This window comes from Mustela nivalis (assembly GCF_964662115.1).
Source record: "Mustela nivalis genome assembly, chromosome: 15".
NCBI lineage: Eukaryota > Metazoa > Chordata > Mammalia > Carnivora > Mustelidae > Mustela > Mustela nivalis.
Window position 1 is genome coordinate 39814563 of NC_139034.1, and position 72089 is coordinate 39886651.

The 72089-nt window shown below is 34.8% G+C and overlaps 1 long non-coding RNA gene across 1 annotated transcript; it reads right to left on the minus strand.

Moving 5' to 3' along the window:
- Nucleotides 1-26379: 26379 nt before the first annotated feature.
- On the minus strand, nt 26380-33019 carry LOC309848940. Its single transcript, XR_014303363.1, has 2 exons — nt 32874-33019; nt 26380-27593 (listed from the first exon to the last, which is right to left on the minus strand). It is a non-coding gene; the product is annotated as an uncharacterized lncRNA (long non-coding RNA).
- Nucleotides 33020-72089: the final 39070 nt, after the last annotated feature.

Here is a 72089-nt window from a genome sequence, read left to right on the forward strand (position 1 = left end):
GCATATTTTGTGAATAATCAGTGGACATGAAAAGGAAGTCGGTTCCATAAAAAAAGTACACATAGATAATGATAACCCAAAAATGTATATGAGGTTACTGGATACTAAGCATTTTACATAAATTATTTCATTTGAGTTTCATAATAATGATAAGAGATAAATGCTATTGCTAATTACTCACATTATACAGAGGAGGACTGTTAAAAAGTCTGTTAAAGTACCTTCCTAAATAAAGAACGAGTAGCTAGTAAGTGCTGAGCCTGATTTCAAACATAGACAATTTGACTCCAGAGTTAGCCCACTTAACAAGAGAGAGATTGGGACACAGAGAGAGAGAGATTATAGGTCCTCAGTGTGAGTAGGTAGAAGACTTGGGGACTGATACAGTAACAGAAATCAGGGGGAAATTGACAAGGGTCCTAAGTTTCAACCTGGGGTGGCAAATAGTGGTAGTCTTAACAGAACATGGAATTATAAGGGTAAAAATAAGTTTGGGAAAAAAGTGTAAGCTGGGTTTTGATTATATATATTTTTGCTCTGGCAATTTATCTGGTTAAAATTAGAAATACAATACAAAGGAAGTTGTGGTTACAGTGCAATTCAAGAAGTTCTTAACAGAGATAAATGTACAGGCTTTAGGATACTACATAACACAAAGAGTTTTACATACAAACCTGAAAATTTGACCAAAGCCAAAATATCCCAGGTTAAACAAATACTTCCTTCCTTAGATACTAAAATACCATTCACTATTATTTCTTAGGCTTTAATGATTGCTGTTTATCTCATCCTATCTTATGCTTAGAGTTATTTTGCATGCACTACTTAGTTCACAATATATGTAATTAAAGACCTAATAATCTGTTATGGTTTTTGCATATCTGCCCTTTACTCCTTAGATAGTGTATATCACTTGTGGCTTCCATAAGCTTCAGAAATTAGTATAAGTACATATTTCTATACATGCTCACATTGTCTACTGAGGATATTTAACATCTTGGAAGTTATGCAGCAATAAGGTGATAATATTTTTTACTACGCTCAACACCAAATAGTTATAATTACCCTGCATCTTTTCACCCAAAGGATATATAGCATTTATTCCTTCTGGAGTTGGAAAAAATTAATTGGATGTTAATATTTAAATAGCTTTTTTTTCTTTCTTAGATTTTCTTTAGAGATAGTATTTTAAATAATTTGAAGTATTTGAAGACAAATATTTAATTGTCTTTAAATGACTTTATGAAAAAGAAAGAAATTTTCTTTAAATGTTCAAAGCTGGGCACTAATAGTAAAAGACAAGTCTGCATCACTGTGACTTAAGTTGATGTGAATTATGATGTAGATTCTAACCATACAGGGTGAGGAAGAAAACATGTTTTGAGTGTTAGAAGATTAAAAGCCAGGAATTGTTGCCTCGGCATCTATTTTGCAGTCATCTTAAGTTGACATTAGTCCCCTCATGCAAGCACGTGCTCTAGGTAGTAGCCTAGAGTCACAAGCAAATCCAAGTTCCTGATATGACTTCCCCAATAGTTTCTGTAATCATCAGTCTTTCCTGCCTTGCAGCAACCTGTATGCCTTAAGCATGTTCGTGTTAGGAAGGATGCTTGTGGGGCTTAGAAAAACCCCATTCTTTGGGTTTGAATTGACCAGTCTGGCCTTAGTTCAGGATCCACAAAACATTCCATGCATTGATCATAATAACAGCATGTGCCCCACCTAGATCTTATCTTTGCACTCTGCCTTGACTTCCCTATGCAGTCCTTCAAGGTATGCCACATACTTCCTCCAGAATCTATGAGTAATTTCTGCTTTGTCTCTTTTAGTTCCTGTGGTCTGTTATTGAACTGAGGATCACCATCCACTTAATAAGTGTTAATTTGGCAAATTCATAACTCAGGAGTAAGCCAGAAGAAGAGGTTATAGGGATTAGAGCTGATGACCTCTTGTTGCTTTGCTCATGTTAAAAGTCCAGTGAGATGAGAAGCTCCTGGCGGATCCAGTTGGATGTTGGGTGTAGAGCTTACTTCGAAAAAATAAAATCTTAAAAAAAAAAAAAAACCAAAAAGGCCAGTGAAATGGAAGTAAAACCGCTCTTCTTGGCTTGGAGGAATCTGACTGCATTGTGTCTCGCACCCATTTCCTCCAACAAACACTGTGGATACTCTTAACATTTGATAACCAATGCATTTTTTTTTTTTTCAGGTAGCAATAATAGAGTAGCAAGGGTAGGTGTCTGAGTATATTATCTGAGGGATGAATGATAAGAGATGAATTGTGAGTTTCTTCCAAAATTTTTGAATTTTACCATAAGGAGAAAGGTATTTGAGGTCTATATACTATATATATATATATATATATATATATATATATATACACACACACAAATATAGTCTATATAAAATATTTTTAGCCTTTTTTTTTCAAAAGGAGGAAGAGAGAGAACCTTTTTTTTTTTTAAGATTTTATTTATTTACTTGACAGACAGAGATCACAAGTAGACAGAGAAGCAGGCAGAGAGAGAGAGAGGAGGAAGCAGGCTCCCCGCTGAGCAGAGAGCCCAATGCAGGGCTCGATCCCAGAACCCTGGGCTGAGCCAAAGGCAGAGGCTCCAACCCACTGAGCCACCCAGGTGCCCCTTTTTTTTTGTAAAACAAGTCACCCCAGCTGCTATAAAGGAAATCTGTGGAGACGAGAATGGAGACTCAGAGTGGTAAGTGAGAGACTAGTTACTAGTATATAGTAAAGCTTCACTTTAGGATTGGCACTGCCTTTGACTAAGGTTGAATAATTTAATTGTGAGAGGAACTCAAGGATGTGAATTATTTGAGAGTCAATTGCAAATGCACGGGTAATGCAATTGTTGTGTGCTGTAAAGAGAAATAAAAGGATGATAGAACATACCAAAGATTTAAGTCAAACATGTGAGTGGGTGGTGTTAAAATGGGTGAGATGAACTCAGAAAGCTACCAGATTTCATGCTACTAAATATCTAAATCCACTAACTGGATCCTTTTGCCTTACATTCACGTTCATTCAGTTATGACCTAGTGATAATTTTTCTTCCCATGTAGATGTCTATGAGGAAAACAAATTAGTGGTTAGGCAAACAAAAAAGTCTGACCAACCTCCTGTATTATCTCTCACGGTAGATTAACAATTTGCCTCTCTGGGTTATATACTTGGTGTTTGTGAGATTTAATCCTGAAAGTCATCCTTTACAATTCTACTGAACAGCATTAACTGAGGTTAATATTTTGGTAAATATTATATTTTGGCTTCAGACAGTATAACAAAGACATTTTGCCGCATAATTACTTGGAACAAAAGCCTATACTGTTCTCTTTCCATTCAAATTTTCATACTGAGACACCTATAATACCCTGTAAACAACGTAAAATATGTGTCTCTGGTCATCAAGAAACTCTAACTTCCTTCCATGGAAACTAATGCAGGGTGCACTCAACTTTCACGACACATATCATAACTTTAGGAAAAGGATATCACAGTTAATCCACATTCCCTCAACTTCCATAAATTTCCGAGAAAATATATCAGTCTTTTCTTCTACCAGAAAATTATCCTGTGTCCAGCCCCATGAGGGTTCCTTTCTCTCTCCTTACCCTTCTCCACTGTGTCTTATTCCTGGAATAATTTTGGAGTCAGCCACTTTGCCAGCAATTTCTCCTCTTAATCCCTGAAGGCACTGAAGTTCTTCCACAGATGCTTTGTCCTACAGTGTGAGATATATATGTTTTGCCTTAGTTTTAATACACTGAATCTCTACTCAGGTAATACTTTTTACAACTAATTAACAGCACGTGCTTCAGGGAGAGTCGTTAACATTTGAGAGACTAAGCAGGAATCTCTGGTCATAAGCATTAATATAATGCTACAAATAATTCATCATTGATGATACTAGTAGGTATTACTGTATGGATATTGACTAGAAATACTGTACATGAATCCGCACAGTTGTATGAATATTTTATAATAATGTGACAGTCCCAGCTGTTTAACACACTGCAGTGGTTCCTGAAGCCAAGAACCCCATTCTGTCCTATATCCCACCACTATGGTCATTTCACATACTTGATTAACTGAAATGTAGCTAAATCTTGTAATAAGAATAATGATTTTTTTCCTTTGACTGCTGAAAACAGTTTACTTACATGGCAAAATTTGGTTTTAGGTTCACATTCATTATATCAAACAATGAGGTTGTTGGACTATAGGTGTGGGGGTCACAGGCTCTTTTCTTCCTATAAATCTGGAGGTTACATGGACCGTGTAGAGACATACAAGGAAAAGAAGCAAAATAACATTTATTTAATATGAACAAAGGTTCTGACTTTATATTAGATCAGTGTTCCTCACATGTTATGGTGCATATACGGTGCATATCTATTACCAGAGGATCATTTTAAAATGCAGATTCTCGAGACGCCTGGGTGGCTCAGTGGGTTAAAACCTCTGCCTTTGGCTCAGGTCATGATCCCAGGGTCCTGAGATCGAGCCCGGCATCGGGCTTTCTGCTCAGCAGGGAGCCTGTGTCCTCCTCTCTCTCTCTCACTGCCGGCCTCTATGCCTACTTGAGATCTCTGCCTGTCAAATAAATAAATAATCTTAAAAAAATGCAGATTCTCATTCAGTCATTCTGGGATCTGGCTTTAACAAGAGCTTAGCTACTTAGCTACTGATGCTACTCCTTGTCCAACAGCAAGAAGGAGGTAGTATATTAGTGTAGTCATGTTAATTAAAAATATAAATATCTTTAATTAAAATAATTTAAAAATTAAACATAGTTTAACAAATATCTTTATATTGGGGATGCTTGCTTAAAACTGTAATGTTGTTGAGGATTTTTGATACAACATAGGAAAATGATTAAGAAAGAAAAACGTTATTTTTTTAGTACGAGTCTAAAAGAATGGGGGATTTAGAGACTTCCTGTATAATTCAGTGGTAGATAATTGTTTCTGAGCTTTCTAATAATAATTTTGGATTGATTAATAAGCTCTTTCTGTCATGATTCAATACTGATGCCTCTGAAGACAAAACTAAATTTCTTGTTTCTCAAAGTTGACAATGGCACTTATATACAAAACCATCAATTATTTTGTAGTTCAATTTTATTTTTTATTTTATTTTACTTTTTTTGATGATCACAGTCTTTTACTCTATTAATTCCAAGTCAAACCGAGATGTTAGAGACTCTATTAACTTCTATAATAAATGTGGAGGAAAGGTTTTAAATAAATGTGGAGGAGAGGTTAATGAAAGGGGATTTTTCTCTATATTTCCTTGTTCTGACATGCTGGAATTCTCTAATTTATAGAAGAAAATTACTAATTTTACAAGCCTAAGGTTAAATATATTGTTTCTTAATATGAACAGATCACTACACACTATGCTTTCAGTTTTTATATGTTGGGGATTTAATTCAATTCAATACAACATGCATTATACATTTACCTGTACCAGACACCAGGCTAGGAACTGTTGCTAACTTTAACACTTAAATATGCTTTTAAGTAGTACTTGAGATGGGATGACAGAGCTTCCCCCCCAAATAAATAGCAAATATAAAAAGAGCTAGTAGGTGCATTTAGAGGTACACAGATATTTTGATAAAAAAAAAAGTAGCATCCAGCTCATTATTAAATATATACCTTAATGTATTAATTAGGAGTGATTTTCTGTGGTTAAAGAAAAAAGTGGAAAGTAGTTTCTCAAGACCAAAAAAGTGACCTTTGTGTTGGACCTTTGAGTTTGAAGGATGGGTAGAATCTTACCCAGTTCATGAAAGATCAAGAAGCCAAAAATGGCTGACGTTTTCACCCAACAGTTAGGCATGTTAAAAAAGGTGTTTAAAAGGTTAAAAAGTTATTACTTTTAGAGTATATTCAGATACTATGGTAAAGGCTACTGAATATAAAGTAAATAAGGAGAGAAGAGACTTCATTATTTTTCTTGACACAATTGTATCTCTTAGAATTCACTAGATGATGCTTATTAGTAAAAATTGTTTTCTCATTTCATTTCAAAAGCAAGTGACAGATATGAAATAATTATCAGTTTGATTTTCACATACCCACCACTAAAGACAAGGCCTTAACTACTAAGAAGAAATTATTGTCTTGGTTTCTACTAAAATTATTTATTTAAACTTAATTATTATAGATTTTTTTAAAGATTTTATTTATTTCTTTGACAGAGAGAAAGGGAACACAAGCAGGGGGAGTGGGAGAGGGAGAAGCAGGCTTCCTGCCAACCAGGGAGCCCATGACTGAGCTCCATCCCAGGACCCCAGGATCGTGACCTGAGCTAAAGGCAGCTGCTTAACTACTGAGTCAACAAGGTGCCACTATTATAGATATTTTTATTAATATTCTTATAGAACTGGAACATGGTAATTCATATGAACCATTGGTTTTCATACCTATATAGAAAAATACTGAAGAAAAATAATTGTGTTTTAAACATCAACATGTATTTTCGATGGTAATGAATGTTCTGACAGAAAATGCTATTGTTTTAAATATTGGAAATCCTAAGCAGTGAATGTCATCAATATTATGTTAATTTGTTAGATAACCCCATTATATATTTAATTCATTATTTAACTTTTGTATATTTATTTATTTTTTTATAATTTTTAAATTTTTTATAAACATATAAGGTATTATTAGCCCCAGGGGTACAGGTCTGTGAATTGCCAGGTTTACACACTTCACAGCACTCACCATAGCACATACCCTCCCCAACATCCATAACCCCACCACCCTCTCCCTACCCCTCTCTCCCCGGCAAACCTCAGTTTGTTTTGTGAAATTAAGAGTCTCTTATGGTTTGTCACCCTCCCGATCCCATCTTGTTTCATTTATTCTTTTCCTACCCCCAAACCCCCCATGTTGAATCTCCACTTCCTTATATTAGGGTGATCATATGATAGTTGTCTTTCTCTGATTGATTGACCTATTTTGCTAAACATAATATCCTCCAGTTCCAACCACGTCATTGCAAATGTCAAGATTTCATTTCTTTTGATGGCTGCATAGTATTCCATTATATATATATATACCACCTCTTCTTTATCCATTCAACTATTGATGGACATCTAGGTTCTTTCCATAGTTTGGCTATTGTGGACATTGCTTTATTTATTTATTTGACACAGAGAGATCACAAGTAGGTAGATTGGCAGGCAGAGAGAGAGAGAGGGGGGAGAAAGGGTGCACAAGCCCTTTCGGATCACTATGTTTGTATCTTTAGGGTAAATACCCAGTAGTGCAATTGCTGGGTCATAGGGTAGCTCAGTTTTCAACTTTTTAAGGAACCTCCATGCTGTTCTCCAGAGTGGTTGCAACAGCTTGCTTTCCGACCAATAGTGTAGTTCCCCTTTCTCTGCATCCTTGCCAACATCTGTCATTTCCTGACTTGTTAATTTTAGCTATTCTGACTGGTGTGAGGTGGTATTTCATTGTGGTTTTGATTTGTATTTCCCTGATGCTGAGTGATGTGGAGCACTTTTACATGTGTCTGTTGGCCATCTGAATGTCTTCTTTGCAGAAATGTCTGTTCATGTCCTCTGCCCATTTCTTGATTGGATTATTTGTTCTTTGGGTGTCGAGTTTGATAAGATCTTTACAGATTTTAGATACTAGCCCTTTATCTGATATGTCGTTTGCAAATATCTTCTCCCATTCTGTCAGTTGTCTTTGGGTTTTGTTAACTATTTCCTTTGCTGTGCAAAAGCTTATGATCTTGGGCACCTGGATGGCACAGTGGGTTAGGCTTCTGCCTTCGGCTCAGGTCATGATCTCAGGGTCCTGGAATCGAGTCCCACATCGGGCTCTCTGCTTGGCAGGGGGCTTGCTTTCTCCCCCCTCTCTCTCTCTCTGCCTGCCAATCTACCTACTTGTGATCTCTCTGTGTCAAATAAATAAATAAAATCTTTAAAAAAAAAAAAGCTTATGATCTTGATGAAGTTCCAATAGTTCATTTTTGCACTTGCTTCCCTTGCCTTTGGCAATGTTCCTAGGAAGAGGTTGTTGCCTGTGTTCTCCTTAAGGATTTTGATGGATTCCTTTCTCACATTGAGGTCCTTCATCCATTTTGAGTCTATTTTCATGTACGGTATAAGGAAATGGACCAGTTTCATTTTTCTGCATGTGGCTGTCCAATTTTCCCAACATCATTTGTTGAAAAGACTGTCTTTTTTCCATGGACATTCTTCCCTGCTTTGTCAAAGATTAGTTGACCATAGAGTTGAGGGACAATTTCTGGGCTCTCTTTTCTGTTCCATTGATCTATATGTCTGTTTTTGTGCCAGTACCATACTGTCTTGATGATGACAGCTTTGTGATAGAGCTTAAAGTTTGGAATTGTGATGCCACCAACTTTGGCTTTCTTTTTCAATATTCCTCTGACTATTCGAGATCTTTTCTGGCTCCATACAAATTTTAGGATTATTTGTTCCATTTCTTTGAAAAAAAAATGGATGGGACTTTGATAAGGATTGTAATAAATGTGTAGATTGCTTTAGGCAGCATAGACATTGTCACAATATTTGTTCTTCCAATCCATGAGCATGGAAATTTTTTCCATTTTTTTGTGTCTTCCTCAATTTCTTTCATTAGCACTTTATCGATTTCTGAGTATAGATTCTTTGTCTCTTTGGTCAGGTTTATCCCTAAGTATCTTATGATTGTGGGTGCAATTGTAAATGGGATTGACTCCTTAATTTGTCTTTCTTCTGTCTTGTTGTTGGTGTAAAGAAATGAAGCTGATTTCTGTGCATTGATTTTATATCCTGACATGTTACTGATTTCCTTTACAAGTTCTAGCAGATTTGGAGTGGAACCTTTTGGGTTTTCCACATATACAAATTATCATCTGCAAAGAGTGATAGTTTGACTTCTTCTTTGCTGATATTGATGTCTTTAATTTCTTTTTGTTGTCTGATTGCTGAGGCTAGGACTTCTAGTACTATGTTGAACAGCAGTGGTGATAACAGACATCCTTGCCGTGTTTCTGACCTTAGTGGAAAAGCTTTCAGTTTTTCTCCATTGAGAATGATATTTGCAGTGGGTTTTTCATAGATGGCTTTGATAATATTGAGGTATGTGCCCTCTATCCCTACACTTTGAAGGGTTTTTATCACAAAGGGATGCTGCACTTTGTCAATGCTTTTTCAGCATCTATTAAGGGTATCATATGGTTCTTGTTCTTTCTTTTATTAATGTGTTGTATCACACTGATTGATTTGCGGATATTGAACCAAACTTGCAGCCCCAGATTAAATCCCACTTGGTCGTGGTGAATAATCCTTTTAATGTACTGTTTGATCCTATTGGCTAGCATTTTGGTGAGAATTTTTGCATCTGTGTTCATCAAGGATATTGGTCTGTAATTCTCTTTTTGGATAGGATCCTTGTCTGGTTTTGGGATCAAGGTAATGCTGGCCTCATAAAATGAATTTGGAAGTTTTCCTTCCATTTCTATTTTTTGGATCAGTTTCAGGAGAATAGGAATTAATTCTTCTTTAAATGTTTGCTAGAATTCCCCTGGGAAGCCATCTGGCCCTGGGATCTTGTTTGTTCATAGATTTTTGATGACTGCTTCAATCTCCTTACTGGTTATGGATCTGTTCAGGTTTTCTATTTCTTCCTGGTTCAGTTGTGGTAGTTTTTATGTCTCTAGGAATGCATCCATTTCTTCCAGATTGTCAAATTTGTTGGCATAGAGTTGCTCATAGTATGTTCTTATAATTTTTGTATTTCTTTGGGGATGATTGTGATCTCTCCTCTTTTATTCATGATTTTATTAATTTGGGTCCTTTCTCTTTTCTTTTTGATAAGTCTGGCCAGGGGTTTATCAATCTTATTAATTCTTTCGAAGAATGAGCTCCTAGTTTTATTGATTTGTTCTATTGGGTTTTTGTTTGTTTGTTTGTTTGTTTGTTTCTATTTCTTTGATTTTTCCTCTGATCTTTATGATTTCTCTTCTCCTGCTGGGTTTTGGCTTTCTTTCTTTCTTGGTTTTCTCCAACTCCTTTAGGTGTAGGGTTAGGCTATGTATTTGAGATCTTTCTTGTTTCTTGAGAAAGGCTTTTATCCCTATATGTTTTCCTCTGAGGACTGCCTTTGCTGTGTCCCACAGATTTTGAACCATTATGTTCTCATTATCATTTGTTTTCATTAATTTTTTCAATTCTTCTTTAATTTTCTGGTTGACCCATTCATTTGGTGCTCGCTTCGGCAGCACATATACTAAAATTGACCCATTCATTTGTTAGAAGGATGCTCTTTAGTCTCCATGTAGTTGGGTTCTTTCCAAATTTCCTCTTGTGTTTAAGTTCTAGATTTGGAGCATTGCACTCTGACAATGTGAAGGGAATGATCCCAATCTTTTGATATAGATTGAAACCAGATTTATGGCTCAGGAATGATCTATTCTGGAGAATGTTCCATGTGCACTAGAGAAGAATATGTATTCTGTTGCTTTGGGATGGAATGTTCTGAATATATACTGTGATGTCCATATGGTCCAGTGTATCATTTAAGGCCTTTATTCCCTTGTTGATCTTTTGCTTGGATGACCTGTCCATTTCACTGAGGGGAGTGTTAAAGTCCCCTACTATTAATGTGTTATTGTCGATGTGTTTCTTTGATTTTGTTATTAATTGGTTTATATAGTTGGCTGCTCCAACGTTTGGGGCATAAATATTTAAAATTGTTAGATCTTCTTGTTGGACCGATGCTTTGAATATGATATAGTATCCACCCTCATCTTTTATTATAGTCTTTGGCTTAAAATATAATTTATTTGCTATAAGGATTGCCACCCCAGCTTTCTTTTGATGTCCATTAGCATGGTAAATTGTTTTACACCCCCTCACTTTAAATCTGGAGGTGTCTTTGGGTCTAAAATGAGTTTCTTGTAGACAGAATATTGATGGGTTTTGTTTTTTTATCCATTCTGATACCCTGTATCTTTTGACTGGGGTATTTAGCCCATTAACACTCAGGGTAACTATTGAGAGATATGAATTTAGTGCCATTGTATTGCCTGTAAGGTGACTGTTCCTGTATATTGTCTCTGTTCCTTTCTGACCTACTACTTCTAGGCTCTCTTTCCTTAGAGGACCCCTTTCAATATTTCCTGTAGCGCTGGTTTGGGGTTTACAAATTCTTTTAGTTTTGTTTGTCCTGGAAGCTTCAATGATAGCCTAACTGGATATCGTATTCTTGGCTGCATGTTTTTCTTGTTTCGTGCTCTGAATATATCATGCCAGTTCTTTCTGGCTTGCCAGGTCTCTATGGATAAGTCTGCTGCCAATCTAATATTTTTACCATTGTATGTTACAGACTTCTTTTTCCAGGCTGCTTTCAGGATTTTCTCTTTGTTGGTAACACTTGTAAGTTTTACTATTAGATGATGGGGTGTGGATCTATTCTTATTGATTTTGAGGGGGTGTTCTCTGTACCTCCTGGATTTTGATGCTTGTTCACTTTGCCATATGAAGGAAATTCTCTATAATAATTCTCTCCAGTATACCTTCTGCTCCTCTCTTTCTTTCTTCTTCTGGAATCCCAATTATTCTAATGTTGTTTCATCTTATGGTATCACTTATCTCTCAAATTCTCCCCTCATGGTTCAGTATTTGTTTGTCTCTCTTTTGCTCAGCTTCTGTATTCTCTGTCATTTGGTCTTCTATGTCACTAATTCTCTGTTCTGCCTCATTTATCCTAGCAGTGAGAACCTCCATTTTTGATTGCACCTCCTTAATAGCTTTTTTAATTTCAACTTGGTTAGATTTTAGTTCTCTTATTTCTCCAGAATGGGTTTCTCTAATATCTTCCATGTCTTTTCCAAGCCCAGCTAGCCCTTTGAGAATCATCATTCCGAACTCTGGATCTGAAATATTATCAATGTCCATATTGATTAGGTCCCTAGCCTTTGGTACTGCCTTTTGTTCTTTTCTTTGTGGTGAGTTTTTCTGCCTTTTCATTTTATCCAGGTAAGAATATATGAAGGAACAAATAAAATACTAAATGGGTGGCAAAGACTCCAGGAAAATGTGCTTTTACCAAGTCAGAAGAGACCCCAAGTCATGAGGTAAAAAAAGTAGGTAAAAAGAAGTTCAGAAAAAAAAATGGAAAAAAGAAAACAAATAAGGAAAAATATAAAAAAGAAAAAATATATATATATTAGACTGGTGATTAGAACAGGGTCACTTACTTAATTTTGGGAGTATTTTGGTCTCTTAGAAGAAGCTACCTCCCAAAATTTTAAAGTGTGAATAGCATATATAAGGGTAATAATTTTTTTTTTATTTAAAAAAAAAAAATTTTCTAAAAAAAGAGTTGAAAATATAAGTTGGTTGGGAAAATACAGAAAAAAAATGTGAAGAAAATTTGCTCAGACTGGAGACTAGAACAAAGCCCTGTGATAGATTAGGGTGTATTTTGACCTATTAGAAGAAGTTGTACCTCAAATTTTTTAGAAGAAAAAATCCTATATGTATACAAAAATAAAGTTAGGTAAAATGAAGAAAAAAATTTGACTATCATAATGAAGGTTCAAAAATTATTTTTTAATTAAATGTATTGTCAAGATAAACTAGTTAAAAAACATTAAAAGAGGAAAGGATAAAAGTTAAAAAAAATTAGCAGAAGAAAAAAAAATTAAAAAATTAATTAACTTTGTAAGACGAAAGAATCATGGGGAGAAAGCCCTGAAATCCATGCTTTGCTTTCTCCTCCTCTGCAATTCTGATGTTCTCCTTTGTAAGTGAACTTGGTCTTGGCTGGATTTCTTGTTGATCTTCTTGGGGAGGGGCCTGTTGTTGTGATTCTCAAGTGTCTTTGCCTGAGGTGGAATTGCACCTCCCTTACCAGGGGCCAGGCTAACTAATCTGCTCAGGTTCCCTTTCTGGAGCTTTTGTTCCCTGAACGCTTTCCGTTGAGGTCCAGAGGATGGCAATGAAAATGGCGGCCTCCCAATCTTTGCCTGGTGGAGCTGAGAGCTCAGGGCCCCACTCCTAAGTGCGCTCTCAGAGAAAAGCGCTCAATCACTTCCATCTCCCTGGTTTCTGCCTGTGTTCCGAGCTCACCCAGCCCATGACCAAGCATCTCTCTCTGCCTCACAGCCCCACTTGGAGTCTCTGAGCCCTGCAGATCCCTGATCTCTTCCGCTGGGGGTCTCTCCTGATCTTGTGGGGTTCCTGCTCACAGAGCAGCGGCCTGTGTCATGAATCATGATAAGGTAACCCTGAGTTGAGAGCTCGCTCCTTGGTTCCATCTCTGCAGCTGGCTTCCCCACTATAATACCTGTGAGCTCTGTGACACTCAGACAGCCCTGATCCTTCTATGACCCCACGAAACCTGAGGCCATGCTGTTCCCACATGGGCTTCACCCCAGCTTAGCCCTGGAGCAATGTCCCCCAGTGGGGCAGACTTTTTATAGTTCTGATTTTGTGTTGTGTTGCTCTGCTGCTTGCCGGGAGCTGGCCCCTCCCCACGTGGTCTATCTTCCCGTCGCTTTGGACTTACTCCTCCACAGGTCCTACCTTCAGAAAGTAGTCAATTTTCTGTTTCTAGAATTGCTGTTCTTCTCTTCAATCTCGCATTGGGTTTGTAGGTGTTCAGAATGGTTTGATAAGCTATCTAGCTGATCCTCTGCTACTAATGTCATCTCAGCCTACTACTTCTCTGCCACCTTGACTCGTCCCCCCTCTAACTTTTGTATATTTAGTTAAGATATTTTACTCATGCCCAGATTTGTTTCAGAGAATCAACTTTCATTAACTCATTATGAAGTTAGTTGAAAGTGGGGAGAAGGGGAAAATGAAAATAACAGCAGGAAAATGTGAAGGAATGAATGCAGCTGAAATGATTAAACATAACGATTTTATGGATACTAAATTTGAGCCCATGGATTTATCCTTTGAAGGACAAATCAAAAACAGAAAACTCATCAGTCAAATAGTTCATAATGATATGAGGTTAAAAGCAACAACAACAAAAGAGTTTCTCAAGAGAAATATATTCATTTTTGGCAGCAAGATACAATTGGAGTTTTCTTCAGGGTTTGGGGGGAAGAAATGCCTAGGGGGCTCAGTTGGTTAAGCCTTACACTCTTGTTTTGGTTCAGGTCATGTTGGGGTCATGAGATGGAGCTCCAAATTAGACTCTGTGCTGGGTGTGGAGTCTGCTCAAGAATTTTCCCTCCCTATCCCTGTACTCCTCTCCCTCCTTTTCAAATTTCTTTTCCACAAACATCTATATACATTATTTTCTCTGTCAAAGACCTCATTTCTGACCTTGTCATTTATACAACAAATGCATGAGAAACACTGGTCATTCTGAGAATTTAACTTTTTCTTGAAATCACTGAGTCTTGCATATTTGCCTCTTAAAAATGTTATGAAAAAGAAATTCATTATAGACTGAAAAAATTAAATACTGAAGTGATTTAATAAAAGATAAACATCCCTCCCCTAAATCTTTGCTTTTGTTCCTTTAAGTATAATCCATAATTACTTCTTTATTCTTAAAGAAAAATTTTATTCCATTTCAGTTATTTATCTCACATATTATTTATGTATGTACTGAAAACAAATAGTTACCAAACATTTGGTTTATTGACTTTCTGATATTTCTTGGAGAACTTTCTTTCTCTGATTATAAACATTAATCACATTATTTTTTGTTGCTAAATAAAATTTTATTGTATGAAAATACTATGATTTTTAAAGAATCTTATGTTGATGGACATAAACACAATTTTTCTCTTCTCTTATTTTTTATTTATAATATATAAACATGCTAGTTAACTAGCAATTCAATGGGTACATTAATATATCAATGATGGAAATATTTCAAAATGGAATTACAGAGGTTGTTTTGAGAAATAACACCTAATTTTCCTCAAAAAAAGCTTAGACCAATTTATATTCTCATGAAGTTATATGAGAATTACCTTACCATTTTTCTACATTAAAACTTTGTAACCTCTGCAATCCAACAGGTAGAACAGACAAATAATTGTTATTTAAGTTTGTATTTATTTATGAATGTGGTAATAATTTTATAAGCCATTATATGCTAGTCATATATTTCCTTTGAACAGCCTATTACTGCCATGTGCACATTTTCTATTGGAGTGTTGATTGTTTTACATATTTGTAAACATTTCTTAAGCATTAAATGAATTTTCTATTTATCCTTCCAATGTGCTGCTAGCTATGAGTTTTTTATTATAATTCTACATTTAAAATTTTCATTCCTAAATTCATTGCATTGTGGTAAAAGAATATGGAAAATTCTCAAATTTTTATTGTATGAACAATTTTAAACATGAATGAAGTATCTTTCTTGAATTTATTTAAATCTTTTTTGATATTTGTCATAGTATATTGATGGTGTTTGGTGGGAGTTTTTACAATGGAACTTTTTTCAGGTTTTTTTTTTTTTTTTACCAAAACAAAACATTGTTGAAACTATGAAATATTTATAATGAAGATATGATAGTTCTACAATGAAAAATAAGGTACTCTTGGTTGATTCCCACTCCCCAAACAGAATGATTTTCTATTTCTATCATTGTTTCTCTTAGTGTTCATCTCTCAATATATTCATAATATGATTTCATGATTCATAAATTGAGTTAATTTTATCATCCTTCTAATATTAGTATTACAGACCATTATTTATTTTTGTTTGCATTTTGTGATCTTTGTCTATATTTTAATTATTTTATTTTATCATTTTTGAGCAACATATACTTCAAAAAATATGTTTTTTTCCCTCTAGTAATACATAACTTTACCCCATTTACATTTATTGAAATGACATTCAGTAGTCTGAGGTCTGACACTATCTTTTAGAGTATGCTGTCTTTTCTTTTTTTTTTTTTAGTATGCTTTCTTTTTGATGGTTTCTTTTTTTTTCTCTGTTACAGTATGTTATTTCCTGAATTAATTAGAATACACTAAGTCATTATAACAAATTGAGCAAACGGTATGGCTTAACATGCTATAAGCTTATTTCTTGGTGATCTGATATCATATTTATCATTTTTTTTCTTATTCTGTGTCTCCCACAGTGAACTGCAAGTTTAATGGAAGAACAATTTTTTTTAGATAAATACATATTATAACATCAGAGTATGTTTCCTCACTAAAAGTTGCATGTTGGTTTTGATTTAGTAATATGTTTAAAAATTTTTCTTACTCCTCATCTGTCCATTTACCTTGGTTTCTTTATGCTTTATTTGGCTGCATTTTATCATCAGAAATTTTTCCTTATTTTTTTCTTTTACATGAATATCTTTCTCCATCTGGGTCAAGTATTCCTATTTGTGGGCTTCAATAGCTTACTGTGCGAAAATCCTGTCTGTCTTGGGAAATTAACATTATAAAGGCTCATTTTTTATTTCAGTAGTTTGTTCTCTATAGCATTCTGAAATTGAGTGGACTGTTTTGACTCAAGAACTCTAGCTTTTATTTGACTCCATGATATGTTCAATTTCAGAGAAAAATACAATGCTTATGGTCAAATTAACCAAAGTTATATTTTAAGATCTTTTTTTTAAAAAAAGATTTATTTATGTATTTATTTGAGAGAGAGAGAGAAAGTTCAGGGGAAATGGTAGAGGGAGAGGGAGAATCTCAAGCAGACTCTCTGCTGTACATGATGCCTGACTCAGGGTTCTATATCATGACCTTGAGATCATGACCTGAGCTGAAATTAATAGTTAGATGCTTAACTGACTGAGCCACCTAGGTGCCCCAAGAGCAAAGTTGTATTTTGACTAGGGATAAACATGCCCACTCCAAACTCTCTGATCTCATTTTCTGTTTCTTCCCATTATTCAGTCGGCTCCAGCCACTCTTGTCTTGATTTTCACCAAAAATGTACCAAACTCACTTTTACTCTGGAACATTAGGGCTTAATGTTATCTTCCTTTGGAACAATTTGAACAAAATGGTCATGTAGCTTCCTTCCTCACTTCATTCAGTCCTCTGCTCAAACATTATCTCATCAGTGATAATCTTGGCCAACAATCTTTCTTGAACAAGCATTCTTCCATCTATCGTTCTTTACTCATCATCACCAGCATAAAAGTTACTATCATTTGCTCCACTAAAACATAAGCTCTATAAAAGTTTTCTACTTGTTTTGTAAACTTCTGCTTCCTCTAGATCAATGCCCACCCAATGAGTTGGTTACATGAGTGAATCAATAATGCATCAAGTGATAGATGATGGATGTTCAACAAATGCTAGTCAATACCCCTGACAAAATATCTCAGTACTTGTTTAGTTGAATATTTAATGGTAAAAAGACAGTTTATCACATTCAAAATCATAACACCAAATAGCATGGATAATTTAAGGCAGATCAAAGATATTTTCAATAACTCCTAATGCCTTGATACAAAGTATCATAAAGTTCTGGAATCATAAAAGTAAGTAAGGCACAGTTCCTGTATTTAAGTAATTCACAATCTAGGGAAACAGATAAAAAAAAAATCTCTATGTGTATGTTCCAAACTGTAAAAACTTATGCCAGACAGCACTGTCCTTGTGGTCTGACATTATGATTTCTTTTCATATTAAATTTCTGTACCAAGTCTAGTATCATGAACCCCCACATTGTTGAATTATATTATTTTTTTGTTGGTATTCATATTTTTTAATATGGGGGCCTACACCTACTAAAATCTTCCACCAAGGGCTATTTTCTCTGCCATGTAATCTCCCTATATAAAGAAAATTAAAACTGTTATTTCATGCTTATCACACCAGTGATTTCTTCCTACTTATACCCAAATTTCTTTACCTATAAAAAAATAGATGGTTTTGAATGCTTGAATCTAGGCACTTTTTTTTACTCTCTGTCCTTGCTATTAGGCCAAATCTTTCAAAGTACATTTTGAAAATAAGACAAAACTTAGGCAACACTTTACTTTCAAATCCATCAGTTATTTGTTTATGCTGAAATAACTATAAAATTATCTAGTTTCTACTCTAACTCACCTACCTCTATGGGCAGCATTTATTTTAATGCAAATTGCTACTGTTGAGATGTATCTTTTCATCTTTATGAAATGAAAATCATTAAGTATTCATTTGGTAAAATGCAGTAGCTCTCTGCCATTCATTCAGGTAGTACCTGAGTGCTAGCCTACTAACACTGCTATATTTACTGTAATTGAATTTCTCTAGAATAGCAAGCTGTTAGAAGTATTAAGTGCCCAATCAGAAACTTCACATATGTCTCAATTAAAATGTGGCAGCTACACAGAGTAGATAAACGTGCATGCCTTTAAGCCATATGAAGTTCTAAGATTTTGCTGTCAAATGAATAATTTAATAAAAATCTAACTCTTTATAAAAATATGTATCTATATATTTTATTTTTCCAAAATTTTCATGGTTCTCTCACTTATCTTCCTGAAGTAAAACCAATTCAAACCAAACCAAGAGATTAGAGATCTTTCTTTTGTCAGTTGTTCCTAGTGATTTTAAAAATTCTATGTTGGAATGCCGTTAAATTGTAATTATGGCTCATTCTAGTAATACCAAATATGAATCAAATAGAAATTGTATGTGATATTTATCTGATAGTTCTTAAAATTTATTTGGCTGTTTTAAGGAGCAAAGCAGTTACCATGTGTAGCAAATGTATTTTTTTCTCTGTTCAATTTCTAAAAATCACCTATCTTTCCACTACTGTTTAATCTTTATTCCTATTTATTTTCTAATGAAATGGAATATTCTGGTGAACAAAAAATGATTTTATACTGATTGGATATACATGTGAATGTGGGAGTATATGTGTGTATACACACACACTCATTTTTTAGGTTTTTCAGGGTATCTAATTCACAAATAAATCTATTTGCTTTTAGTATGTGCACATGGAAGCATGTGCATGAATCCTTAATAATTGCATGTAAAATGAGTATAATGAATTTTACTCACACTACAATTTACATAAGAATTGATTCTGCTCTTTTTGAAAATCAAATCTGACTGCCACATTTAGAGACTCAGTTGCTATTATACAATAAAAAGACATTAAAATAAAATTCACAACTTTAGTGGGTATAATCACTGTATACAAAATTAAAACTTTTGGCAATTTATTTGTGCAGGAACTAAGAAAATAGGCATTTAGAGACACTTGATTGGAAATGTGTCCACAGGGGCCTATTTTTGTTCAGTCTACAGATTCATGTTACAGAATTTAATCATAAATATCTCTAACCTAATGCATATTTAATCTGTGAAGTACTTGGCATGTGGTTGTACTTTTAAAATTCTAGGAATCTCAAAGTTACAAGAATATCAAAATATCTGTGTGGGAGAGTTTCTTGGTTCTATATCGAAGCATTTTCTCATTTAGGTATTTTATCCTCACCAGTAAGAAGTGCATTTTGGTCTATTATATGAGCTGATGAGAAAAAAGTCTTCCATCTATAATGACATTTATTGAAATTTCTCTACACTTTGCCCTTTAAACTTTTACAATATTTCCCTACCTTAAGTTAACCTTGAACTTGGAAAATGTGTATTTGGTCAGGGATTATTCCATATTGAAAATAAATGGATGCTTCCACAAACAGTTCATTGACCACTGTACTATTTTCTCTACCATTGTTCAAAACCACAATATATTTTTCTTTTTGATTAGTTTATTCTTAGCAATTTAATGTTACATGTTTAGATATATGTCATACCTTTATTTAAAAAAAACATTTTATACATGTGTGCCAGTTTCTAAGGCACGGGACATTGTATGTTAGCAAATATGCAATTGCCTTGTGGAGTCTGTAATAAATTTAAGAAGACAGCAGGTAAGGAAGCAAATAAGGTGCAGTTCTGGAGACAAAAAGCAAGAAGAGGCAGTAGGTTATGTGACTTAGACTGGATCATCAGGATCATTGTCTTTGAGAAGATGATGTTTAAATTAAAATCAGAAAGATCACATTATCAGCCTACACAAAAAACAAAAGAAATGCAATTTCAGGCAGAAGGAATAGCAGGGGTGAGAAGGTCCTGAAACAGGAAAGAATGTGTTTGCTATCTACTCTTTGTACTCAAATAAAATCTCAATGTGAACAAGAACCACAATGATTCCATGTACCACTGAACCCAGCCTGGCCACCATTACCCAAAAGGCATTTAGTAAATATTTGCTCAGCAAACTTTAAATGAATTTTTAAATACTTCAATGCTCATCACCATGACTACTTCCTTTAACATTTGGGAAGAATTGACATTTTCAGAATTAGGAGAATTGACTTATTTAAGTGCCATTGCTCTTGTTTTAATTTTGGACCTTGAGTTGAGTAAACTATATTTTTAACTTCATTATAACTGCAATATTGGTCTGCAAAATAATCTCTTCTATACTTAAATTTATGTACATTTTTGATGTGTTCTTATTAATTAAACTTTTCACACCATTCTCTTATAAGCAATCATTTTAGTGTGTTATTTGTGTCTCAGCATTATGTATATTACTGCAAATCGTATATTATTCTTTCGACGTTGATTTTAATTTCCATGAAGAGTATGCTAATATAGGACCTATTCTACTTCATTTGCAATCTCAGTCTACATTTTAAACGGATTATTGAGGTTTTGTTGATGTATGATACACTGTGTAGATTTAAACTATGCAATTGAAGAAACATGTCTATTATCCCCAAGACTTCCTTGTGTGCTGCTGTAATCCTTTACTCCCTATTCCATTTCTCTATTCCTAGGCATTGATCTGCTCTCTGTCACAGTGGATTTATTTCCGTTTTCTAGAATTTTATTTAAATGTAATCACACAGTATGAATGCAGTTTTTCTGACTACTTTCATTCAACATAATTATTGTGCACATATATTGTTGTATGCATCTGTAGCTCATTCCTTCCATTGCTAATAATATCCAATTGGATGGATATACCAGTTTGTTCATTCATTCAGCTATTAGTGATCACTTGAGAAATGCTTTTAGTTTTCTTCAGTAAATTCTGAAAAAAAAAAAAATCCCGTTTCTTTTATAACCTGTGATGTCTGTCTTTACAAGGCCAGTCCATACCCAGACCCAGTACGTAAGCAAGGTCAAAGAGCACTTCCACTTTCTGCTTACCTAAGCACAGTTTGCTTTGCTTCTTTAATTCAGTTCAGTAAGATTTCCTTAGATCCAATGTTCTTTCCTAATTCCATAGAAAACTATGATTTTTGATTTGTTGTACTTTTGGTTACAACATGAAAGCAGGTGTCTTACACAACTATAAAAGCATCTGTTTCTTGGAGCTTTGAATACAGTTCTAAATCTTTAATATCAACTGGTATGTACAAATGTTTAATTATTTTTGTCCAAATTTTCAAATTGATTAATATATATAGGAAGTCCTCACGTTGCATGCTTCTGATACGCACAGATTTTATTTACCAGGGTTTAGTTACATAAGTTCAAACAGTTCAAATTTCAGTTATGGTGTATTAACTTGAGTACCTGTGAACTCTGCTACTCACTCTTCAACTTACATATCATTGTATAAGTAACAGATGCATAATATTATTTGTAATAAATCATCACTTTTTTCCCCAAGTCAGTGATTGGTAACTGTACGTTTATTTGTATCTCAAGCAGACAGCAAAGTGTGTAGTTGTGTTACCTTCATGGCTCCTACTAATAAACTCAAATGACGTTTTACAAAAGAGACAGTCAAATGAGGGAATTAATAAATAGAAGTGCAGCAAAAACATGGAAAATGATATTGCTAAAAGTGACATTTGAATTGAATCTAAATGGAGTGGTTCTAAAAGAAATCATTGACCTTGGGAATATTGATACTGCCACTATTGTAGAGACTAGATATACAGGCCCAGGAATTTAATGTGGGTTATATTAATCCACATAAATGAGGAACATGATCATGACAAAAAATATGAAGATGTCTTAGAAGTAGTGACACCATAGAAAGCATCATATTAACAGAACTCTCAGAGATATTCCACACATTGAAAATGCAAAAGATGAGGTATTGGAAGCTGATCCAAACTTAAAAATGAGCATAACAATTTGCCAAAGTGTAGAAAAAATGTTCCCCCACATCATAAGTTATAGAATGAGAATTAGAAGGTAAGCAATGATCGTTACTTCCATTACTTCCATTACTTTTAAAAGGGAATACAACACTTTATATCCCAATGTTTTAAATATTTTAAATTACACTTAGCTAAAATATATCAGTTTTGCTGTTTTAAAAATTTGCTACATATTTATAATTGACCATAGAGAATTTTTAGTTTTTTAACAATACTTTGAAAGGTCATAGGACTATTGTAAATTTCTCCACTGATTACTAAGCTTGCTTTGCATGGTTTCAGCTTGCAGTCATTTTTATGATCTTGCACTGTTGTGCAAAGTGTGCATTGCCTGTGTTAGTTCAACATAAACTTTTATTTTTAAAATCTCAGAGTTCTGTAGCTATTTATTATTTTCTCCATATATCATTTTTGGATTTTTTTTCCTGATAATTATATTCAGATCTGTACCTTTTTCTTTGTAAAGAAAACTGCTTGATTTGTTTATATTCTCTATTTTTTTAGTTTGTTTCCAGTTTCCATGATCCATTATTTCATCATGTCTTTTTTGTTTCCCCCCCTTATCAGTTTTTGCTCTTACTTTTCTGGCAAGTTTTAAAATTATTTGTATAACTCATTTGCTTTCAGTTTGGGTTTCCTAATAAAATACTTGTCAAAATGCCTCTCACTTCATAGAAACTTAACAAATATTTTTTTTGGTATTAACTAAATTATTGAATATCTCCATGCTCTTTGCTTATTCCTTTTTCTTTTTTTTTTTTTAAACTGAAGTGAACTGCAACTTTCAAAGTTGGGAATCTTTATAAAGTGACAGTGAGTCTTAACAAAAGTTAGGAACTATGTTTTATTAATATCTATGACACTGTGTCATATTAAGATAACTATGTCAGGCTTTCAGCTTAAATTTTTGCTATCTAATCTAAATGACGTGATAGTGTGATCCCTCTCCCTCTGAAATGACATGATTAGTTTTGGGTCAAGAACTATGCTATATTACTTAACCACAAATGAAGTTTAGATAGTTAGTAGTATGAATCCCTTTGAAACATTATAGATTCTTTAGGTTTAGTACTCTTTCATTCTTGATGCAAATACATGTATCAATCTTAAATTTCCCCTGTAAGCCTACGTATCTTAGAGAAATGTTTTGAAATTTGAAAGTACTCTCCATTAACAGGTTTGTGGTCACGATTTAGTGAAGGAAATAGAAACCCCTTCAGGCATTTCCCATAAAAGGAATTCCATACAGGGGAATGAAAAGTGTAACAAGTAGAGACAGAGGAATGCTTCAGAGGTGAGGATGTCACTTGTCCCATACTCAAAACTGCAGCCCTGTCTCCAGGGCTCCAACAAAGCCCACAATGTTGAGCCATAGTGCACACACTCATGGCCTTGTAACTAGCTGAAATAGCAGCAAGGTAGCTCCTGCTACACATCTGCCTTCTTCTGTAAGTCAGAAAAAGGAATTCATTCATTAATTTCTAGAATATTTGGTGCAACAGAGATGAAAAAACATAGTTTTTATCTTCTCCATCTTTTCTAAATAACAATGGGATGATTAGACACAATGTATCTACTGTATAGTTATATATAAAAAGGTTGTCAAAGAGATGTGTTAAGTGGAGGTTTTATTTCATTATATGGCAATTTCATTATATTGGCAATTTTTTTGAAAATCCCAGTGGGCATTTCTCAAAACAGCATCAATAACAGCAAAAATGAAATAGGTCTGAAGGAGACTCAAAAATGAGAAAAGACCACCTCCGTGAACGGATTAACATATCAAGCTTTAAAAAAATACATATCGTATATACAAAAGAATTATACAGATGGGTGTACTTTCCGGGTGATTGTTAGCCAGTGTTTTTAAGCTCAAGTGTAATGTTTCGTAGTTTTACGCACAGAACTCTAGTGGCTGAATGCAGCTCAGAATTTAGTACTTGGAGCTTGTATCAGTAGAAATGTCAATGAAAGGATTTTTGCTGGATCTTACTTTAACTCATCTAATATGATTAGAATTTGAAAGAGAAGATTTGTAATTTTCTCTACTAGATCAGTTATTTATAGTAATTTTTTTTTAAACACACACAAAAAGCTTTAAAGATAATCTGAATAATCAGTGGGCATTATGTTTTGGGTTTTGGAACTGGGAGCATAGCCAATTGAGGTGGAATTTTAATAACTGCTTTGCTACTTTTTACTGTTTACTTTAAGCAAATTTTTCATAAAAAGAGCTGGATTGACAGTCACAAGGATCAAAGTCCTCTTTTTATCAACTGAACAGATACAGCACAGGGAGTAAAATGTTCCCATCTGCCCAAACCACTGCTCTGGAGATTTTACCTATAAAGGATGAGAAGATTTTTCAAGCTCTTTGCCTTTGTCTTTCTCTTGAGAGGATTCTTCATTCAGTGGCACTTACACAGGCAAAATGTTTCTGAATTAACAGTGCTACATAGATTTCATTTGCTTTAGGCATTCTTTCCACTACTACTTAACATATTAAATTTGGAAATTATTTTAGAATCTACTGTATATTTTAAACTTAATGTTTGTAAGCTTGTATTGCCATTTTACTAATTAATAAATTGAGTCAAGAAAATTAAGTTACTTCTCTAAAATCACAAGACAAATTAATAGCAGTGCTTGAGTAAATATTCATGGATTCTGATCATATAATGCAACAGTAAGCAAGAGAATTGGCAATGGATTTGTAGGATCTTATGTTTATAAACCACATTTAATCTGATAATCAAAACCACTATAATAAGAACCCGACTGAAAGTGAATTGGAAAAGAAACTAACCTTCAAAATCTCTAAGGAAACATGTTATATGTTTTACAAATATTAAAATTAAATTACCTATTATATTATTTAACAAACATGTGGAATGTCTTAAGTTGTAATTTTTTAAGAAGCACATCTCTAAAATTAGAATTTATTTTACTAACTGTACATTTGTCACACTTATTTGTTACCATTTATTCTCTCTTGATGGTAAGTGAAGTATCCCTTACAATAAGCGGTGTTTTAGATTAGATGATCTGTAAGAACAACTACTATCTTTGTGGATGAGGAAAATGAGGATTACAGAATGGGAAGTTAAGTTTTTTCCAAGTAATTTTTGCAAATTAGTAAATCATGCAGCCTAAATTCGAATCTAGGTTAGTTCTCAGGTTCATGTTTATACAAACATGATGCTTCCACACAGAGTGATATATGTAATAATAAGGGCAAAGTAGAATTGGGAAAACTCCAAAGACATGTAATTATCTTACTGGCATGGTGAAGTTGACTGTGGCCAGGCAAAGAGACTGATTTTTTTTTTAAATCAGAAATATAGTCAAAGTCTACACAATCATTAAAGGTATATATGTTTTTGAAGATATTTTCTCCTTTAATCAGTGTATACTTGAGTCAGTGGTTCACCATTTGAAACCTGGTTCTGATAATTTCAGGATAAAAAGTTAGACTATGATTTTTCAACATTTATAATATACTTAGAAATCACTAACCTAAAAAACATTTTAGGGATGATGGGAAAATGCTTTGCCAAGTCTTCTGTACTTGTGTTTCTGTACACTTTCAAAGACACCATACTGAGCAAGTGCTAGTCATATAGTAAGGGAGGATGAATGATAGTGAGCACAAGAGATGCAAGGCATCCCAAACTCTGTACTATGAAAATACAAATGAAAATCAAGTTTCATAAACCCTATACAATGAAAAATCCAATTTCACATGTGGTTATTCCTACTCTAGGGAATAATACTAAAAGAGGTAATGCATTGAATACAATAATGCAGAGACATCAGAAGCCTGAGAAAAACTTTTATTTTTTTTTTTGTGAAAACTCTGATTTATTCTGTCCTCATCAAAAGAAGGTCATCTCCATGAAGGCAAGGCTAGTGAGTTATTTAATTCCCATTGTGACTCTAATCCCCATTGTAACTCTAGCTCCCAGCAGGATGTCTGTCACAGTTGTTGTTACTCAGTTTGGTTGTCAGATTTATTAATTTATCTGGAAAGATAATTTTGAAACTCCAGTATTTAGGATAGAAAGAGAAGTCACTCTCAGGTTATAAAATACCAGGTAGCAAATATTTTGCAGCATCCTTTGGAACAATCAACCCTCTTGAACAGTTCTGTTAGATGGCAGAGAGTTCAAAGTGGCAGTCCCAGTGGCTTTGAAGATGCCTGGATCTTATGGCTATGGTTTAAATTGGAGTAAGTTCTGTTGAGACAAATGCATATCTAAATACGTTTTTATTCAACTAATGTTCATCGAGTTCCTGATAAGTGACAGGCACTATGCCAGGTTTTGGCCATACAGAATATATACACAATCTTACATATTGCACACATGCAAAGCAAATATGAAATTTACAATCTAATGGATGACGGGGATTGAAGAAATACTCTGTGACTTTTTTCTCCCTCTTTGTGGATATAATGGCAGAGGGCCAAGGAGGGGGTCGGTGCACCTGCTTTTTCTGTGTTTCCAACGGTTATGAGGGCACCTGCACATAGAGTAGACTGGTGTGGGAAAGGTTTGGCATGGAGTGCAGAGTTGGGGTGGTAGGAGGGAGGTGGTGGACAGAGGGACACCAAGGGGCCTGAGATACAGGGGACTGCATGGAGGTCCTTTCTAGCCAATGGCCAGGGAGGCTAAGTGACACTGAGCCTGGAGCCCACTTGTTCATTCCCTTCCCCCAAGTCCCCAGCTTGTTTACAGCCTGCAGGTGGGCGGGTTGGCCAGGTCCCAGTGAGACCCACGCATTGCCACTCATTGTCTTCCCTACTGCTGTCGTAGGCCAAAGAGCCCAGGACACAGAAGAGCCACTCTTCTCCCTTCTTTTGGGGCTCAGTCTGTGAACAGAGCTGGCTCAGGCAAGGCCCTTTTGGCAAAGAACTGTGGGCCCGAGTTCTGAGCGCTTGCTGACTGGAATGTAGCTGGGCCCAGGGCAGCAGGGAGTGCGACCGGCCTAGAGCCTGAGACCTGGGTGGGAAAGGGAGGCAGATGCCTCCCGTGCTTGAAGTCCTCCTGAGATCTTCTCGGCCTTTTGGCTAAGACCAAGTTTGAAGTCCTCCTGAGGTGCTGTCGAGCAGTGGGACGATGGGAAGGTCGGGGACAGACAGGACAAATGGGGATGAGGGGGAAGCGGGGAATAAAGCGCGGCGTGCCCTCTACTGGAAGCCCATCTCCTCATCTGCTCCCCGGTTCCCCCCCGGGGCTGCTGTAAACTAAGAGGAGTGGCTGGGGTTCCCGGGATCCTCTCGCGCAGCAGTGACGTGACGACCCACCTGGTCTCCCCGAACTCCACACCGCGCAAGCCCCGTCTGGTCCCACGGTAGTCACCTGTGGCGGGGTCGTGTCGCATGCTTGCAGCCTCACGTTCTTGTATCTGTTGCCATAGTTCAGGCGGCACAACGAATGTGTTCAAACAGAAGGAATTTAACCCTGCAAGTAAACCAGGTAATGCTCTTTGAGATAAAATTTCGTGTAGCGATTTTAAAGGTATGTTTCTGTTCCTGAGCATCCTGAGGCATATTTTCCCTGGGTGTAGGATTCTGCGTTGACAGTTCTTTTCTTCGAGCACTTGAAAATTCTTGGGTCACAATTCCTTTTGACCTCCATTGTTTATAAAGAATAAGAGCCACTGTATTTCTAATGGTAAACCCCCTATAAATAAGATGATGACTTTCACTGGATGCTTTCAGAATTATTTTACTTTTTGTAGTTTTCTGCCTTGTTAGGCTGCCCCTTTCCCTGTTGTTTTTTAACCTGGAGAGAGCAGACTTTTGTTGCTTTTTGTGTGTGTGAGTCTGTGTGTGTGTGTATGTGTGTGTGTGTGTGTGTGTGTGTGTACTGATTGTCATTTCTGGGTTGCTGGCTTCTTCAGCTCCTAGTCTTGCGTGTAGGAGACAGAAAGAAATCCCCCAAAGCTCACAGCCGCGTAGCTGCTCCATCTCAAGCTGCCTTGATGGTCTGCTTTATTCTTTCCAAGAGCTGTTTTGTTTTAGTATAATCACTGTTGTTTGTAGTTGTACTTAGTAAGAGGAGTAGTAAAAAGTATATCTACTTAATCATTCTAGACGTGGAAGGGGCTGTTGTTGTCATTATTATTATTATTTGGGTTTTTATCTCTCATTGAACGCTTTGTGAATTATTCCCTATTTGATGAATTACTAGCGATGCACTGAGCTGAAACATTTTTCCTATTTCTTGACTGCTTTTTAATTTAACAATTTCTTATTTACTGTTGTGTGAACTTTGATGGAATTAATTCACTTCAAAATTGAATATCAAATGAAGAGACAATGTTAGGTGATTTTCTGTCCATTTTTCCAGATTATTGAATAATTTGATAGGTCAGAATATCTTTCAACCATATACCTTCAAAACTCTTTTTTATATGTTATGCAACACTTCTTTCTTTCTTTCTTTCTTTCAAGATTTTATTTACTTATTTGACAGACCACAAGTAGGCAGTGAGGGGAGGGAGCAGAATCCCAATCCCAGAACCCTGAGGCCATGACCTGAGCTGAAGGCAGAGGTCAGGCACCCCCACTTCTTTCTTTTTGGAGAGAGTTGCTTTTAAAACTTTATTTAAAAAATGTAACAATTTGGGATATGTTCATGAGACTCTCTTACATATTATTTTCTATGTGTTAATTTAGACATAATATTTATCTGCTGTGTTTTATTTATAAGCAATAGGCAGCATACTATAACAGAAGAAGCACTATCATGAAGGTTAGGAGAATCAAGTTCTGACCCAGTTTTACCACCTGAATATCTGTCATGAAAAAAGCTCCACACATTATTGGTTCTGTAGCTTCTTGACTTCTAAAAAGATACGCCTAAACTTGATAAGATTATGTTCAGATCCAAGATTCTATCATTTTATGAAACAGTCATCCTACTTTTTTGTGTTCTATTTATTTGACCTTAAGAGTATTCTCACTTTTGACGAGAAAAACTTCCAGGGAAATTTGATCTAAAGTGACAGCAAAACTAACAAAGCAAAATTGTTTTAAAAGTTTAAGGAATTCTGCTTTGAATATATTTCTGAACCAGATAAAGAAAAAAATCAGATCTAGTAACTCCAACAGTTCTTATAGAATATTTTTAATCTGTCTTTGTCAAGATTATAGTCAATTTTCATTGCAGATTTCCCTTTGACTTATATATTTTATATTCTTAATTTAAATACTTTTATTATTCTGGAAAAGCAGCTATCTAAAGTAGCTATGTTTGAAGTGTTATGTTTCTGTGACTTTTGATATATGGTGCAGAGATTTCTTCGAATATATCTTATGTTTTCATCACTGTCAGGTGCAATAAATTAATCTATTTGAAATCTTACTTATCGGAGCCTCCACTTAGGTCTTAGCTATACACAAATGTTTTAATGCTGATTTCTTTTTCTTCTCCAGTATAGGATTAGTTATCTAAGAGTAGTCATTTTCCTATCCTGCTATATTTACTTTGTTATATAGAATAATTATATCTGTTTGGTTTTGAAGAGAATATATCTTACTGTTTATCACAAATTTAAAAAAAAAATGAAATCAACTTTAGGAAAAGCAGTATGTTTGCAGGATTTCATATCATTAGATAATGTTTAGAAACCTCAGGCCAATACTTGTTGCTTCTTCCTATCTTCTTATACTGTGCAAAAAATGCAAAGTAGTTTTTAAAATATTGAGTAAAATTGATTGACTTAACTTTTATTTACACATAACCTGTCTTCAGATTTTGCATAATTAAACCATTTTTAAATCTTATAGACTTACATTGAAAAAGTTATTTCATTACTTTAACAAATATTTATGCATTATATATCATACTCCAAGCCTAAACTAGATGCTAGGAACACAGCTGATGCAGACAACATCTGTTATCAAGAGTAAACAGAGAAGCACACTGAAATTAACTGGGTATCTCTGAGGGAGGCAGAGAGCAGGGGAGCCTTCCAAGGAGAGGTAAAATATAAATTAAGACTTGAAGAGTAAATTGGAATTACTAAAATAGGGAAAAGAGAACAGAATGTGGTAAATCTATGCCTGTCATTTCCCTCTTTTGTAATAACATTTTCTCCCTAAGACCATGGGTATCAGAAATTTACAGGAGTAACTCTTTTTTCGCTACATATTACCAAGTCATTGTTTCGTCCCTCTTTCCTAATAACTGCTCTTCCTGCAAAATACATGGGACATGCCAATCTCTCTCCTCCCTTACTGTCATTATCCATTTATCTTTAAGATACTTCTTCATATGCTCTGGAACATCTAAGTACTATACAGCTGACAATTATATTCTCTATGTTTGTCTTATCATTTTTTTGGAACTTTAAATATTAATACACATTCTTGAACTGCCCACTAATCTTTATTCTTAAAGCTATTACTCTTCTACTATACTCAACTGTGGCCAAAACTTTTCTCTCTTCAACATATAAACCTTAATTTTTGTGTTTTTTTTTAAGATTTTATTTATTTATTTGACAGAGAAAGAAAGAGTTCACAAGTAGGCAGAGAGAAAGGGAAGCAGGCTCCCTGCTTAGCAGAGAGCCCGATGTGGGGTTTGATCCCATGACCTGAGCCGAAGGCAGAGGGTTTAACCCACTGAGCCACCCAGGTGCCTCTAAACCCTAATTTTAAAAAATGTTTGATTTCATTATTATTTGACTTCACTAACAGTCACAGTTACATTAACTCTTTCATAATTCCCTATGATTTCTCCTCTTGACTTGACTTGCCTCCATTCCTAGATGCCTCTTTTCATAGGCATCTTTGATAAAGGAATCTTCCCTGTGATAGGTCAGTCAGTCCCAGGGATTTTTTTATCTGAGGGGCTAAAGATAATGCACATTTCTATTGAAAATATCAGAAAGAATATGAAGAGAGTACAAAGCAAATCCTGAGAAAGTATGTTTTAGGTCTACATTGAAGAAGTGAAATGTTATAATCAAGTCCAGAGGAGAGATGCCAGATAAATATGTGCTACACCAAGGTGTTAATGTGTGAACATACAGTGAATACAATGGAAGCTATTATCATAAGGGACTCAAGAATTTCAAGTGTTCACATGAAATAGAACTGAATTGTCCTTGATTCATATGTCATTGGAGTGGGCCCAATATATATATAGGAGTATAAGGAAGGCTGAAATGTTAGGTTTGGGTCAAACATTAGATTTTTTGAGCATTTGATTTTATCTACTCACCATCTCAGTCTCTTGCATTGATAACCTGTGGAATAATTGTTAATCATTTTTCTTACAGTTGCTCCAGGTTTTCTTGGTATTTCTAGAAAAACTGATGAGTGACAATCGAATTCACTCCAAACTCATGTTCTCTAATCCATACATATAGTAGTTTTCTATACAAATGTGCCTAATTTTTCTAGTCATTTTACTTTGAACTCATTCACAGTTTCTCAGTGAAAAACAATTGCTTTCTTCTCATTTAGCCCAAATTTCTTATCTTTTTTCCCAGCATTTCTTCATCCCCTCTAACCTTGAAAAATGACATAGAATTTTTTTTTTCCTTCTATTAGATTTACCTCCTCTGTCAGGCCATTATATATAGATATTCCTCAGTCTCTCCTTAGCTTTCCTGGTTTTTAAAATAATATTCTGTAGCAAATTCATACAAGCTAATAGGTAGCTTTTCACCTCTAAATATATGTGTAGAATCCTAAATTTTAAAATTTGATCCTATCTTAACTTTCAGATTCACTATTCCCACCTGTTCCTGGCCATCTCCTTGTGGCTATCCTGCTATTACCTAAAGCTAAACAATGTATAATACAAAGTTTTAAATTTTTCTTCCCCAAACTTGATCTTTCTACCATATCACCTATGTCAAATTAATAAAATCAAGATCTTCCCAATCAAGCAGTTCAGACAATTTAAGATTACCCTTAATTCATCCCTTTCGATTAATCCCATGACTTTCAAACTTGAGTGAGTATCAGAATTGTGTGGGTGGTTGTCTCTACCTTTAAAATCTAGTGCTGGGCTCCACTTTTAGGGTTCTTATTGAGTAAGTTTGTACCAATGCCCAAGAATAGGTATTTCTTAAAAGTTCCTAGGTGATGCTGATATCGCTGGTCCAGGAACCACATTTTTTAAAGATTAATTAATTAGTTAATAAATTTATTAATTTTAGAGAGAGACAGAGGTAGCAGGAGAGAGCATGAGTGGGGAAGAGAGGGTGAAGGAAGCTTCCCAGTGAGCAGGGAATCTGACACAGGGCTCCATCCGAGAACCCTGGTAGCATGACCTGAGCCCAAGGTTGATGCTTGAACGATAGCCACCCAGGCACCTGGAGGTACCACATTTTGAGAATCACTGCTTTAACCTCTTTATGTAAGTAAACATCTTGATGTTGTTAAGTTAGCTCAAGACATTTTCGTAACTCTGCATTCCCTATAAAAAAACAAAATTTAAAGCACACATAAAAACATATTAAAAATTTTGACATTCAGATTTTAGTTATATTATAGTTATATTTTGCTGCTCTCAAAAACATATCAAACCACTGTAAACAAAACATTTTGATCCTTGAAAAAGAGGTAACTAATTATTTTTTAAACATTTGTTCTTTCATTTACTATCACTTTTTTATTTGAGAAAATCTCTAAATCTGATTTAAAACAAAGAAACAGAAAAGAGAGCCATATATGTCATTGCTTCAACTATCCTGAATTTTAACTCTTGATTTCCACTTACATTTTTGGACTTTACTACTTGGTTGTCATGTCAGCAGCTTATACTTAGCAAAACTGCCAGTGTTAGGAGTATCCGCTATAATTTGTCGCCCTTGACCCATAAGGACGACAAGAAGCCTGGTTTGGTGTTAATGCTTCATCCCCTTTGTTTCGTCAACTTCCTTAGCTTATATGCAGCAGGGTGACCAATAAGGGGCCAAGCAATGGGGAGAGCCAATGAGAGTCCTGTTACTATGCTGATGAAATTTGAAACAGCCAATGACTATGTCCTCCTTTAGGCGGGCTTCACCAGAAAGTTCGTTGTTTACTTGCAGCGTATTTTGCTGGCAGTGAGCCAAGCGCCATCTTGTAATGGTGGGGACTTTCCCGGCCGGAGGCGGTCCCCGAAAATAATTTATTCATCTCTTTTTCCCCTTCTTATAGTAACTACCTGTTATTTTAATAGATGTTTATTATTAATCTTAGGACATTGATAAACATCTGTTGAATTGAAAAAAAAAAAGATAGAAAAGTCTTCCATACAGCTGTAATACTTCAGCTCTATCTTAAGTACTATATATTACAAGGTGTTTCCCTAGATAAATAAAATTATTGTTCCCCTCATTTGGCTAGGGAGCTCTATGTGTATGCCCACTGATCATCATTTAAAACCCTCTCAGTGGAGTAAATGACCCTTCAGTCTTTTATAGATCTCTTTTATACTAGACAACTGCCTAATATTACTCTTTAATATTCATATTTAAGTAGGAAGTTATTTTCCTACGCAGACAGCACAAGCAAAAACTTCTCTAAAACATGGGACCTAAGGAAACATTCTTTCATCAAAGCACTTGGTTACACACGAAGAAATCTAAACCATGAATACAAACTGTTCTGATGAAGGATATCATTGATCTTACACTAATTAGCAATATGTTCCCTGGAAGGAAATCACTCTTGAGAGGTTTAACAAATAGTAATACAGAGGAGCTAATCACAGGCGTGTCCCAAAGAATGGTCTACTTCCAGATGCAAACACCCTTGCTTTGGTTTTTTTTTTTTTTCTTTTTTCTTCCTCCAATAGTTTCTTCTCAAGTTATTGATATTAAAAGTAGTTTCATCTTTGGTTTTGTTGTTCTCCCGCCTCAATGGTCTTTTATCAAACAAACAAAAATAAACATTTTGCATGCTCTTTTTCTACAAGAATGGTTCTTTTGAGTGCCTTTCTTACCTCCCTGCTTTTGTTTCTGACTTCTGTTAGTTTCTTTGTAGCTTCCTTTAAGTAAGTTGTCTCGTATCTAGGATCTTATAAATGTCAAGGACATAAACTACTTAAATGCCTTTGAACTCCCTCAGATCCTCCTTTGCTATACTTGCTCCCTGATTGTTAAGCTAACTTTTGATTGATCTTTGTTTCCCTCTTTTTCAAACCGATTCCTCTGCTAGTCACTACCCCTGTTTACCCACTCAGCGACTAACTCCCTTTTGCTTTAAACTCCTTTTTATTAGGACTCATGCAGACTCTGCCATGTGCTCTCATGCTGTCTTTCTATAGCTAGTCTCCCAAAGCTTTAGATTATTGATCATTCTGCAGATAAGAAGTTAAACTGAAATTCCTCTGCTTCACTTCTAGTGTTACTCATGTTAGGATTGAACACAGCATCTCCAAGCATGTTTTACCTTATAGAAAGTACTCTCTACATTAGTCAATGGATTATTTATTAGTAACTAATATACTCAAAAGACTGAACAATTGAAGAACTCACATGTCCCTAAATATATCAGTGTATAATTTAAAGATGAGGAAACTGAGATTCAGAAATGGTGAGTGATTTGAAGTAGGTTTAAGTAGTAAGTTCAGTAAAAAGCAGGGGGAATAAATCAGGTTTTCTAACTCTTGATTTGGAGAGTTTTCTACTTTACTGTAAATAACTTATCCTTATATGTGTACATTAATAGCCAGCATTGTTTTATGACTTAGGTACTTTAAACTTTTAAATCTGTACTATTGAACAGTCATTGTTTAAATAGAAAAATAGAAAAATACTTTATTTACTCAAATTTTGGTAGTATTCCTCGGGTAGTCCTTTGAGATAATGGGAACTATATTTTCACTCTCAAGTATTATCTCAAAACCTGACACTAATAATAGTAGGTTGCCAATATTTGCACAAGATGCTGTAAACTGTTTTTCTTTTAATTTTATCTTTTTGTTCCTTTCATCTTTCTGTAATCCAGGAAGTCAACTGATAACTGATAATAACTGAAATAGCACAGATATTTTATTTTATGTTTATTTTCACAGCTTCCCTTTATTGCTTAAAAAGATCTTGATCTCAAGTTTCTTGACTCAAAAAATTAGTTCTAGAAATTATCTAATAGTAAAAGAGTAAATACTTCAAAAAATATTAAAATACTGCTATATAGGGGCGCTTGGGTGGCTCAGTGGTTTAAAGCCTCTGTCTTCGGCTCAGGTCATGGTCCCAGAATCCTGGAATGGAGCCCCACATTGGGCTCTCTGCTCAGCAGGGAGCCTGCTTCCACCTCTCTTTCTCTCTGCCTGCCTCTCTGCCTACTTGTGATCTCTGTCAAATAAATAAATAAAATCTTAAAAAAAAAATACTGCTGTATTGGTTTCAGTTCGTTTTCAGATCTTGAAGTCCCCATCTTGTAGCAGTTGGATTCATTTAACTTTTATACCTTGAAGATCTAGCTCAGGCTCAATTTGTAATGCCAGTACTGCTTTTAGAGATTAAAAAAAAAAAAAAAAAAAAAAAAACAGGACCCATGAATAGGTATATTTTCTACTCTAAAACTTTGATTTCAGGACCATTTTTACTACTGAAAAATTTCTTTGATTAAAACCATTTCCCTTTTGGTTCTCAAGGACTAATAAATGCCTCCTTGTAACTATGTTCTTTTCTTGATCATTTGCCTTTCCGTATCTCTAGGACTGATTCTCTGAATCAGTCTAGCTAATTTTTAAGGATTCCATTCACATTCTCTTTGTTTCAGCTATCCCTGAGGTTACAACTCACTCATTCATATTTATTATATTTCTATGTGAGGAATTCCATAATCTATCCCCACTGGTGGAACCCTAAGGTAGTGGTGGCATGGCTGTTGATATTTATCATGCTCTGACTTAGTGCTCTCTATAGGAATGGACTTCCTACTAGCTTATTTGATTGGAACAACTCCTTTGAAGCTTAAAGTACTAGCACTTTTAACTTCCCCATCTGTTTAAAATTAAATGAGATTGAACAATAACATATTTGTTATAAAATGTGCCATGTAATTAATCGGTGTTATTTTTAAAGTTTATTCTCCCTTTTATGGCCAACCTGGCATTAAATCAGTTACAAACATAATTTAAGAAGTTAGTGTTTTTAGGAGCACCTGGGTGGCTCAATGGGTTAAGCCTCTGCCTTTGGTTCAGGTCATGATCTCAGGGTCCTGGGATCGAGCCCCTCAAAGGACTGTCTGCTAGGCAGAAGCCAGGAACCTGCTTCCCCTTCTCTCTCTGCCTGCCTCTCTGCCTACTTGCCTACTTATGATCTCTCTGTCAAATAAATAAATAAATAAATAAAATCTTAAAAAAAAAGTGTTTTTAAATGTAGATTGATCTATTTAATCCAATTTAAAAGTAAACTATGCTTGTATAACTACATTTGCATTAAGTAATACTATTATTAGACTATAGGGTTGTTTTTTTTTTTAAAGATTTTATTTATTTATTTGGCAGAGATCACAAGGAGGCAGAGAGGCAGGCAGAGAGAGAGAGAGAGAGAAGGAAGCAGGCTCCCTGCTGAGCAGAGAGCCCGATGCGGGACTCGATCTCAGGACCCTGAGATCATGACCTGAGCCGAAGGCAGCGGCTTAACCCACTGAGCCACCCAGGCGCCTCTAGGGTTATTTTTGTAGATATATGTTTTTCCCTCCATCAGGGTTGAACACTTACAGCATCATGACTAATAAATTTGAAACTCACACTTGAAATTTCAGTGTACAATTGTGATTTGGCATCAGTTATTAACTTACAAATAATTGGAAAAGAACAAATTATATTTTATGTTGTGTTCTCTTCTGTTTTAAAAATAGATTTGTACAAAGATTAGAAATAAGAAGTGCCCTCATTTATGCTTAACCAATGAATGTTTCTCAAAATGTAGTCCTTGTACCGGCATACTCAGCATCACCTGGGAAGTCATTAGAATGCCAATTTTCTGGCACAATGACCCAGACCTACTGAATTAGAATCTGGTATTGGGGCCCAGCACTGTGTTTAAATAAGGCTTCTTGGTGATTCTGATGAAGTACAATTTAAGAACCACAGTCTTAAATAATAAAATAATAAGCCAGTTTTAATGAAAAAAATTAGCTATTCCCAAAGAGTAAGTAAGAACCAATGGATGGCTCATTTAGAATGCAAAATTGGGCTTAGAGAAAACAAATTAAAATAAAATCAGTGAAAAATGGTGAGTTCATCATTATTTTTCATTAAAAATCCTTTAGAAAGTCCAAAAATGTATTTATTTTTTTTAAGTCCTTAGAATGAACTTTGTAATTGTAATGAAATTCATGATGAGAATTTGAATTTTGAATTTTATATGATATTCTATGCTTATTGAATACCATGACCTCAATCACGGGGTCAGGTTATACATAATTACCAATGGCCGGTTTTTACCATTCATATGTAAATGTACAAAATTTAAAAATCATGGAAATGAATATTTAGCAATTGGCTTCTGAATGAAGAATTTGAAATGTGATTTATTTTCTTGGCTTTGTTAGCAGTGAATATATTAGCCCCACTCTAATAAAACCACATTTCCCTTCTCTGCTTACTGAATAAGCTGTTCAAAAGGCAGAGATCAAGAGTTTTGCTTAGTAAACAAGAATCAACAGACTTAACAGCAGGTGTTGCCAGCCTGATATTCAAGTTTCATAGGGGAACAATTTAGAAACACATTAGTGAAAGCAAGTGTGTGGAAAATGGGAGTTTAAATTCATTATTTCTTGTGGCTTTTTTTTTTTTTTAGAAATTCATATCTTTTGAGGATAATTTTAAAATTTGCCATCGAGGGGCGCCTGGAGGCTCAGTGGGTTGGGCCGCTGCCTTTGGCTCAGGTCATGATCTCAGGGTCCTGGGATCGAGTTCCGCATCGGGCTCTCTGCTCAGCGGGGAGCCTGCTTCCTCCTCTCTTTGCCTGCCTCTCTGCCTACTTGTGATCTCTCTCTGTCAAATAAATAAATAAAATCTTAAAAAAAAAATTTGCCATCAATCTTGTACCTAAATCTGTTTCTCTAACTTAGGTATGATATTATCTTACTAGTTTCTGTGAAATCAACATAAAGGACATGTATTTAATTTAATGTCTTGACACAATAAATTGTTAAGAGCTATTATTATAGTTGACCATCAAACTGATCAAAACCTTCATGAACAATGGAAAAAATTTCAGTGACAAGCACACTTGTATAGGATTCTAATTTTTATTCAGCAAATTCTTATTGGCCATTTTCTAAATGAGAGAGCTGTGTTCTCAATGTGTAGTTCCCATAAAGGCAGCATAAACATTACCTGGAAACTCATTAGAACAGGGGTATGCAGCTCTAGACCTATTGAATGATAAACTCTGAGAATGGGCCCAGCATTCTGTTCTTGTTAAAATCATCTCCAGATGGTTCTAATACACATTAAAGTTTTAGAATGACTGCCCTAGAGCTAAGCATTGTATTAAGTATTGAGTATACCCAGTGAAAGACAGGAGAGGACAGAAGGGAAGGGGAAGGAAAGGGGGTGAAAGAATGAAAGATGAATGGACAGATAAAGTACTATTCCTACTTACAGTTTATTCACAGTCTAGGAGAGGAGACAGCTAGATTGGCAACACACCTAAGTTAATACCCTTCATGAAAGACATGTTCCACGTGTTTTGAGAACACTGAGGGATTGGTTGATGTTAGATGCAGCAGAGGAAACCATACCATGTGAAGGGGATCGCTAAATGGGCTTCAGGTAAGGCCCAGTCCTGATTTTATATACTTCATCCCTCACTCCCTCTGCCTCAGGTTTACATTATTTTTACATATTTGACTTGGAAAATAAACGATGATAACTTGTTATTTAGTCCTGAAAGCAGTGTTTGTCAACATTAGAATAGTAATAAATATAATCAATTGCAATTGGTTGTGGTATTTTTATATTTCAAAAGTACTTATGAATCACTTCAATTTAAATAGTTTCAAATAATAAACTTTTACATCTCTTAAAGCTTTCACTTCTCTTAAAATAATTTTGCTTTGTCAAATAAGACAAGAAAAGCATGGTAAGATCAGCTGGTTTCCTCTAGTTTTAGGGCTGCCAAGAGGTAAGACTTACTACACATTCTCTTACCATGAGCCCTAGTGTCTTCCCTTCATCATCATATTTTCTCTTCTCTACACAACCAAAAATAAGCTCGAGTTAATTCAAATTTTGACCACCAGTGAGGCGTCTTGACTCTATCTGTCTCACAAGAATGCAATGAAGATAAAATAAAAAGTTGCACAGAAAAACATTTTTTTAAAGATTTTTATTTATTTGAGACAGAGAGAGTGAGAGAGAGAGAGAGTATACAAGCAAGGAGAGGGGAAGAGGGAAAGGGAGAAGCAGACTCCCTGCTGAGCAGAGAGCCTGATGTGGGGCTTGATCCCAGTACCCTGGGATCATGGCCTGAGCTGAAGGCAGATGCTCAACTGACTGAGACACCCAGGCACCCCAGAAAAACATTTTTTTAAAGATTTTATTTATTTGAGAGAGAGAGAGCATAGAGGCAGAGGGAGAAGCAGACACCCTGCTGAGCAGATAGCCCAATGTGGCGCTCAATTCTAGAACTCTGAGATAATGACCTGAGCTACCCAATCATCCTACAAAGACATTTTTTAAGTAAAGATAAAAGAATAGAATAATTTTTCATTAAATAGATATATTGTCACAAAATGATTCATACAGCCATGTATTTATCTTTAATCAAATAGTCAAATCAACATAAAGTATATGGACTTTGTAGTCTAATTCTTATTTTTTTTTAAGATTTTATTAAATAATCTGTACACACAATAAGGGGCTTGAACTCACAACCCAAGATCAAGAGTTGCATGCTCTACTGATTGAGCCAGCCAGGCACCACTGTAGCCTAATTCTTAAATAGATAAATCATAGAAAGATTATTTATGTCTTTTATAATGCTGAACAATAGACACTCAAGTTAAATCCTGAGTTTTAACATCATTAAGCCTTTAGCTTCTTGGTCTTTGAAACGAAACAGCAATTTAAAAGAAAACTAACAAAAGCCTAATGAATGTATTTCCCAATTAGCTGGATATCACGAATTCAAGTAATTTTCACCTGAAGTACAAAGAAAGCTTATTTTTATACTCTAATATGGAATGACTATGAAATTAATGATGTGTTGCAAATATATCTATATACTTTTTAATGTAATGTGCAATAATACTGACCAGTGAATTGATTTTCCTTCTCTTTTGCCAGTGTATGTTATATTAGCTACTTACTATTTTAAATTATTTAAGTTAGATGTTCAGAATAGACAGAATTTGAGGTTCTAGATGAGTGATTTACACTGATGTAATCAACAATACTATTTTGTTAAAATTAATTTCTTTTTATGATTTATTTCTTTATTTGAGAGAGAGAGAGAGAGAGAGAGAGGAGAGTGTGCACATGAGTGGGGGAAAGGGCAGAGGGAGAGAATATCCAAGTAGACTCCCTGTGAGTGTGGAGCCCAAGGTGGGGTTAGACATGGGGATCAAGATGGGGCTTGATTTCATAACCCATAAGTCAGAACCTGAGCTGAAACCGAGAGTCAGTCACTTAACTGACTGAGCCACCTGGGCACTCCTATTTTGTCAAAATTAAAGGTTGTTTACCAGAGAACTGAAACAAAGTTTGAAAATTGAATGATTTTCTCTCATTTCATGAATGTCAATATGATGGATATTTATTCAGCATTGGTTTATTTATTTTACTTTGTCTAGTATGGGTATTGTATATAGTGAATAAGTACATGGGTTCCATTTTAATATTCAGTGTAGGATTTTACATTAGTCATTGCCACTACTGCTACTACTACACTATTGACCAGCTACTAACTCAAAGAATATGTTAAAACAATCATTTTCAAAAAGGCTTTATTTTGCATTATCTAAATATCTTTTTGTTATAACTTGAAATCATTACTATGTTTTGTTGTAATTAAGATTTTTTAATTTTTTTTTTAAAGATTTTGTTTATTTAGGGGCACCTGGGTGGCTCAGTCAGTTAAGCAGCTGCCTTTGGCTCAGGTCATGATCCCAGGACCCTGGGATTGTGCCCTGCATTGGGCTCCCCGCTGAGCAGGGGAGCTTCTCCCTCTGCCTTGCTCCCACTCCTTGGGTGCTCTCTCTCCCTCTCTCTGTCAAATAAATGAATAAAACCTTAAAAATGTATATATTTTGTTTATTTACTTGACAGAGAGAGAAAGTATAAGCAGCAGGAGTGGAAGAGGGAGAAGCAAGATTCTCCCCTGAGCGGGGAACCTGATGCAGGGCTCCATCCCAGGACCCTGGGATCATGACCCAAGCTGAAGGCAGACGTTTAATCAACTGAGCCACCTGGGTGCCCCAGTATTTTTTTTTAAGATTTTATTTATTTATTTGACAGAGAGAGATCACAAGTAAGCAGAGAGGCAGGCAGAGAGAGAGAGAGAGAGAGGGAAGCAGGCTCCCTGCCAAGCAGAGAGCCCGATGCGGGACTTGATCCCAGGACCCTGAGATCATGACCTGAGCTGAAGGCAGCGGCTTAACCCACTGAGCCACCCAGGCGCCCCGCCCCAGTATTTTTTTACATGACATTTTTACATTTAGAATAAAATTAGAAGTTGAAAATCAGAGTTTTTGAAGCAGACTATTGTCCTCTTACCAATTTATATAAACATGCCACAGATATATGTACAAGTGTGTGTGTGTGAAGGGGGGATTATTATCACTTCTAATTCTAGTTTAAAATTAATGAAACCTTGGGGTGCTTGGGTAGCTCAGTGGGTTAAACCTCTACCTTCAGTTCAGGTCATGATCTCAGGGTCCTGGGATTGAGCCCCACATCAGGCTTTCTGCTCAGCGGGGAGCCTGCTTCCCTCTTTCTGCCTACTTGTGATCTCTCTCTGTCAAATAAATAAAATCTTAAAAATAAATTAATGAAATCTTGTGCATTTTCCACAAGTTATTGAATCCTAGAAAAACACTGTTATTCCTGACTTTTGCAGTTCTGATATCTGAAGGTAAAGAATGAAGATTGCTGGTATCTTATGGCGATATTGAAAATCATGTAATTTTGCGATTTTTGAAACTTAAAAACATTGTGTTTTTCATTTCAAGAGCCAGTCCTTTTAAAACCTGGAATTGTCCTTTTCTTTCCTTTTTTTTTTTTTTTTAATATTTTATGTATTTATTTGACACAGAGTGATCACAAGTAGGCAGACAGGCAGGCGGGGCAGGGGGGCGTCAAAGCAGGCTCCCTGCTGAGCAGAGAGCCCGATGTGGGGCTCAATCCCAGGACCCTGAGATCATGACCTGAGCCGAAGGTAGAGGCTTAACCCACTGAGCCACCCAGGTGCCTCTGGAATTGTCCTTTTCTAAATACAATTTTGCTTAGGTCTTCTTTTAAAAAGGTCAATTTCAATGTATTGACTTTACATTATTTTCTATTATAAAGGAAACCTTAAGAGACAAACAAACTAAATTTAATAAGCTTAATTTCATTATTTTTCTTAGTGTTGCAAGTTGAGTAATGTTTCCTCAAAATATATGTCAATCCAGGAGTTTAGTATGTGACCTTCTTTGCCCTTAGAGTTTTTTTTTTTTTAAGATTTTATTTATTTATTTGAGACAGAGATCACGAATAGGCAGAGAGGCAGGCAGAGAGAGAGAAGGGGAAGCAGGCTCCCCACCAAGCAGAGAGCATGATATGGGACTCGATCCCAGAACCCTGAGGTCATGACCTGAGCTGAAGGCAGTGGCTTAACCCACTGAGCCACCCAGGTGCTCACCCTTAGAGTATTTATAGGTATAATTAAGCCAAGGATCTTAAGAAGAAATCATGCTTAATTTGGGTGGCTCCTAAATAAGATGCGTGTCCTTATAAGAGAGAGAAAGGAAGGGTCCCTGAGTGGATCAGTCGATTAAGCATCTGCCTTAGGCTCAGGTTATGATCGCTGGGTCCTGGGATCCAGCACTACAGTATCCTTCCTGCTCAGTGGGGAGTCTGCTTGTCCCTCTCCCTCTGCTCCCCCACCCCTCATGCTCTCTCTCTCAAATAAATGAATAAAATCCTTAAAATGATAGAGAGAGAGAAAGAGGGAGAGAGAGAAAGACACAGACACGCTGGGAAGTTCATGCGAAATGAAGGAAATGAATGGAATCATGTATCTACAAATCGAGGAATGCCAAAGATTGACAGCATCCTCAGACACAAGGAGAGAGGCGTGGTATAGATTCTCCGTCCCAGCCTCCCAAAAGAACCAACCCTATTGACATTTTGGGTAGACTTCTGGCCTCCAGAACTGTGAGAGAATACATTTCTGTTGTTTTAAACTACAGAGTTTGTGGTAGTGTGTTATGGCAGCCCTAGGAAACTATTACACATCATGAATGATAGATCAGTACTGCTTTTTAAAATTTCTCTATCCATCTTTCATTGGCCACAAGTACATTTCTTTGAATGTAAATTGAAGTCATGTCACTTGTACATTAGAAGAGCTTACCAGAATCTCTGTTACAAAATTGCTGCTGGAGAGTTTTAACCTCCTCCTATAGAATCAAATGACTTTGATTGAATCAGACAAGGTTCAGTTGAAAGCAGAAGCTATATTAGATGCTAAATAGGAGGAGATCTATACAGGGAATTAGATGCTCATAAAATTATTAGGAGGATTAAGGCACCAGGTTCTAGTCTAAACCTCCTTGAATAACTCATAGTATAATTCAACAATAATCTGGTGGTGAGCTAACACTGTGAGGCAACAATTTTGGTTATGATTGAAGCAAAAACTTCACTCCTATAAAACTTGCCTCTTAATATTAAGGACCCTGGAGTATGGAGATCCGTACCTTTGATTCGAAGAATTCACATCAAATAGCTTCCTAGCAGCCACAGCCAAAACCCTTGGCCTACTCCTACCTTTTAAATCAATTATGAGTACATCCAATTGGCAAAACCATAGTCACCTTCAGAATTCTAGCTTCAAGAAATTGTATGAAATGCATATTTCAGATTCCAAACCTCCCTACAGTTAAAAGGGCCCTGCAAGTGTTTCAATGCTCTGTTGTTGCCAACTTGAAATTTTTAATAATGATTTAACAAGGAACTCATATTTTCATTTTGCAATGAGCAAAATGAAATTATGTAGCTGGTTCTGTCAACCCTGCATAGAGCTCTGATATTTACCTGGTTTAATATTGCAAGGATGTTTGTTTCAGTTTTCCTTTTGTTGCTTGCCTCTCTAAATCTCAATTCCCAGGATTCTGTTGTTCTGTTGAATCTTAGCTGGATCACAGTATGTTGCGTCTTCCCAGACTCCTTGACTTGGAGCTCTGCCAACACCCACTTGTTCTTTTTGCTGCAGTTCTACTATACTCCTGATATCCCAAGACTTCTACTCTTCACCCACAGCCATCCTCTCCTAATGCTGAAATTTTCCTGCCCATTCAGGCTTTCTTTTCTCTCTCACACTCAGTTTTACTTGAAATTAATCCTGACTTGGTATATAGACAGAAATTTGGTGCATTGACTCACTAGTATGGCCTTTCTACCACCAACAAAACAAGACTGTCATTCACTGAAGCTAGCCTTTGCACACAGCTTTCCTTATGTCTATTTTATATTTCCAGTAAGGATGCTGTGTGAGTTACAACTGTGTAACAGAAGGCAGCTTGTAATTTGGTATAAAGTATACCAATTAGGGAACATGGAGACCTTGGTTCATGTCCCAGTTCTGGTTAACTACTCATGAGACCTCTGGATATTACTTTCTCCCTGTCTCTGAACCTATAAATTGGAGGGGTTGTACTAAATGATCTGTAAATTCCTTTCCAAGTCAGACTATTTTTTATAAATATGCTAACAAACATAGCTAACCCCATAGATTTGGTTCTTAGAATAAAATTACTTTTTTTCCCCCCTGATGGTATACTGTAGATGCAAGGCAGTGATTACTAGTAGTCAAAGTGGCATGCTATTTCCATGCTGTAGGCAATCATGCTAAATTTAAATAATAATAATAATAATAATAATAATAATAATAAAATAATAAATAATAATAAAATAAATACTGTGTTTGTTTTGCATGGCAGGGACTAGTGCTAGCTTCTTAATATTCATGCAAGGAAAATGATATTAATACTTGATCCTGTGCTTAGGTTTCACTACTCAGTTTCTGGGTGGGGGGCGGGAAGATTCAAGGTAAAGGCAAAAATTACTAAAATGAAGATGACAGCTTTGTAATAGAGCTTGAAGTCCGGAATTAGGATTATGGACATTGGGGAGGGTATGTGCTTTGGTGAGTGCTGTGAACTGTGTAAACCTGGTGATTCACAGACCTATACCCCTGGGGATAAAAATATATGTTTATAAAAAATAAAAAATTTAAAAAAATTACTAAAATGAAAAGGGGAAAAAGATAGTAGCATGAGAGGGTTAAGGATGAGATTGACAAAATTATTTTTTAGACGGTTTATCCCATGCCACTGCGTCCAGTGGGTGTCAAGCAATATCATAAAAGGTGTTGCTATAACAACACTAATTAATTATAATGGGACTTCATGCACAGTTGCTTAGACCCAATTCATGATGCCTTTTTTATTTTTGACAGAGAGAGTGAGAAAAAGAGAGAAAACAAACAGAGGGAGTGGCAAGCAGAGGAAGGGGGGGAGGGAGAAGCCAGCTCCTCCAGAGCAAGGAGCCCAATGTGGGACTATATCTCAGGGATTATGCCTACTGACTGAGACACTCAGGTGCCACTCATAGTGCTCTTATTATGTGTCACACAAATGTGGCAAAAATGTTGATGTTGAAGAGTGTTGAAATATGAGGTGAAGTGCAGAGCAGTTCTTCATTACTATTTTAACCTGTGCTTGGACTATTCCATGCATAATCTTATTTATTTATTATTTACTTTTGATAAACATATGGCATGACCATTAGAGCTGATGAAGCTTAGAGTGTACATGTATGACAGATATTCTTGGAAGTCAAAGAAAATTGTAATAAAGGACAGATTTGAGGAACCCAGGTTATCACTAGTAATGATTTAAAAGGCTGAAAAAAGTCATGGCTGTCAGTGCACTTATGGAAATTAGTTCCAGGGATTCTAAAATGGCTACAGTAACCACCTGACAGGGAGATGAATTCCAATGTAACCAGTAAAGAATCTGTGATGTATATGTACTAGGAAGATGTCCAAAACAATAAATAAAATTAGCCTTCCCAGATGTCTGAATATTACGTGTGGATGTGCAAAATGTCATTGTCAATGCTCTAGTTACTGAATTCATAGTTTCTTTTTCCTCTCTCCAAATGCCATGTTTTCCATAGTTTGTTTGTTTATTTGCTACTCCAGAACACCACTGTACTAAAATCCAGCTTATTTTCTTGGGAGGAGGTACATTGTTAAGGGATGACCCACGCTATTCCAAATTCTAAAGAAAGATTAAAAAGAATGGCTAGCTTCAAATAATTATTAAAAATATTGAGCTAACTTGTTCCTGAGAGATGTCTGAGGTGGAGACAGCTGCAGTGGCAAATTGCTAAACAATCTACTAGGTGAGGAGAAATTTGAACTCTCAGCCTTGACAGAAACAACAAGAACAACAACAACCCATCTTATAGTGTGGATTAAAGAAAAGCAGACATTTGGAAAGCAAGGTGGATGCTTTCCATTTAGCAATGTCGAACCTGATTCTCATGTCCCTGCATCCGGCTGCCAGCTGTGTACAGGGCTGCCAGTGACTGTTATTCCCCTGCAGACACAACAGCAGCTGTAGCACCACCTGTATAAGGAGATGAGCCCGAGAGACGAGAGAATTACATTGACCTCAGGCTAGTTTTGTCTTTCTCTAATTTCTGCAACACTGTCAGATTTGAAAAAGAAAATCACCACCTTGTGATATTGTCTCATCAGATCCCTCAGTGCTCTCTGTAGGGCACTGGGTAGCAATCATAAAGCATATAAATGCAGAACACATCACTAAAAAGGACATGAGCTCTTTGGTCCTTTTAATCTAAATCAGATGGATAAAGGATAGACTCAAGGAAGAAATGTGATAACAAGGAGGAAAAACTACTAAGTATCTAATGGTGGAGTTCATCATCATTTAACCTTAGGGAATCTACAGTTATTAGTCAAGAGTTCCCAGTAGAGGTCTGTTAGAAGCCAGAAAAGGAAGGACTGCAAGTAATTTGTTTTCTTGATGTGAAATAGAAGGTTGCTGTAGGACTATGAGGAATTTCAAACGAATGTTCAGAAAATAGATAATGTATATACATGCATAAGAAAGAGTCAATATAATGTTAAACTGCTCAGAAGAAGTAAAGAAGAAGGTGTGATGAGGAAGTAATGAATGTTTTTTCAAGATCAGCTAATAGTCTAATAAGATAAAGGAAAATGAAATGAAAATAAAGAGGATTATCTTATGCTGTGAGCATAATTATGCAGTCACTATTACAGTCTCACTTGTTTTATTCGGGGCTTTGGATGGAACCAGACGTATGCTTCAATAGGGTTCCTTCAGCTGCAATGTTTCTTTTAGTAATAGTTTTAGAAAAATCTATGGAAGAGAATAAATCGACAGATTAAAAAAAATATGTCATGCCCATGTTTTAAAAAAGGACTTTTAAAGGATTTATAAAAGGATTGTGTTTCAGAATGTCATGTTTAAACTTACTGCATTAGTATGTATCAGTGACTTTTATCAATTAACCAGAAATCTGGGTCTATCAGCAGAATTCAGCCATCCATCTTTGCTGTGAAACTGGAAACAGATTTGTTTAAATTATTGGTCTTTTAATTTGCCTCATTTTGTCTCCTGTCTGAGAAGCCTGTTTATTTTCAGGCAGCTGCATATGTTGGCATGATTGATGAGATCTGCTACAGTCAAGCAAGCAGCCCTGGGTGACCAGTTTACCCTTCCCCGCTAGGGTTCCAGCTGCCAGTTGCCCCCATTCTGTGACAGCTTCTCCTTCTCCTCACCTTGTCATCAAGCCAAGATTGTACACTGTAGGAGAACAGGTAAGCATCTGCCTCCATAATCATTGCCAACAGCTCTCCATTATCAGCTGCCAGGGGTGCTTCAAAGCAATGTGGAGTTCTTTCTCTTGACACAGAGACCGAGTGTTTTTATACCTGAAACAAGCTTTGTCTTTACTGACTGGGGAACCTCACACGTAAAGTCTGTTTTTTTAAAACTTGCATCGCACATCACTATAATATTATAAAACAGGTCAGATCACTCCCACCCCCTGCAGGTTATTCTAGATTAGACTATGCAAAGATCTGTCATTTAAAGATGGGATTTTTTGGTGACTATTATATTCTTATATAGCAGAAAAATTAAAGAGCTCCATCAAACATTTTCACTCCAACATGGTGTAAATTAAATCTACCTATAAAGGTGAGTTATCTTGCAACATCTGTCCTTCTGTTTGTGGAGCAACATGTGTGGCTCAAAACCAAACTAGAGAGAGTATGTTTTGCATATAGCAACATTAAAGTGAATTCTACTGTTTGGGTGTTTAACTGCATGATACTGAATGTTTTAAATTATCTGTTGTTGTGATTTAATATTTATAGAGTTGTTGGTAATCTAGGAAATGCAGGGACTGTCAATACAGTATAATTTTTGCTTTTAAAAGGAACTAAATTTTTACAGCAATCTATGTTATTAATTATATTTATGCATGTGACTGTTGGTGTGTAGAGAATATAGTACATAATTTTGACATAAATATGTGTTTGTCAGAATAACAATAATTTGCTTCAAAGCAGTTAAAAAGGAGATGTTATACAGTGGTTATTAATATCAAAAACTTTCAGGGACGTAATTTGGTTCAGTTCCTGGGTTGGTACAGTTCTAAGATCTTGGACTAGTTATTTAACTTCATAGAATGTAAGTTTCCTTATCTCCAAACGGGGATAGTGAAACTACCTCTGTGGTTTGTTAGGAGAACTGTTAGGAGAACTGAATAAGATAACTGAATACGTAAATATATATAAAGCTCTTAGTGCAACACTTGACACATAGCTATTATTTTTTCTAAAGCAGTGAATAAAGAACTCAGGATTGTTTACTAATTGGTTCTGAGGTAGCCATGATCCATACTCAAAGAACATTTTATCAGTGACATTCATTAATATACTTGTACATAAGAGATACAGCATATTGGTATAGTGGGGAAGTAGAACAGTTTTTTTTCTGTGAATTCTTGTCCCAGTGTAGAGATACTTAATTGAATTTAGCAAGTCAGAGCAAGTAATCTGATTTGTTTCCTCTATAAAGACAGAGTATTTGAGTTCTGTTAGGGCTTTTCTTTATGCGATGACTCATTGTGGTGAACTTGATACACTGTTGGCTTCTTTAACTTCCTGGTGTCTTCTTAAACAAATTAATACTTTTAATTCTCACTTTCTTGATAAGTAACTTGGTAATGAGTCTCAATGAAATAAAGTTTATGGAAAACACTTGGCATTGAGCTTAGTTTATTACCTGTTTGTAATTAATACAATTATCGTTATTATCATTGTTATTTTTCTTATATTTAAGTTTAACTGAAATTAGAAAATTGCTGTCCAATGGTCATATTAATAAGGAAAATTTCATTCTAGCTTATTTTGGATTAAGAATATTATTGGCTTCCAGATAATAAATCAGAGTTGGAGGTGAAGAAACTTTATAACTTTGTACAGTCTGGCTCTTGTTTCCCTCATCCATAAATCCCAGAAGATAGGTAGAAAAACAACTGTATTTGTATGGGTGTTAAAAAGTCTTCACAACAGTTTTCCCTCATTTATCCACATGTAGCTCTCAACAGAAATAGCCATTGGGATAAGCATGTGACCATGTGCTGTTTTGCTAACAACAAAAGCTCTAAGTCTAAGAAAACCACTCTTTTTTCTCCCTTTTTTTTTTTCCTTTTCACCAGTCATTCTTAGGACTGTACTAGTTAGATTGGTTATAAGTAGTCTATCAACTGTATAATAAAAATATTTATTTTCATCATATTTTGATTTGTTGTGAGATTCCAGTGTTTGTAGGATATTTACAGAGTGACGGACACAAAAGGAACATGGGTGGATACAAAACAGCTAAGTTACTTTGTATTATAACCTCAAGGTAGGAAAGTAGTACCCACAACAGGGAATGGGTAAAGTTCTATCAGTGTAACAAGTGGGTACATACATGAATGGGAAGACCAAAGAACAGCCTACATACAAAACTTGTGGAAAATTTTTATCCTACTAGGTAAGCATGAAGCAGTGCATATGCCAGGGGTTCTTAGGTTAATATGGATAATTTTTGGTAAGTATAATGGCTGAGAAGTAGTGGAACATTTGATGTAATAAAGTATGAATAAAATGGAATAAAGATGGAATAAAAGAATGAATTGGAAAGTTTTCAACTTTTATTTTTAATTGACTTAAAAGACTCATTCTTTATCTCATTTTCTCCTCATTTTGTCAAGCCCCATTACCTAGAAAACATATATCCACTTTCCCTTACACTGTGCAATATATATCTATTTTCCCTTGGACTTTGAGATGGAGATTACCATTATATAATATGTAACACAGTAGTGTGGTGATTAGTGTCCATTGCCCTGCATGAGAAAAAGGAAAATAATTCATGAAAATAGCTGTTGTCATAAAAGAAGTAATATATGTTAGTCAACAGTGAAACAGCAAATGAAAATTTAGTTCTTAAATCATTCACTGGTTTGGGGTCATTAATTTTTTGTGTTCCTCAATTTCCACAAAAAGTAAATAGTATTAGGTGTACTATCCATCTTTACACTTATTATAGGCATTAATTTTAATGAGAGCTTTCATTAAATGTAAGCAAATACCATCAATCTCTATTAAATTATTTTATTATATTAAATTATCTCAAAATGGAATTTTTATTTTAGCCATGAAGTGACCATTGTGTCTATAATGTTTTGTTGAGAAAGATTGTGTTTGTATCTCAGTAGGGTGTGAGGATGGAGAATGTATTGATAAATTGTGTTTTATCAGCAGTGAGAGGTAAAGTAAACTAATGGCTATTTCTCGGCCAAATAACCAACATGCTTTCCTGGCACAATCTTTTTTTTTTTTTTTAAGATTTTACTTATTTATTTAACAGCCATAGATCACAAGTAGGTAGAGAGGCAGGCAGAGAGGGAGGGGGAAGCAGGCTCCCTCCCAAGCAGAGACCCCAATGTGGGGCTCAATCCCAGGACCCTGGGATCATGACCTGAGCTGAAGGCAGAGGCTTTAACCCATTGAGCCACCCAAGTGCCCCTCCTGACACAATCTTATTCGAACTTTTACATCTGCAGTAATTGTTGGCAATTTCTCCTTTTTCAAAAAATTAATCCTACTTTTGTAGCAGTTATCAATTTACTGTCTCTCATCTTATTTCCTGCTTTATTAAATTGGAGTTTAACCCCATGAACAGGTTGAACTTAGAAGAAACTTAAACCTGTAATAACTCTAAACCTCCCTGTGCCACTTAAGTAGCCTGACCACCTGTCACTGAGGAAATGAGCCTTTGCTTCAAAGGTCTCATAATCTCCTGGGGAGCAGGAACTTGCAAGGGGGCTACTAATTCTTCTTATTAATTGACCCAGGAATAGAGTCAGATCTCAACAAGAAAGTAAAGAAATGGCTCCAGGGAGACAATCCTGTAAATCTCTTCAGAGTGATACATTCATTATCTCTAGCTTCCAAAGCCTTTATTATGCAAACACCCTCTTTACTTGGAAAGTCTGGATTATGTACAAGCATGAAAATATTCACAGAGAATATCTTCCAACAATTTACTGTGAACAGCAAAGACATACTTGGCCTACAGGGATTTCTGGTAGCACCTCACTGATCTTGACCTCCCAGGAAATCAGATAGATGGAGAGCATACTAGAATATTGCATGACATATAAAAGAGAGAAAAAAGCCTTCTAGATCTGTCGCCAAAAATCTGACTTGAATCAGTAAGATGAAAAGTCATGGCCCCATACCCCATTTCTAGACTAAATCCAGGTCACCAATGCCTTCACTGAAAGAGAGGCTGGTCTTACCTGGGACATGAGATAACCATGCAGCCTGTTTTCCATGTCTGACCCATTTATTCTAAAGGTGGACGTGTGCAGCAATTATCATCAAGTAGAAATAATACATTAAAAAAAAGGGTTGGATAAGGTCAGATATACAAGCAAGTTGCATAAGCAAATGTCTTGTCTTGTTTTGAAACCGATTTCTTCTTCATTGCCTCCTTTCCATCGATTCACACCGATTGCCTTACACAACCAGTTGATTAGAAATAAAACACTGGAGCCTGGTTCAGATCTGGGTCTGCAAGATATGCCGGTCCTGCCTGAAAGTGCAGTACCTGAACGTACAATTGCAACGTTACATCCTACCTCCCACTCAGAGTGACTTTAAATATTGAGTACTTACTCTTAATCATGGGTAGCCCATGTTAAGTATCTGGGATTCACTCTATCCTGGAAATGTCTAATATCAATACTTTTTAAAACGGTAGCTGCTAGCCATATATGACTACTGAACACTTGGAATGTGGCTAATGCTATCAGGAACTGAACTTTTAAATTTTCTTAATATTAACTGGTATAAATTTAAATGTGTATAGACACATGTGGCTAGATGACATGTTTTTGGACAATATAGTTTGAGACAAATTTTGTTTTATTTGCCAGACACATAGATTAGATATTAGTATCTGTTATCTCTTTATTATCTTCCAAATTCACCTTCTCTTACTTATGTTAATGATAGCCTCTTTTAATTCAATTCTTTTCCACCTGTATTTTTGCACCATCTTCCTAGATGATATTGTCATTACACCCCACCCTAAAGACCCTAAGATGTTTGTAAAATATAAAACTTGATTTGTCACTTCTGTGTTTATAAACACTCAAGTTCCCTAAAGCCATCAATAATTTGGCCCCAGATTTGCTCTCTTGCCTCGTACGCTTGCTACATCATCATAAACTCACCCAATTCAGGAAGACATATCACTCCTATCACTTTTAAAAATTATGTGTTTCTATGTCTTCATGACTTTGCACATTTTCTAATTGTTCTTTCTGGAATGTTTTCATCAACACTTTCACTGATGTTTCTCTAATTCTTCCTTTAAGACTAAGCTTATTTACAACCTGGTGATCTTTCACTGTCCCTAGTTCCCCAAGGAAATCCAAGTTAAAGATCTATCTTCACTGTTTATATAATATCTAGTTTTATCCCAGTGATGACTAATAGACAGAAAACAAATTGTAGCCATAACTAAAAGTTAACTAGTCCAGGAACTCAAAAGATAGAATGTTTTCTTAAGGTCAAGTATTCATTAAAAGAAAATCCTTGAAAAATGGCAAGAATTGCCAGAAATTAAGTAAAGTATCTAATATGATGGTTTGATGGTATATTTGATGGTTTAAATATATTGATAGTTTTGAAATACTTAGGTTGTCATCGTACTTTAAATAAACTAAACATTCTTCCTCACTTCCCTTCAATATTAAATAATTTTATATTGAAAACCTCCCTTCCCAGTGCTCACTTTGGCAGCATATATACTAAAATTGGAAAAATACAAGGAAGATTAGCATGGATGACATGGGAATTGGTGAAAAATCTCCCACCCCGATTTCAATTTATAGTATATTCAAAAGTATGTAATTGAAGGACAAGAAAATTCTTGATTTTTAGGTGTAAAATCCTTGATTTTTAGTTCCAAAGCATCCCATGTAACTGAACATGGCAGCAATATTTATCTTCTTTTATTTAAAAAGTTCTTTTGAGGGGCATCTGGGTGACTCAGTCAGTTAAGTGTCTGCCTTGGCACAGGTCATGATCGCAGGGTCCTGGAATCCAGCCCCACATCAGGCTCTCTGCTCAGCGGAGAGTCTGCTTCTCCTCTCCATTTCCTCTGTCCCTTCTGCCACTAGTGCTTGCTTTCTCTCTCTCAGATAAATAAGTAAAATCTTTGAAAAAAAATCAAAAGTTCTTTTGAGGAGATGACATAGTAGGGGATGATGAAATCATACAGAATGGTTTCTATGAGACTTTAGTATGAAGTCTTAATATCTTGTTATTTTTTTCTTTAGAGAGTAGAGATTTACTTTTAATATGAAAATTGTGATTTTCTTGAAGGATCCTGAATAATAGAACTTACACACTGGATGTAAAAGACTAATGACCCCCTCCCCTCAAATATATAATCTGTCATAGGAAATAGTTTAGTCACTTACTGATATTAAATATAAATTAATAAAATATTTCTCTGTTTCTTTCATGACATGATTGATTTTTAAAACTATTATAAATGCATTATTTATTCACATTTCTTCATCTAATACACTCTTTGAGAATCTCATCCTTGATGAGCTTTCCATACATGGTTATTTTACATTTATTTTCCTTGTTATCTCAGTATCTTGAGTCATAAAAGAATGCATAATGGGAATAATTACTCTTAAGCTTATGTGCCCTTTATTTCACAGTGCATTTAAAAGACCCAGTCTATAAAAAGTGACTCCCCTTTTCTCGGAAATAACTACCAATTCAAGGTGTTTATTGGTGGCAGCATGGTCCATTAACACAATCCCCCAAGACTTGCACTGCTATGATGAACAGATTCTGCTATGGAAGAAACGTCCCAGGCAATAAAAATATAATTTCTTTTCAGAGTCATTACCCACAGCAATTAAAGCTTTTAAAAGTAGAAAACTCATATTTTCAAGGTTTTTCTTCCATTAGGTGATCAAATTTTTAAAAAATCGGGTGTAAATAAGGAAGTTATAGTTGGATATTTTACTCTTACAAATTATTTCCTAAACTGATTTGCATTTTGAAGTTACTCTGAGCTATTAAAATAATCCTGCTCTTTTAAGACTAACTCTAGTGTAAAAATTTTCAGTTTTAAATGCTTGTTTTATAGTTTAAAAAATTCATTTGTGATTTCTGTTGCTAATAGTATATAAAACTAGATATCTCAGAATAACTGCCATTTGGCAAAACTAAAGTTCTTTATATTAATTGCTGAGAAGTCACAAAAGTAAAGATCAGACAGAGTCCAAAAAAGGACATTAAAGGACAAATCCTGGGAGAACTTGAACTTCTGACACAATGGCTGTCTGGGGTGCAAAGAGCTAAGATAAAGCCTGGGTTCTGTCCAAGATAGAATCTAATGAAAGATCCTCCTGCTCCCACAACACATGTACACACATGCTCAACATTGTGGTCAGTTTTGGCCATACAATTAATGCATATGTGAACAAGAAATAAATTATCTTGAAGTTAGACAATAATGAAACCTGCTTATCTTGATGTTTTAGTACTTAGGAAAGGGAGGAAAAACGTTTCCCTGGAGAATATATAACACCTGATGGACATTGTATGATTTCTGTACTTCAGATTACCCCATTATGCAGCAAAAATATACCCCCCCCAAAAAAAGTCAACAAACCAAAGAAAATTAAAAAAAAAAAATCCATCTCATCAAGATGAGAATCTTATTACAGTCTTCCAAGTCAGTACTATTGTTGAGTAATCAATAGATATAAAGACAAATCCTCTCAGAAAGAATTTAACTTAAATTCAGTGTCATAATACTTCTATAAAGTTTGAGGGAAAAGTCACTTGAAATTAAAAAAAAAATCATAAAAGTGTAGAATATAATGCACCCAAAGTAAAGATAAGGAAAGAAAAAAATGTCATTGGGTGAGACATACAAAGCCTTTATATTTTAGAACATAAAACTCATATTTTAAAATATGTAATGCTAAAAATATTTTTTTTAAATTTCAAATAAGGATGAGAAAACTATATGTAAAGGATCAAATAATTAGAAAAGATTTGAAAAAGTTAAAATAAAATACAGTAGTTGAGTAACATATGATTGGTGGATTAAAGTTGAAGTTGAATCATGCAATTAAACACTACACAGTTAAAATAAAAATACAAAGGATGGGTTGTATTAAACACAGCAGATTGGACAGAATGAATAGAAAATTGGCGAACCGAAAGTGGGGGTGGGAGGGAAGGGAAATTTGAAGAACTTATTCAATATGTAACTCAGAGGGAGAGAGAGAGGAAAGAGTTGTCAATATGAAAGCTAATCACAAAATGGAAAATAGAATGGTAAGGAGGATGTGTATTGTGGTAAGTGCTGTGTATTATGTAAGACTGATGAATCACAGACCTGTGCCCCTGAAACAAATAATACCTTATATAATAATAATAATAATAATGATAATGATAATAGCAATAAAAGTCCAACAAATACTTGCTGAAGTTATGTAAAAAAAAAAATGAGAGTGGAGAAGCGAAAATATTTGAAGATGTAACAGATAACAATTTTCAGGATTATTCAAAGAATTTTACCAAATTCCAACAGGATAAGTACTAGCCTAAATGATATAAAGAAAATAAGAATATATTAAAAGTAGATGGAAAAAATGATCTGTAATGAGTCTCAACAAAACACAAAATATAGTTATCTTCTGCTTCTGTCACACACCCAAATTTAAGACTGACTTTTGTTTAAATTATAAAATACAAATTAAAGATTTTATTTATTTATTTGACAGAGAAAGAGAGATCACAAGTAGTCAGAGAGGCAGGCAGAGAGAGAGGGGGGAAGCAGGGTCCCTGCTGAGCAGAGAGCCCGATGTGGGGCTCGATCCCAGAACCCTGATATCATTACCTGAGCTGAAGGCAGAGGCTTCACCCACTGAACCACCCAGGCACCCTTATAAAATACAAATTAGAAATACCCTGAAAATACAAGCAAATGAAACTGATGTAATTATATAATTTCAGACAGGGAGATTTTACGAGAAAAACATTTTGAAGTTAAAAAATGTAATGGAGTAATATGAAAAGCTGCTCAGTGTATGAGGGAGCTATAATAGCTCTAATTGTTATGTATACAAACAACACCCTCAAAGATATAAATCATATTTTATACCTCTATCATATGACAAATTGATAAATATACCAACCTATAACAAGAGATACCTTCACAAGGTATTAATAGATACTCAAAACAAAAATAAGAAAATGAGTGCTGTATATATGTTTAAGGGATATCATTTACAAACTTTATATCTGAATATGTGTCCACTAAAACATGTATTTTTCAAGTTCACATAGGATATTTATAAAAACTGACCTGTATGCTAAGCCATAAAAATGAGCTTAACATATTTCAAATAATTAATGTTATTTGTGTCCATTCTACAATTGTGTAAACCTATAAATAAATAAATAAATAAATAAATAAATAAATACATGCATAACCAATCAACTAACGCTTAATCCTCTATTCTAAACAATATTTCTAACATTCAGCCAAAAATTACAAGGTACACAGGATAAAAAAAAACTCTAAAGAGACAAAGCAAGTCTAAGAGTTAGACTCAGATATGATACTAAAGGTGGAAAGATCAGACAAGAAATCTGAAGTATTTCTAATTAGCATTTTAGAGGTTCTCATGGAAAAAGTAGACAAAACGCAAAATCAGATAATTTCAGAAAGAAATGGAAATTATCAATAAAGAATATTAAAATAAGAATAACTTTGATGTGCTCTGTATTGTGAACAAACCTGATGAAATTATCAGTGGTTTTGAAGATAGATCAACAGAAAATAAAAATTGAAACTTTTACATTTAAAAACTTTGGGATAAACTGACATAATTTTTTTGGTATTTTTAGGTCTCTTTGATGTTTTCAGTCATGACATTAATAGTGATTCTTATAAGAAATCACAAACATATTTTCTTGTTGGCATATTTTATTATTTTAAATGAAGTACAATTCCCTCCAGGATATGAGGTGAAACAACTCTGAAAAAAGTTTTCCTAGGCTCAATTAAATCAGCAGTATTGTTTAACCTTGGCAATATACAGAGGAGTATCTAGTTTAACTTTACTGGAAGTGGGCTTCATGGCTATAAACAATCAATAGGATGCATTTTCATCAAAACTTCGTTAGGGTTTTTCCATAATTATGACTATAATTTATTATCATCCACTCAAATTATGTTCCTGGGCATACAGGAAGGTGGTTTTTATATTGTATCTTATTTCAACTCTCAAAACATATCTTCATTTTTGAGAAGAGCAGTGCAGCTCAATATCACACAGCTGCAAGTACCTGGGCCAGGATTAGAAAGTTGTCTGAGAGTTTGTTAACTATTTCCCTAACAACCCTGTCAAGACAGTAACAAAATGGAAGTAGTCTAAGTAATAAACTACACTATGATAGTTAATTTTATCATAACTTTTGTCAAAGTTCTAGTCAAGACAATTGTAATAAATGAATTGGCTGTGTGTCTGTTATGTTTAATCAGCACACATAGATTTGGTTAAAATTAGAATGAGCTAATTGTATTCTATTTCATGAGAGAAGAATATATCATTAAGTGATGGGGATTATGAGGTAAGAGTTTTTTTGAAAAGTGAGCAACAGGGGAGCCTAGGTGGCTCAGTGGGTTAAAGTCTCTGCCTTCGGCTCCGGCTCCGGTCATGATCCCAGGGTCCTGGAATCGAGCTCTCTGCTCATCGGGCTCTCTGCTCATCAGGGACCCTGCTTCCTCCCCTTCTCTGCCTGCCTGTCTGCCTACTTGTGATCTCTGTCTGTCAAATAAATAAATAAAATCTTTAAAAATAAAGAGCAACCTTAATCTCACAAAACAAACTGAGGGTTGCTGGGGGGAGGGGGTTTGGGAGAAGGGGGTGGGATTATGGACATTGGGGAGGGTATGTGCTTTGGTGAGTGCTGTGAAGTGTGTAAACCTGGTGATTCACAGACCTGTACCCCTGGGGATAAAAATATATGTTTATAAAAAATAAAAAGTTAAAAAAAAATAAATAAATAAAAATAAAGAGCAACAGACAATTGGTACTTAAAAAGTTAGAAAATAAGTGAGACATAGCTAAAGAAAGCAATTCAAATATTGGTAATAATCTCTTCAATGATGCAATTAAGTGCATCATTTTATCACTTAATATAAACAGTGGTAGAAAAATGTTTTTTTTTAAATTTATAAAATATCTAGAAATTCAAGCTAATTACTAAACATTTGCTTATATATTTAGTAATTCACCTATAAAAATGATGGTCTGACATTTTGAGAAGTGTGTGAGTTTTGGAATTGAATCTATGCCCAAATCCTAACACTGTCATTTATTATTTTAGTTGTGTAATATTAGGCTAGTTGTTTAACTCTTTTAAAAGTGGACATATAGGGATGCCTGGGTGGCTCAGTTGGTTGAGCGGCTGCCTTCGGCTCAGGTCATGATCCCAGCGTCCTGGGATCGAGTCCCACATCGGGCTCCTTGTTCTGCAGGGAGCCTGCTTCTCCCTCTGCCTCTGCCTGCCACTCTGCCTGCCTGTGCTTGCACTCTCTCTCTCACTATCTCTCTCTCTTTCTGAAAAATAAATAAATAAATAATATCTTGGGGGAAAAAAATGGACATATATCCTAAGGCAAAGAAAACAAATGCAAAAATAAACTGTGGGGACTACATCAAAATAAAAAAAAAAAAAGTCTTTTGCAGAGTGAAGGAAAGTATTAAAAAGGCAACCTACTGAATGGGAGAAGATATTTGCAAATTATAAACTGATAAGGGGTTAATATCCAAAGTATATTAACAAAAGATATGCAACTCAACACCAACAAACCAACAATCAGATTAACATTCAGCAGAGGACCTAAATAGACATTCTCCCAAAGACATACATATGGTACACAGACACATGAAAAAGATGTTCAATGTTACTAATTTTCAGAAAAATACAAATTAAAACCCCAATGAGATATCACTTACATCTGTCAGAATGGCTAGAATCAAAAAGACAAGAAATAGCAAATGTTGGTGAGGATATAGAGAAAAAGGAACCTTCGTGCACTGTTGGTGGGGATGTAAATTGGTATAGTTAGTGTGGAAAACAGTATGGAGTTTCCTCAAAAAAGATTGAAAATAGAAATACCCTATGATCCAATTGTATCATTACCAGGTGCTTACCCAAGGAAAACAAAAACACCAATTCAAAAGATATATGCACCTCTGCCTATGTTTATTGCAGCATTATTTACAGTAGCCAAGATATGGAAGCAAGCTGAAGGTCCATGGATGGGTAAATGGATGGTCCTAGAGGGCATTACGCTAAGTGAAATTACAGTAAGTAAGTAAGACAAATATGATATGATCTCACTCATCTGTGGAATTTTAAAACAAAACAAATGAATAAGCAAACAATACAGAATCAGAATTATAAATACAAAAACCAATTGGTTGCTAGAGGGAAAGAGGCTGGATGGATGGCCACAGTGGGTGAAAGACAGTGGGAAATACAGACTTCTAGTTATGGAATGAATAAGTCGTGTGAATAAAAGCACAGGCTAGGGAATATGGTCGATGATACCATAATAGTGTGTGATAACAGATGGTAGTAGCTACACTTGTGGTGAGCACAACATAGCGTATAGTGATGTTGAATTCCAATTTTATACACCTGAAACTAAGGTAACATTGTGTGTCAACTGTACTCAAAACTTTTGTGTGTGTGTTATGTTAGTCACCATACTAAACATCATTGTAAAAAAGAAAAAATTTTTTAAAGGGTACAATATGAACCCATCCCAACCACTGTAGGTTTGTTTTAAGGTTGAATGAGATATTAGATTCATGTAAATCACCTAATACAGATTTGTTTCTTCTTAATTATTCAATTGTTACAACCTTTATGGCTTGAGAGAAACTGTATGGTGGACTCTTAAAAGTTTTATGACTGTAGACTTTATATTTTAAAATAAATTGAAATTATTATCTCCAAAATAAGTTTCGGTCAGAATTTTAATACTTTTGAGTAGGCAAATATACTGATTATTACTAATTTATGGAAATTATTCACATAATTTAGGAAAAAAAAAAAACCTTTTTTCCTTTCCACAAATAGCAAACATGGGGCATAGGCTAAGAATTAAACTCATTACTATATATATATATATATATATATATATATAAAATTAAATTTATAGTGTGTATATATGTATATTTATATATATAATTTTGATTTCCTGAAATCCTAATCCTTGTATAATGAAAGATATAGAGTAGAATACATCTTGATGTTTGAGGTAAGTGCTATCACTTTATATCACTTAGAACAAACCTACAGTGGTTGGGATGGGTTGATATTGTACCCTTTTAAAAAAAATTATTTTTACAATGATGTTTAGTATGGTGACTAACATAACACAATAAAAAAAAGTTTTGAGTACAGTTGACACAAAATGTTACCTTATAAAATTGGAATTCAACATCTATTTTGAAAGCATATATTAAACGTACTTTAGGTTGACTTTTTTATAATTACTAATCATTACTCTAATTCACCTATAATTACTATAATTATCTTATTCATAATTAGGATACCAAAGGCCCAATTAAGGTATCCAATTAAGGTTCAAGGCTAAGACTTTGTGGTTCCTAATATTTGAACCTAGACTGAAGAAAGGGGTTAAGAGTGGTTTCAAAATGGCTGCTAAGATCTCATGGGCTTCCTTCAGGTTACAGGAATGAAAGGGGTGAGCAAATTTTACGGTAATTCAAGTAGGAACTCAATGACATATATTTATCCCCTTTGTATTCTTGCATAGATTCTTTTTAAAGTAACTATTTCCCATTTTCCCTTTGTCCTTTTTCAGCTTGGAAAATATTTAACAAAGTGATATTTACTGATCTTGATTTCTAGTACTGACATTTTCAGATCTACTTACTGGCCTGGACTTCTTAACTGCTTTTTATTTTTCAATCACGCTTTAAGTGGCTTACTGCTGAGCTATTGTTATATCCTCCCCCTCCTCCTCCTCCTCATCATCATTCTTATCAAATGTGATTCACTCCAAGAAGCTACAAGTACAGAATCCATATCTCAATTTTACTGTTTTTATAAATTTACTCCAAGTATTACAAATGTTTTCTATTGGGGCGCCTGGGTGGCTCAGTGGGTTAAGCCGCTGCCTTCAGCTCAGGTCATGATCTCAGGGTCCTGGGATCGAGTCCCGCATCGGGCTCTCTGCTCAGCAGGGACCCTGCTTCCCTCTCTCTCTCTCTCTGCCTGCCTCTCCATCTACTTGTGATTTCTCTCTGTCAAATAAATAAATAAAATCTAAAAAAAAAAAAAACAACAAATGTTTTCTATCATGTATTAGATCACAGAGACACTGAATTTTTTAAAATATTGAGCAAAAAAAAAAAAAAAATCTTTCTTTGCCAGTTTTTAGTAGTCCTCAGCAACAAAATGAGAAGGAAGAATGGATGTAAATTAGGTGTTTATTACACCACATTTCTTTGCTGGAAGCTGTTTCCAGTGGGCTTATTTTCAGAAACACCTAAAATGGAGCAGCATCAAACTATAGAAGACACATATTGCATAGCTTAAGATGTGATGATGGAGACAGATCCGTACCACCACTGACTTTTTAAAAGCTGTATAAAAACTCATTTTGTGAATAAAGAGGCCATAAAACTGAGCACAAACAGGCCACTAATCAAATACCTGTATCTTTTCAAAGAATTCAAATGTAATATGTTGAATCGAATTAGATTTCATTTCATCACCATAAGTAGAAATTACACATGAGCTTCTTAACAGGATTTTACTTGGATCAAAGTATTCATCCAAAATGAAGATTGATCTGAGCAACTGTGATCTTTTTGCCTTTTCTGTTAGTCATGTTTCAGTATTATAAGCTAAGAAGGCTTATAGATACATATATGTTAACAGAGGTTGACTGAGTTCAAGGCTAATTAAATGCAATATCATAGCCATCATTTGAAGAACCAGGACTAATATAGGCAAAATAGTTTCAATTTTTTTTCAAATTGTAAAATATTATTCATTGTATATTCATTATATTTAGGCAACTCACTCAGAAATACCTTCAAAATTTATGTGGCCCAAACTTCTTGAAGGCATCTAAGAACATAAAGCTAATGCATATCTTTAAGATTTAAGTTAATTGAAGCACAGGGGCATATACTGTTTTATGAAAATGTAATGCTATGCACTCTTACTTGGAAACCAAGTTAATTGCCCAAGGAGGACTAACATTTTAGAGGTAGATTGTAAAGCTACATGATATAAGTTTGAAAGTGAGTTTTGAATATATAGTCACCTTGAACTTAAATATTAAAAATATAAGATCAATGCCCATCATTATGTTCTGGCTTGAGGATATAAAATGCACTGATTTAACCATGGATCATTTAAGTCCCATAATTCACTGTAACTTAAGTTAGTCATCTTATTTAAAAAGAGAATTTTGAGTGGCAGGTATAATAATATAATGTTTGAGATCCTGGCTACTGGACTCCAACTCCCTTGGTTTAAAGCTGCTTAAAGATTATGAGATATTAGGTAGCCACTTAATCACTATTCTATAAGTTATAAAATAGGAGTATGATTAGTACCCAATTCATACATGTTTTAAGATTAAATGCCATACATGCAGAAAAGACTTAGAACTGTCTGTCATGCAGTATACTATATGTCTAGTTATTACCATTATCCCTATTTTATTATCACAATTAATGTTGCATATAGGTAAGTTCTTTCCAGAGGGATTTGAATATCTATTGCTGAGAATGTGGTGGATGGAAGAAGAGACAATTGATGTAATAATAAATGTTGAAGCACATGAACACAATAAAACTTGGTATCTAGTACTACCCAGTCACCCTCTTCTAGGATTAGGCTAGGAGGTATTTTGGGTCTGCAAATAATTTTGAGGAAAAAAGTAAGTAAATCATACAAATGAAAATTTTCTGAGCATAACTGTTATAAAGTCAAAAGTGGAACAGTGTTAAATTCTGGGCAAGCAAGACCAAGATGTGAACAGCAATATTAAAAGAACAAAACCAAGAATAATTTCAAAGGGCTCAGATTATAGGATTTAAACCAAGGAATGACATTTCCAGTCTTTACAGGATCCTATATCAATAAAGTTAAAATATTTTTAAAACATCCAGTAATATACCATGTTTATATATATGCAGGTAATACTCTGTATGAATTCCCAAGTATGACTATTACAATGAATATTTACCTTATGGTAAAGAAAGTAAGTATCAATACAGAATTCAAAGATAATAATAACAAATTTTTTTCAGGTACATATTTTTTGTTTGGAAATGTAGTAAGTAGGCTATAGGAATCATCTCACTTGTCTACAAAATCCTATAAAGAAGTACAATCTTATCAGAACTATTCTTGAAATAACTTTATAGATACAATTTACATACTACAAAATTCACTACTTTTAAGTGTATAGGTCACTGTGTTATGAAAAGTATGTATTTATAGGTAAATAATTCCACTGTTAAGATATGTTACCTGCAATAAAACATGAAATTAACATTTTAAAAGTACTATACACAACAATATCCAAAACATGAAATATTTGGTGATGAATGCAATTAAATATGTATGAGGCCTGTAGACTGGAAATTATAAAACATTGCTAAAAGAAACAAAAGTCAGACTAAATAAATTAAGTGATATTTACCATACTCATGGATTGGTAGAATCCAAATTGTTACACTCTTTTGCTTGAATTCAACAAAGTAATATCATTTTGGTCATAAATAGAAATGAATCTTCAAAAAAAATTGTTACTTTGTATGTGGAATCAGCCATCGTGCCTACATGACCCTGTCAATTGATCAGTACTTTAGTATTATTTTCAACAGTTTTAGCATAATTCCCCTAGTACTATGTAGTCCAATATTTTACCTTTGAACCATGATTATTATTTTTTGTCAGTACCCTAGAAACTTCACTTCACAGCAAATGTCACTTTGAAGAGCTCACTTAGCCCTTCAGGCCACTGGAGCAGGTCATTTGTATTTGTGCTGTAGTTCTCTGAGTGAAAACCGCACCTCTTCGAGTGAGCCCCAAAGAGAACATACCTCACTTGGTGTCTGTTGAGCTATGAGGGCAGATGGATGTTTTATTATTAGCTCCTGGAGAAATATGAAATTGCTGAGCAAGCTTTTAAGGTTTCTTTATTGCAGAGGTGTAAAAGTCTGCTTTTTTTAAAATTAAAGGTAAAATTTTAATCTAATATTAAAATTGATTTTGTGTATGGACCTAGGACAGAACTGGCAGGTCCCTTTTATGTGCAGCAAAAATGTCTAAATGTTACACTCACAGTTTTTTTTTTTTATATTATAGAGAATGCATGAAAAATCCTTAGTGATAGGGGAAAAATCTCTATGACCTTAGACGTCAGTTTTAAAAGACAGATTGTTATACCTATAAATTTGTCTCTCCTGGAACTGACATCCAAGGTCCTGGAGTCTTTTTTCCATTCACTGAAGATTTTGTATGCAATTCCTATAGCACACTATATTCCATTCTTTGCTAGAAATGTTCAACCATTAATATTACAGCGGCAGCAAGACACCTTGCCTACTGCCAAAAAATGAAAGGGAGAAGTTAAAAGTGAGAGCAAAATTTACCACACATATCAACATTTTAATAAAAACAACAAAAGTTTAATTACAAAGAAAGTTACTTGTTATGTTAATTACACCCAAGTACAAGAACATGCTGTATATCTTATTTAGAAAAGATGAATATATGCAATGATGTACAGTGATTTTTTTTGGTAAAAGTCACTTGAGCTAGTTTGTTCTTTAGTAATTTCAAAAAAAATTAAGCTGATTTCTCCCCAATGGCTTTGCTCTGAGAATCAATAAATGATTATCTTTGAAGTTCAGATATAAAAAATACAATCATAGATTTCCATCTCAGTGTAACAGAATTGATTTTTATTTTATCATCACATTGAAGATTGGTCAACCAATTTAATACTGGAAACCCTATGTCTATAAGAAGAACTTGGCTTAATCGTTAAGGAAATTTTTATTTGGGGGGATACATGTAACCTCTATACCATATTTATTCATAATAGTAAAATGTCTCAATTATTTATTTGCCCATTTATCTGTCATTTCATGTAATATCTGGAAGATCTTAGATTTATTTTATTTCTGGTTAAGTATATTAATAATGGATTACTGCCGATAGTCAGAAGGTGTATTCTTTACTAGCAAAGCCTAATATTTTACTTTATTGTGTTAAAGATTTTATTCATTTACTTGACAGTGAGAGAGAGAGAGAGAGAGAGAGCACACAAGCAGGGGGATTAGCAGGCAGAGGGAGAGGGAGAAAAGTAGGCTCCCTGCTCCCTGTGCGGTTTCATCCCAGGACCCTGAGATCATAAACTGAGCCGAAGGCAGATGCCTCACTGACTGAGCCCACCAAGACACCCCTTCTTATTATTTTAACACAAAAAATAGAATAAAAATTTCAGGACACCAACAAATGTTAGAAGAGGCTAACCTTATTTTTCTTTTTTTTTTTTTTTTTTTTTTTTTTTTTAAAAAGTACAAACTATATTTAGCTATTACTCTGGTGGTTTTAACCCTCTGGTTATGTTATTTCAGTTTTATGCTGGTCAAGAAAATTCTTTTCTTTCCTCTCTGTATTCAAACAAAACAGGAAATCTGAAATTTCAGAGGGTAGAATCAAATAATTTGTCACTTGATTCAGAACCTATTCCAAAGTGGTAAGTTCTGCTTAATCTGCTTATGACCTTTTTTGAATAAAAATTGTATCTGAAGACTTCTAATCACATTTGTTGTTTCATAGGAGATGGATTTGATGGGAAAGTCCTCTATTCTCCAATTGCATCATAAAATAACAATAGAGATTTAAGACAAGAAAATATTAGCCATTATAATTTCCACTGTTAGGGGCACCTGGGTGGCTCAGTGGGTTAAAGCCTCTACCTTCGGCTCAGGTCATGATCTCAGGGTCCTGGGATAGAGACCCGCATCAGACTCTCTGCTCAGCAGGGAGCCTGCTTCCTCCTCTTTCTCTGCCTGCCTCTCTGCCTACTTGTGATCTCTGTCTGTCGAATAAATAAATAAAATCTTAAAAAAAATAATTTCCACTGTTATACTGATGGGGAGTGGGGAAAGCTCTTGGATACAGAGAATGTATTGGTGGTTGCCAGAGGCAGGGAGTGGTAGGTGGATGAAATAGGTGAAGGTGATCAAACTGTACAACTTGCAGTCATAAAATAAGTTTAAGTCTTGGGGATATAATGTACAGTATGGTACCTATAGTTAGTAATACTATAATGTGTATTTAAAAGTTTCTAAGAAAGTAAGCCTTAAAAGTTCTCATAAGAAAGCAGTTTTTAAAACATTACCATATGGTAATGGATATAAACTATACTTATTGTGGTGATCATTTCACAGTGTAAACAAATGCTGAATCATGTTGTACACTTGGAACTAATGTATTGTTATATGCTAGTCATACCACATTAAAATCAGTAACAAAAAATTATAGCACAATTTTTTTTTTTAAAAAGCAAAAGATTTGAACAGACACTTGGCTCAGGAAAATACATGGAGAGCAAGTAACACATAAAAAATATGTGGAATGTCATTAGTCATTTGAAAAATGCAAATTAAAACAATGATGAGATAGCATTACACATCAATTAGATTGCTAAAATAAAAAAGACTGACCAATTTAAGTGCTGGAGAGTATATAGAGCAATAGAATCTCATATGCAACTGTTAGAATGCAAAATATTATTACAAATTTGTTGTTTGGTAGTTTCTTTAAAATATAAATTTGTATCTACCATATGAATCAGTTATTATACTTCTAAGTATTTATCAAGGAAAATAAGGTACATATATACATATAGAAACATGTACAGTGATATATCTAACAGCTTTATATGTAATAGCCCCAAACTCCAAATGTCCATTAATAGGTGGATACTCTAACAGTTAGAAAAACTGTGGCACATCCATATAAACAATGTAGTTTAGAAATACTAAGGAATGAACTGAACTATTGATTTGCATACGTAAATGACTGGGTCCCAAAGTAATTATGCTGAATGAAAGAAACTGGACCAAAAAGAGCACGCTCTATAGCATTTAATTTGTATACAACAGGAAAATTCGAATTATTCTGTAGTAACAGAAAGCATATTAGTAATTTCCTGAAAATAAAGAGGGGGCAGTATAGGAAATCATGAAGGAACACAATGAAAAATTGAAAGGTAGGGGATACGTTCACTACATCGACTCAAAAGTTTTCAAATATTCAGTGTATTTTAAATAAACTTAATTCTGGGAGTTTTAGATTTACAGGAAAAAAAATGCAAAGACAGGGTAAAGAGTTTCCATCTTCCTCACACCCAGTTTCCCTCCTTATTAACACCTTCAATTTATATGATAAATTTGTTACAATAAATGAACCAATGACAATACCTTGAAATTAAATAAGTCTTTTCTAATTTCCTCAGCTTTTCTCCAATGTCTTAATGCCTTTTCCCCTAATGTCTGCTCCAGAGTCCTATCCAGGGAAAACATTAACCTTAGATGCCATAGGATCCTTTGGACTATGACCCTTTTCTGGACTTCCCTTGTGTTTGATGACTTGAGAGATTTGAAGAGTGATCATTAGGTATTTTGTAGAATATCAATCAGTGGTTATTTGTCAGTTGTTTTTCTTATAATTAGACTAGGGCTATGGCTTTTGGGAGGATGGATGCAACGGTAAAGTTTAATTCTCATCACGTAATATCAAAGATACATACTATGAACATGACTTATCTTTGCTGATGTTAACCTTGATCATTGGGCTAAGAGTATTTGTCACGTGTCTCTATTATAAAGTTACTCTTTTTTTCTCCCCTTTGCATAGTGTATAGTCAGAGGAAAATTGCTATTTGCAACTCATACTATTATTTCTGCTACTGATTTCTCCCATCCAAGTACTAACCAGGCCCGACCCTGCTTAGCTTCCGAGATCAGACGAGATCGGGCGTGTTCAGGGTGGTATGGCCGTAGACTATTTCTGCTACTGATTTCTAAATTTAATTTATTATGATCTGTGAACATGCTTTGTATGATTTCTCTTTTCGGTTTTTTCAGATGTGTTCTGTACCTTGGAATTTGGCTTATCCTGGTGAATGTTCTTTCTATCTTAAATGTGTATTCTATCTGTTGTTGGATGGTGGATTCTATAATTAATATCAAATTGTTTATTAGTGCTAATCATAACCTTCTTTGTTGATTTTTTTACATTTTTATCCTATCAATTATTGACAGATAGGTATTGAAGTCTTCAACTATAATCATGGTTTTGTCTATTTTTCCCTCTCAGTTCTGTTAGTTTTTGTCTCATAGGTTTTGATGCTCTGTTGTTAGGTGTATGCACATTTGAAATTGTTAGGTATGCTCTGAGAATTGACCCCTTTATTATTTTATAGTTCTACTCTTCATCCCTGATAATTTTCCTTCTTCTGAAGACTCCTTTGTCTTCAGTTAATATAGCTGTTCCATCTTTCTTTTGATTGATATTAATGGGGTGTATATTTCTTCATCTGTTTTCTGTTAACCTACTTAAAATGAGTTTCTTTTAGACAACATGGGTCTTTATGTGTTATCTATTCTGACAATTTGTTTTTAACTGGCATATTTAGACTATTTACATTTAAAGTAATTATCCATACAGTTGGATTAATAATATCCAGCATTTTTGTTTCTGTTTTCTATTTGTTGCATTTTTTTCCTTTTCCCTTTTCCCCCATTTTTGATTTTTGTATTTTAAGAACAATTTGCATGGTTGTATTTTATCTTCTCTTGTATATAACAATATATGTCTAGTAAGCCTATCAACCAGAGGTTGATAAGTATTGAAATACCTATCTAATGGAATATTAGTGAATAATAGAGAGGAATGCACTTGTGATGCATGCAAAATCATAGTTCAATTGCTTAGACATTATGCTGAGCTGAAGAAGCAATACATAAAAAGATACCATCAGATGCTTTTTCATGTATGAAGTCTAAAACTCACAAAACTACATAATGACAATTCAGAAAAGTAAGCAAAAGTACAAAGTATTGGTTAGAAAGGTAAATGAAGGGGCACCTGGGTGGCTCAGTGGGTTAAAGCCTCTGCCTTTGGCTCAGGTCATGATCTCAGGGTTCTGGGATCGAGCCCTGCGTCAGGCTCTCTGCTCAACAGGGAGCCTGCTTCCCTCTCTCTCTCTGCCTGCCTCTCTGCCTACTTCTGATCTCTGTCTGTCAAATAAATAAATAATATCTTTAAAAAAAAAAGAAAGATAAATGAAGTTACTCTCTAGAAACATTTCACTTCTTGTTAGAGGTGCACATTGCATGGTTGAGCACTTTGATCAAAACAAATTGAACTTTATACTTTACATATGTGTATCTCACTGTTGGCCAAAACCAAAGTGAACAAATGAAGAAAAAACTAAAATTCTATGAAATGTTATAATTATTTGTTTATGGCAATAGAAAGAATGGGGATAGTCCTTGCCATCATTGAGCTTATGGAAGAGAATCTTTTAACAGATTTTCTTAGTATACCTGCTGCATTTGTTTTCCTGCCAATTATTACTATATCTTGTTCATATCTTGCTATTAGTTATTACTACTAGTCTAACTATGAACTGTCACATTCTATATTTATTTTTTAGTAGGAAGTAAAGTTAGAGTTTACCTAACTTTTCTGTTTTACAGTTTAGAAAAACTTTTATGCCTCTGGACTCTGCTTCCTGGCAGAATTCTAGGCTTGTATTCACCTTTGACTGTGATGTGAATAGGGGAATCAATAATTATTTTCATAAGTTTTGTATTCTGAAAGCATAGTGACAGTCATTTCCTTTGGCAATGGGAATGTTTTAATGTAAATTTATCCTTGAAAAGGAGTCACTTATTCACTAAGGAGTTGGTTGTAGCGATTGCTGCAGTTACATTGTGAACAGAGATTCTGTCTAGAGGGTAGCTGCATTCATGTCATTTACCAAGGGAAAACAAGGCAAAACATCTACAGAAACAGCTCATAGTGCTACCATAACTGATTCTTGTTTGTACTATGAAATTGAATCCATTTGAAACTTTATGACTCAAAAGCACATTGGTGATTAACTATTATTATATAGATTTCTTGTTTCATAAATTCCCATTTAATCATTCATTGCCTGATGTTATGCACTTTTTTTTTTATGCACTTATTATATCAGGTGACTAAGTTTCGGTTTGTAAACTTTTGTTTCCTTTTTTCTTTATTAATCTACAAAGTATATGCCATGCCTTTCTTTGCTACCATTTATGTGTACAAATATCTGCATCACAAATTGTTTAAGTTCTTTGACTTTTGAATACTGCTTCTTTCATTGTATTGTAACTCGTACTTTGTATAAGAAGTATGATACTGGGAATTTTTTTTTATTATTGAATCTATTGAATATATATATTACTAATATTTTAAATAATTCTTTCCTCTCATAAGTGGTCAGTTTGTTCCCTACCTCCTTTCTTATACTCACTCACTCTGATCAAATGAAATTTGTTTGAAGCTCCTTCCTTGTTTCATTTGTTTAGTTAGATCATCACAACGGGGGTGATGCACATTGAGTACTTGGCACAGTGTCAGTTAACAATTTTTCATCTATGAAGCATTTTAGCAACACTGACTTTGGAAGTGTGTCTTACTGATGTTATTTATTCATAGATATCTGAATCTAAAACACAGAAGGTGACATAGTCTCTGTTGGAAAATCACCAAAAAGACTACTCACTAGGTTTAAAAAGCTGTAAAGATTAGATCCACACAATGGAGAGCAGTAAAATTGTAAATAGGGAGACATAAGCATTTTTTAAAAAATAGTTTATTTATGTATTTATTTGAGAGAGAGAGCACATGCACACAAGTGCACAGAGGGAGAGGCAGAGAAAGAATCTCAAGCAAATGTCGCCCTGAGAATGGAGCCTGTGGCG